Raw genomic sequence first — 72,089 nt, 5'->3', positions numbered from 1 at the left:
TTCCCACAATCCTCTTTTTAGGACCTTAAAAATGGACTGAACCAACATCAGTTTGCTAAATATGTATTGATTGGGTCCCACATAAGGCAGAGAAATTTCAGGCCATGAAAACACTGAAAACACATTATTTTGTTCAATAGCATCCAACTCTTTGTGACATCATTTGGGTTTTCACAACAAAGATACTAGAGTGGTTTGCCACTTCCTTCTTCAGCTCATTTAACAAATGAGGAAACTAAGGCAAAAAGGGTTAAGTGAATTGCCCAGGGTCACACAAATAGTGTCTTGAGGACAGATTTGAACTCGGAATGATGAATTTTTCTGACTCCAGGCTGGGCACTTTACCATTATACCACCTTGGTGGCTCCCTTCCTGCAGATCAGCAATTCATCTGTAACTTAAGAGCCTTAGAACTGTCTAAAGAAGAAGTTAAATAATTTATCTCTGGTCACACGCTAGTATGTGTCAAAGATTAGACGTGAACTTGGGTCTTAATTAAATTTCAAAGCCATACTTATTCTTAACCTTATATCATGGATCCCTTCAGTGGTTTTGTGAAGCCTATGGATTCTTAGAAAACAAAGCTTTTAGATGCATAAAATGAAGACAAAGGAAATTATATTGAAAAAGTTATCAAAATAGTAAAAAGAAAAAACCAAATGTCACAGATTCCTAGATAAAAGTCCATGTCCTCAATTTCTTCTCTCACAGTAAACCCCATGTAAATGTTAACTATTATTATAATTAATCAGATCTTTGGGGCTCATTCATTCTACAAACACATCTGTTAACATAAATGGCTTCCCAGCAGAACCCCTATAATTTTCCAGCTTAACATTCACCTTCCTGCTTCCCACATTTGTTACCCCTTAGCTACCCTAAAAGGATTGCTTCTCTCTATCCTACCTAGCCCTCTTATCAAGCATACAGTGGAAGAGAGCATCCAACATGGAATCAAGAAGACCCAAGTTGAAATCCTATCTCAGGCATTAATTATGTGACCTGGGTAAATCACTCAACCTCGCTCTGCCTCCATTCCATCTGTAAAATGGAGATATTAAATAATAGCATCTATCTTGCAGAGTTGTTGAGAGGATTTTCAAAAGGGTCCAATGGTTGGCCCCTGGTAGGTGCTAAATAAAATCTTATTTCCTTCCTCTCATAGCTTCTCTGGAAACACCTTCCTCTTATAAACAGGTTTCTCTACCACCCTCAGCCTCATCTACTCCTCTTTTCTGAAGCCAAGCTCTCCAACATGTTTCCATGAGGGCCTCCTTGGGTCATGGCTTGCATCACCTACAGAATCCTTGGGATGATTATAGAGCATCCTACTCGGGTACCACTTCTTGCTGGAAAGGCAAGCCCTGTCTTCTCTATGGAAAAAAAAAAAGATGCACTCCAGCTTTCTATGCTGCTACATCCTATCTCCCTGAGGATTTCAACTGTTACACATTGAACACTCTGACATTTACTTTAGTCGCCCACACACCAAAGATTCCTACCTCAGATTTTATTAAGCTGTCTGACTGAGAAAGTCACTTAAGACTCTCTCAACCCAAGTTTCCTCATCCATAAAATAGGAGTCATATCACCCTCACAGGGTCATTGTAAGGATCAAATTACTTAATATATACAGGATTTTGCAAACTTTGATATGTTATTTAAATGCTATTATCCAGCATAATGCCTGCCCGAGGGATCTGGCTTTGGCTCTTATTTCATGTTATCAATGTCAAAATCAAGGCATAAGAGAGCAAGCTTATCAAATTTATGACATGAAATTGGAGAGTCCTATTAAAAGATTGAATCAAGACTCTAAAAAATATAAATGTCCTAGGGCAATAAACTTTAACTTCTTAAATTTGGTTTAATGCAGTAAACTTAAAATCCATCAATTGGGTTCCCAAAAAAATCAATTTTGTAAACCCCAAAGTGGAAGGCATGGTGAGATAATAGCTGAAAAAAATCTAGAGATTTTAATAGACTACAAGATCTATTGTAAAGAGACAAGACAATAAGAACTATTATCTGGGGTGGGAGGCAAGCTAATGAGATCTTAGGCTATATAAAGATGAATACAGACACCAGAATAAGGAAAGACAACCCTAATTAGGCTTTTATCATCATTCTTTACTAAGTGTACCCCATTCCAAGTGAATTGCTCATCGTTCTCCTATTTTAAGTCATGATCCAGAAAACCAAAACCCATTCTCAGAAATCGCCTTTTAAAGCAAACTTCTCAAGTTTGTCTGCCTTGGTCTTCTGAAATCCTTTACTTACAACTAGCAGCAGAGCCTTGTGTAGGTTAAGGAATAAATTGCCATTTTAAGTTTTCAGTTTCTTGCTAAGGAATCCTTACCAATGCTGTCTAGGCTTCTTCATTTTTTAGCAATTTTTAGCAATACTTTTGAGGGTTTTTTTCCTAATGCTATCCTTTATGTGAATCGGAGGCATCCATGGTAGTTTCAGGGGAAAATATTCCTACTCCAATATTTTATATTTTATTTTTCTGTTGGCTGGCATCACTCTGACCTACAAGACTTTCTAAGTTTATCAGCTGTCTTCCTTTCCTATAAAAGGGCTGATAATTTCAGAGTTGATTTATTCACTAGACAATTGCTCACATCCTTTGGCTCTCTAATAGAGAATGGCTTTTTGACAGGAAACTGAGTCAAATATCTTGGATATCAAGCATTTATGAGACATGAGATGGAAAGACTCACCCCCCCCCCCATTTGTTCTCTTACTTTTAGTTGCACTAAATTTCTTCATGCAAAGCCAACTTTAGTCAAAATTAATATATGTAAATTTGTAATCTCCTGTAACCCTTGCCTACATATTGTTCTCTCAAAATGTAGATCTGTGCAGTACTATTTCCCTTCTTATCTAATTTCTAAATGGTGCAATGGTGTGTTTAGTTTCTTATTTATTTCTTAGAGTGCCATGCAATATGTAAACTCATTTCCTGCTAAATTGCTTTGCAGTTTTCCCACCTGGACTTGTCAAAGTAAAAAGTCTACTACCAATGATAAAAATAATGGAAGTGAAAATACCTCTAAAAAGTAGCTCAGTTCATATTAACAGTTGTTAGAGCATACATCCCTCTTCCAAGAACAAAGGTGAGCTATGGATGAGGAATGCTGTACAAGCAGTAAAATGTGGCTGGTCTATGAGGCAGCTCCATGACTCAGTGGTTGGAGAGCCAAGCCTAAAGATACTTCCTAGCTGCATGTCCCTTGGCAAGTCCCCTGATCCCAACTGTTTAGCCCTTTCTACAGTTGTCCCAATTGGAATTGATATTCATATTTCTATTTATCTAATGTATGATAGTTCTAGATTCTAAGACAAAAGGTGAGGCTTTGTAAAAAATAATGTAGCTAGTGTATCAGTCAATTTTATTTCAATGCTTTTGTTATGAGAATTATATGTGCATCTTGGGGAGGCAGTATAGTGATCTTTGTTATTCAATTGTTTACAATTGTGTCGGACTGCTCACAACTCCATTTTGAGTTTTCTTTGCATAGATGGTTGAGTAGTTTGCCCTGTCCTTCTCTAGTTTTACAGATGAGGAAACTGAGGCAAACTAAGTGAAGTGACTCGCCCTGGGTCATATGGTAAATGTCTGAGGCTGGATTTCAATTCAGGTCTTCCTGACTCCAGGACCAGTGCTCTATCTACTAAGCCAGCTAGTAGGCAGTGTAGCGATAGTGACAACCAAAAAGAAACATGAATGAACAAAAATTTTAATGCATAGAATGCAGCTGCAGTAAGAGGGGACACAGAAAAGTCGTGCTGAAATTGTTAAATTTAACATTCTTTCATAAAACCCAAGCTCTATGAAATGTGCTTCAGCTAATAATAATAATAATAATGTTTTTAAAAGCTTATCTGTCTTCACAAGACCAGGTATTATTTTCTGTCTGCACTTACTAATTTATGCTGCTATTCCTTTATTTGTGCTCTTTTTTCCATCTGTACATGTAACCCTAGCACAGAGAATTTACCCAAGGGTCAATCGAATCTCTTGACACATATGAGTTGTGTGACTCAGGGCCAGTCATTTTAAAGTCTTGTTGCTCTGGGAAATTCTCTAAAATGACAAGTTGTAGAGAAATCATCAACTTGCAGCAGTAAGAAGAATTTCCTTATCCAGGAGCTCCCTATATGAAACAAATCATAGCCCCAGTCTTTATCCTTTTTTGTCTACATTCAGCCTTGTGGTCTAGGATGGGTGAGGACAGGGACAGAAGGGACGGGAACATGGCAATGGAAACTTATGGGAGTGGAGAATACTGGGAACAGGCCATTAGGACTAAAGAGAACATCTTTCAAATCAGGGGCCAAGGAAGAACAGGGCCAGTGATCAGTGAAGGTATAGAAAATAGGGAAATGTGCAAGCTCTGGGGTCTAAAATTATTTTTTGCCTAGCTCTAACCAGTGCACTGGAAAGTCTAGTTCAGCAAAGCCCAAGAATGGGGGCTAGATCGATCAGTTATCTCAAGAATATGCCCTCCATTCTGAAATTCCTAAATTTCACTTGGTTTTGCTGATCCACCATCTCTAAGGTAATCCTCTCCATCTTTCTCCTCCATTTTCTATTACTGGATCAACAAATGCCGCTGTAGAAATTAAGAATTATTGCCTAGACCACTGCAAATCTATGCCATCAGACCTCAACTGGAGAGTGATGGGTTCACAAGAATAGTGGCAATAGCATCAAAGATAGTTTGGAGTGAGGAGACACCACCTAATGCAGAGACTGGAAGTAAGTAGAGAAGTTAGGGCAAGATAAGTAGATTTCAGCCTCAACAGGATTTGGATGAGAATTATATCCTTGGGAGCTGAAAAGGCAATGAAGTCCAAGCAAGGGAAGTGATGTCCTTAATATTAGGATAGTAAGGGGAAGGTACAAAGGGAAAAAAAAATCTATCCTACCACTGTAAATAAACTAATCTGCCATCGGCTCCCTAGCTCATTTCGTCCCTCGGTTTGCTGTTTAAATGTTGTTTTACGCAAGTAATCAACTTCCTCCCCACCATTCATATCCATCCCAGGTCCTTATTGTCATATCCTATTGGGAAGTACAAGCATTTTTTAAATGCTTGCTAAATTGAAATTATACAGAAGTTGAGGTGAAAGGGTAAGTGCCTTGGGCTTTTGGAAGGCAGTCTTTTGTCATCAATAGGCTGCCTTGATCTTGTATCATCCCTGAAAGGGGCTATTTTCAGACATCATAGTGAAAATGATGGCTATAGAATATTTGTCCATTAACTTATCCTACCATCATTTGCCAATTTTTATTCTTTTTCCAGTGACCTAATATTATCTCTTCTCATACTTCCAAAAAATGTCATAGCAAGTTTCTGAGCAGGATCTCAGATATTCAAGTCAGAATTTTAGAGAATGTCGTTTTGCTGATTGTGGCTCTACTAGTTACTTGTTGCTTTGGTTAAGTCACTTGGCCAACATTTGTTTCTTGATGTGTAATTCAAGGGAGTCAGGTTGGATGACCTTAAAAGTCACTAACAAATCTATAATCCTGGTTCTACAATTGATGACTTCTCTAGAAAAGGATTTCAACCTCAAGGAACCTATAAAGTTTTAAACTACACAAATTGGATCGTCAACAGAAAGGTATATGACACTATTAGATACTTAAATTGTATTATAATGACCAAGAATCTTGGCCCTGGAGAATAGAGAAAATGCTTGTCTCCCTTAAAAGAGGAGAGCCTACAGGCATTAAATAGTGTATTAGCATATTAGTTTAAGATGAACTAACAGAGGCTAATACAATATTTTATATTTTTTAGGCTTTGTTACAAGGAATGGCTTGCTGGGTAGGTGTTATTTTAATGAAGGCGATATAATTATCTTAAATTGCTTTATGATTTTTCAGATCAAGAATTCACTGCCTGCCTGATATGCCGATTCTTGGCTATTTCTCATCTCAAAGAGTACATAGAACCACGGAAGGAAGAAAAGTACACTGGCTCCCCAAAGTTATTGAACCCAAGTCCAAATTCCACCTCTAGTGCTTGCACATTATGACTTTGGGCAAGTCACAACCTTCCCCGCCCCTTGAATTTTTTCATCTGCCAAACTGGGTCTGCACCAGACTCTAAGGCATCCCACTAAATACCTGGAAGGGGGTCCTCTGCCTGCTCTGGAACTATAATCAGAATTCACTGAGGTTTTTGAATTCTCCACTGTGCTTATCAATTTCCTCCCATGGCCTCTGTTCCAAAACTTTTAACTCCCACTTCCCACACTTACTGAAAAGGACTGTTCAGTCTCAGCATAGCTAAATCCTTTTTTTCTCTATCTTCTCCAGTAGTCCCCATTTCTTGTAGTTTTCGTTTCTCTCCTGGCAGGTCTTTCCATTTTCCAAGGGAAATGTTCCTACCTGCTTAGTCCCCAAGTTTCTTACACCCATCGGTTTATTCTTTGATGGAGCTACAGCCATCGTTCCCTACAATTTGGCTTCTGCCCCACTGCTCTACTTATATGGATGTATAATTTAATTGCCAAATCAGGACTTTTAGGCCTCATTATCCTTTCATCTCTGCATTTGATACTGGATTCTGTCTTCTCGTGGTATTCCCCTAAATTCTCTTACCTTTCCAGTGGGTCCTCTGTTTATCTTCTTTTTGATCCTGTAATTAGGGGTATCTTCAAGGGCTGGTTCTCTCCCTCAGCAATATCATTCAGCTTCAGGGTTTTGGTTTCCCCTCACCCTCAATCTACAAGACTCCTGACATCTCCTGGATCAAGTTATAGGTCCCCAAATCTCAGGTCATCTAATGTCTTAGCTGCTGCCTTTTCTACACACAGGGCTTCTCCTGCCTATGAGCTAGCTCTCAAGTATGTGTTCCTCAGTTATCCCTGGGCCCAGAATGCATGCACAGATGGGCGAAATTTGGAGTTCCAAATTGCCTTCCCTAATAATTGAACCAAATTACATCTCCACTAACAGCACATTAAAGGCACCCCTTTTTGCTCATAAATTAATTCCCTTCTCTGATCACAAACTATTGCCGCCACCCCTCTCCCCCATCCCACCTCCCTTCCAAGCCCAAAGCTGGTCTTTGTCCACATTGTGATCTTCCAGCCCCCAGCTCTCTCCTCCTCTCCTGACTGGCTCCTCCAAGGACTCTCATCTCAAGTCACCTTCCCCAAATCAGTCTTGCCCCCAAAGGCTGTGATACTGGATCCGTTCCAACACCTGACCTTGTCTAACCTGCCCAAATCTGCTGCCATGCCTTCTACCTGGATCTCCTTCACTCATCTCCCCCCTCACCAACAGGTGTTCCAAGGGTCTCCCTGCCTGGTCCCCAGGCCTCAACAAAGTTGGTATAGATGCCAGGCCTTCACTTCTCCTCTAGCTCCTGATCTCATCATTTTACAGTCTGATCTCTCCAAAGTTACTAATGGTCTGTTCCCCCCAAAAATCTGCCCGCTTGTGCTACCAGACCTCCACTTTTCTCTTTGGCTTGACCCCTGCAGGGCCTGTCCACTCTGGGCAGGAGACTTGTGGGGTCCAGGTAAGTCTTTTTCCGGCCCCTCTGGCTCCTGTTTCCTTTGTCCTGCATTTTCAACTGTACTGCTCTCTAGAGGTCTCAAATTCAACACACCCAATACAGCTTCTCTCTGTGTGGGAACCATCCCTGCCTCTTCATTCTCACCTCCCCTGTCCAATGGATCCGAAAAGCTGACATCTGCCTTTTGCAATCTGCCTCCGTCTCACACCACAACCACCTTGCTGCAGAACCTGTTAACCTAGCACCTGCACAACCTTGGCAGGATTGCATTGGTTTTACGCCTTTCTTCAAGCTTCTCCAAGTTTTCAATTCATCTAACTCTAACCCAGATCTGACCATGCCACTTGCCACTCCCATTCTCCCCAGGGGCTTCCTATCACTGACCCAACATACAATCTCACTTGCCCACCCAAACTCTGACCTTTCCCAAGCTTTGCTCATCTCCACACACTGCAACCCCACTCAGCCTGGTGTCTGCCCGACCCCATGTCCCAAGGAGGCATCATCCCTTGGCTCTCCCTTGTCCCTGCCAAGCAGCACCTTCAGATCTCAGCTAAGGCTACCCTTCTCATGCTCTTTCTCAATCCCTCAGGCTTACACCCATGGGATGGGCACTCCCAATTTATTCAGTATACAACAACCACTTCCTTGTGGTCTTACTCATGAGACTGTGATAAGTCTGATTTTGCTTCAGCTCCTCAGTGCTTACACAGCACCTTGTACACTGGAAGGGCTCAATGTAGACTGCTTTTCTTCTGGCAATTTCCAGAAACTCTTCCCTTCCAATGTGATAAGTGTGAGGTGCAAATCAGTCCTGCTTTAATTTGCAGTTCTAAGTGACTTAGGTCATTTGGGGGAAGGGGGAGAATTGATAGTATGCTGCTGGGGGGTGGGGGTGGAGGCAAGAACTATTTTACATCCTTTGAACAATTTCTCCAATAAAATGGCTCATATTGAGTTGAATCATTTATGTCAGTGGTTTGGACATCCCTTTATCAGAGCTTGATGCAAAAGTTCTTAGCCAAGTTACCCTTTCAGTTTTTATTTATCAAAATCATCTCAATCTAGAAGTCAAGAACTATTTATATTTGTGAGTCATCTCCACTTGATTTTATCACCTAGGTCATGTGTCTACATGGAAATTATTTAAATATATGGTATGAGGTTAATCTAATTTCTATCACTCTTCCATTTTCCCAACAGTTTTTGTTCAGTAATTGTGTATTTTGAGTCTATTATTGCTACTTGAAGGCTATTCCTTTCCTTTCCATTATAATGAGCTGTTACTACTTATCTATTCTGTAAGTTAAACCTTAGGGAATCTAACATGGACATGGAGTACATGGACAAATATGCAAAACAATAGGCAATACTTCTGTTCACCCTATTAACACGTCAAACCATGGAACAATTCTCCATTTCCCTACATTTTGGTGACTTAAAATTATATTTATCAATCTTGTGTCACATTAGCTGAAAAAGCAGATATTTTATACATTATTTTGAATGCTTTTTCCTAACTTTTCATGCTGATGGATTTGGAAAAAACTATTTTATATTCTATGTTGCATAATTTAACTTTTTGGATTACTTTTTGGTTGAATCTTTTAATTTTCTATAAAACAACTATAAAAGAAAATCCATTTTCCCCAACATTTCTAGAACATGAAATGAATAGTGGTTATTTTTGGATCATCTCTCAGTAAAAGATCATAGCAATTTTAGCAGCTATTAAAGGACCCAACTAGATGGTACAGTAGCTTGAGTGCTGGAACTGGAATCAGTAAGAGGTGAAGTTCAAATCTGGTCTCAGATACTGTGTGACTTAGGCAAGTCTCTTATCCCTGTTTGCCACAATTTTACTAAGCTGTAAAATAAAATGAAGGGAATGGCCAACCACTCTAGTACCTTTGCCAAGAAACTCCAAATGGAATCTTGGACATTGCTAAAATGATTCAACAACGAGATTTCCAATCTCCTAGTCTCTTTTTAGATAAGGTTTACCACATTATAAAGAGGTAACTTTTCTGAAGTGTTAAAATTGTTTCAAAACTTTTTTCATGACTATTGATATCATGATTTTTATTGTCTTCCTAACATTAAAATATTCCCAGAAAAAAAAACACATCTGGTAGTAAGTCTAGTCATTTAAATTAGATTTCTATAGATTCTCCTCACTTAACATGTCTAAAATTCTCTTACAACTTAATTCTCTGATTTCAATGCTCTGATACCAATTCACCTTTGTTGGTAATCTTACCTACTTTTGACTCAACAGTTAATTACCAAATACTTTCAAGTCCTACATCTCACTCAAATCCCTTCCCCTGCCCAATATCACAACTTTTAAAGGTATCATTGAAAAGCCAGGTCTACTTTCCCTCAAATCAACTTTCTTACTCCCAGAATTTAAAAAAACAAAAACCCTCACATAAACCACAACTCTGAAGTAGTCAAGTTATTAGTAGTCTCCTGAATCAAGTTCAAATTCCTTTACCACCCAATAATATTAAACCAGCTTCATTCTGATGTTACTCTTGGAACTTCATAACTAATTGTTTAAAAATAACAACAAAATGTTCTCCATCTTAGAATCAATTCTAAGACAAAAGAGCATCATGGGTTAGGCAATCTTGGTTAAGTGAGAACTAGGATGTGTCTGAGGCCAAATTTGAACAGTTACTTCAGACTCCAGGACTAGCATTCTATACAGTGTGCCATCTAGCTGTTCCTGCACCTATTTTCTTACGGCCCAAATCAAAGATCAGTACACCTTTAGATTTCTTTGACTTTTCCCATTCTCTCAAATATAACTAATCACTATTTCTTTACTATTTGTATTTACTTTTTCTAATCTTTTGCTATTGCACGCTAAGCTGAATCAGGCCTCTGAAGTGCATACTAAAAATTTGTGATCTCAACTATGAGGGAGGAGTTCATGAGGCTGGCAGATCTCTCAAACCACAGAATTCTGAGCTCCATGAGGATATGCCTATTTGGCACCCACATGAAATTAACCATCCATACAGTGAGCCCTCAGGAGATAGCCCTAACTGTCCCTAAGGAATGGCAAGTTGACTCTGGTTAGAACAGGTCACAGCTCCCAAGAAAATATTAACTAGGATCAGGACTAGGAGTATCCTTTAAAATCCATTTCCTGCCAAGTTAACTTAGTGTCTTATTTTTATGGCAGCACAAAGATTTTGTTAAATGTCTTCATGACAAAAAAGGTACCTTAAGAATGAATTAACAATCCCCAATAAAAAAATTAACAATTATCTATCTATATATTTATATATAAAAAATTCTTAGAATTGCAGTATAACTGGTCATAGTTGTTTAAAGGGATATCTCCTATCAAATAACTTTAAAATACTTATTACTATTTTATCTCATTCCTAATTATACTGAAGATGAGTAAACTTCTTTTTCAGAAGTAACTCTGTTGCCTGACAATTCAAGGGGGAATGGGGAGGAGGAATCAAAGCAACAAAATACAGATGCATATTTGCTTCTATTAATAAAGTCCTAACCAGGATAATTTGAAGACAACTGTTGGTCTATAGACCCCAATACTGTAAAAACATTCTACTAATGTTTTAGTAAGAAAAATCACCTTTTGAAAAATTAGGTTCATTCACTAAGTAAACTTGGGCCCAGGAAGAGGAAATATCGAACCATAAAGAGACCATCTCATAATATAAAAAACAAGCATTGTCTATATGTAACAAATTGGGTTATTATATAAGGCTATTACAAAGTAGTTCCTTCTATGCAGTATAGGAGAAAATGTTGAAATAAAACATTTCAATGTATACACGGGATCTCTTAAAAATCCATTGTTAAATTTCAATTTCACTGTTCTTAACTAATTTAAGCTATTCTTTAATTTAGATTTTTTAGAAATGCTTTTATAATAGCTTATTTTTAAGCAAAAATTCCCTGCCAATGTGAAATGTATGGAAGACTCCGCCCCCTCTTTTTTAAGATTTAAAAACTCCAAATTTCCTCAAGTAACTAAAGTTAAATTGCTCCTAGAAACAACTGCTATATTGATTTAAGATCACAGGAGATGAAAGGGACCTTAAAATCACCTCTCAATTTACAGGTAAGGAAAAGGAAGCTCATTGAAGCCTCCCCTTTTACCTAATATTAAACTTTCAATTGACCACAGCAATACAGGAAATAAGAGGCAAAGCTGGGATTTCACTTAAGGCCCCTTGGACTCAAAATTCATTATTGTACTACAGTGCCTAATAATCTCTAAAAAGAGAACTTCAATTATCTGAACTATTACTTAATAAAACCCTAATGGGGACTCAACTAGAACCCTTCATTTTGAATTTCTTTTTCCTTAACTCAACTTTTAAAGTAAATAAACTATTAAGGAACTGGGGGTAGGGGGGCACTTCAAATGAATTTCTGTAAAAATTAAATGCAACATCCTATCTACAAAAAAACTGATGATCTTCAGAATAATTATCTTCAAAAAAGACAACTTCGACTGTACTTACTAAAGAACTATATAAAGAACATCTAATGTTTTCAAAATAAAGGTTGAGAAATTAAGGGTTATCTAGAGCTTTTGCCACTAAAAAAAAAAATTTTTTTTTAACCCATACCTTATTAGTATACTGTGTATTGGTTTCAAGGTAGAAGAGTGGTAATGGACAGGCAGTTTGGATTAAGTGACTTTCCCCAGTCATACAACTAGGAAGTATCTGAGGCCACATTTGAACCCAAGACCTCCTTTCTCTCTAAATCTGGATCTCAATGCACTGCAACACCTCTGCTACCCCTTCTCACCCCGGGTCATTATATCTTGATACCATTTTCAATTATTTCCACAAACATTGTGGAAATAAAAAAGAATGGTTCTGCAATCTATTTAAATTCATAAATTTAGCCATTGTTTTCAAAATTTCTCCCATCTATACAAATGCACTCAAAGTAACAAGAAATCGTACTGATTTCTTTCAATCACTTGTGACTAGCCTGTGTTAGATAGTGTATGCTGTATTTGTAAAACCACTGAATTTCCCACTTGAACAAACAGTATAATGGTGTAATCCTTTATTTATATTGACATAGTCAGTTATCTGACTCTAGCTATACTCATGAGTCTAATATAAAAACAGTAACAATAGTTGACAGTTTCATAATACTTTTAAGTTTGCAAAATACTACATAAATATAACCTAGTTTAAACAGTCCCTCAAAAAGACTTCTGAGTAGTTATTGTATCTTTATGAGGAAATGAGTCTTGGGAAGGGAGAATTAACTGTAACAAAAGAGTTAGCTGTCATAAATAAAAGGGCAGTTAAAGACGAGTTAACTCCCCTCTCAGACAAGAAAATCAGTCCAAGGAACATACATGTATCACACCTTCAGAGAGATAGTTCATGAGAACTGAATTTAAATTGTCCTAGAGGAATGCTGAGTGAGCACTCCTATATTTATTTCTAATGAGAAATTAAGTCTGTGGATAATTTTTTAGGGGAACTAACAGACTCCACTCAACATCATTGAGACTTGGGATTCCAATGTTTCAGAAGTCAACAGTTGCAGCTGTTGGCAAAAGAATTATGGTAGACAACTTCCTTTTTCTTACTTTTGAAGTAATTTTAGATATAAGCTTAGTCAACATATTTGGTAGTGTTCTTAATACACCATACAGTCATTAATAATGGGATTTGTCAAATGAGGTTAGGGTTTGATTCTGAGATATTTCCTTTGTATTCCCACAGTGAGAACTTAAGCTAATTTATGGAAAACTTTCATTTTTAGTCATTTATGAGGTAATTATAGAACATATTCCTTAACTGGCTTTGAACGTGGAGACAGAATAAGTTAATGAGTCAAAAGAAACCTGAAGAAATGGGAGATGGAAAATAAATTGCTGAGGAACCAAAGAATAGCGCCCTTCTTCCAGAAGCTCTGCCAAATAGCCTGGGACATACCTATTTATTCTAATTATTTTTGATCCTCTGATTCAACAGCCATAAAAAAAAAATTCTGGATTCATTAAAGCAGTCAGTTCTTAAACAGGATCAATTAAAAACAAATCTGGACAATTGCAGTTCAGTCTTATGAGTCTAATACCAGTTTCTGGTACAAATCTGACAAAAGAAAAAGTCACTGAATCTACAGGTCCACGATTTCAATTCTTTAAAGAGGTTCTGCAAAAGTCATCTATATAAGTGCACTATGTTTACTTAAAGTATAATCAAGTTGAGTTTACAATTTCTCCCAATAATTATTTCAACCAAAAAAGTTATCAGGAGTCATGTATGAGTCTTCAAAATCACTGTTGTACTGATTTTAAAATATAAAAAATTGAGTGATTAGATAGCACTAATTGAATATGCCTAATATTTAAAGTAATTTTTGCTATCTTAAAAAATTCCAGGCATGCAAAAAGGCAACTAGAACAGAGATCAGTTCTCCCATAGTGCTATTTAAGAAGTCCTTAATGTTGGCAAATAGCATCCAAAACTTCTATAAAGTTATCTACCTTCTTATCCATTGCAAAAATTCAAGCAATTAAAATGTGCTCAAATTAATTTTAGATATTATTTTGGGGTTTCTTCATATTTATTACCTTCTGTATATCATCTTTTCAAACTGACTCTTGAGAAATAAGCCTACAATAGAATCAAAGACTTTGAGAGCTACAAAGAACCTTATTGGTTTATATATAATTTAAATTTACTCTTCTTACTTTACAGGTGAGGAAACAGCAATATAAACGGTTCTCCAGTTACACTGGGTTAAAATTAGAGCAAAGACTAAAACCTACCGATCCCAACTCCGACTCAGTAAACTAAACCTTCTTCTATACGAAGTGGTCTTCCAATAATAGCATAAAAGAAACCACACCCTCCTACTAAAAAAATAACCTTATTTCTAAGATAAGTATATATTTTTTAATTCTGATTTACTATGTAATGCCAGTAGTGTATGAATTATTATGACTTTATAAAATAATAAGTTATAAGAAAAACTAAAAAGGACAGACTGCAAAGTATTTATCAAAACTGTATTTTATTTTTTCAATACAAGATAAATACCATGCTTGTTACTAATGCAGTTTTAAAGGCCAACAAAGGCCATATAGCAAACTGCTGAACAGTCACCTAAATGCGAAAGAAAGAAAAGTAAAGATGGAAAGTGGACATTAACACAAAATTCCAACTACAAACACTTTTAAAAAATGGAATGAAGTTTCAAAGAAGCTAACCTGAAAGTAAGTCTAGTTAACCAGGACAGGACTTTAAAACTATGTCCACTTGATCAAATACCACCTTACCTTTGCACAGATATCTTATGAAGAAACCATATAGTCAAAAGCTAAAGATGTATGACTTTCTTTGGCCTGCTGGTATTAGCTTATTATTTACAAAGTCGTATTCAGGAATTCAATTAGACACTGGTTACCTGGAGTACAATATTTTGGTAGGGGCTTTCTAACAGAAATCACACAAAATTTTGATACGGTTGTACAATACCACAAACCAGTTGGCTATACAACCTGGGCCAAGGTGACAATATGATGATAAATAGGTACTTTTTAAGGCTAGCCATCAATGTTAGATGTATCCCTTAAAATGATTATTTACTACAAAGGACCTCTCCCTTTATTTACCACCTGAGTACTATCGTTTTTCCTTGAAACACAACCAATCAGCAAAATGAATTTACCATTGTATTTTTTAAATCATGTAACATGAACCGCCAAAGAGTGTTATGCAGCAACAGTGTGACAATAAGAACCAGTGTTCAAAAACATCCTTTACACTAACTGCAGGCATCTACCTATTTGTAAAATCTTTAATAAGACATTAATTCAAAATGAAGATATATGATTTATCCATGTGGAAAACCTGGTCATATTTAATACATTAAATTACCCTTTTGGAACTTTGTTGAATTCATTAAAATTATTTCTACCTAAAGCCAAATTTAAAAGATTTCCATTCCCAAATGCCCAGTGGAGTAGTTAGTCCTCCTATTATCATCAGATTAACAAACTACCTCTATCTCTACCAAGTATATACTTCCCACATAGAAAAAATAAGCAGTTTCAACAGTTGCACACTGAAATAGTAAACACCAACCTCCCAAAGTTCTAAATAAGAAACAATGGTTAAAACACTAAATTAATCCAAGTAGGATAAGTAGAACACAATTACCTGAATATTTTGAATATTCATAAAAATCCACGTTGCTTCTTCCCAATGCTAGGAAAGACAAGTATAAGAATTTCCTCCTAGAAGCCTAGACAAAGTTTTTTGCTTATATTTTCTACCACTTTAAAATATTTTGAACTTTTAATTGTATTTCAAAATTGGTCTATGTCAGATGTTTTACATTAACAACATAAATGCTACACTTAAGGCCACATTGTAATTTACTCAATTCTTTTGTATGTTAATTTTATAAGAAACTAGCCTAAGGCTTCCAAGAGTCAATTTGTATAAAAAAAATTTTAAAGGCATTATTTTTGAAAAGGTGACAAGGAAATACATTAATTACTGTAGAATAGGAAATCAGAAATTCTTTCTGAAAAAATCACTACATATATACTTTTACCATAAATGGAAAATATATATACAACATATAAGTCTGTAGTTATCCACATATAACTGGGAAAAACATTTACAGAGGACGTAAGGATGCAACTAGTCATTATAACCAATTTTAAAAATACAGTCTTTTAAAAATTTTGAGATCAACAATGTATTCTCAAAAATGAAATCACAACATAAATGTCCTCTTTAATTAACTTAAGCTGAAGCTTAAACAGAAAAAAAACCCCAAAAACCTCTTATCTTACAAAGATACAGAAAATGTAATGATCATTCAGGTATGACGGCCAAAATTTTGAGAGTAAACTCAATAGAAAGGCCTATCAGCAGCATCTCTTCTTGTAAAATGATGTGTATTTTTATATTGGCACATTTACATACATGAGGGGAAAGGGGAGAAGCTTTCCCCTCTGAACACCCCTTTCATGATAAAAGATGGTGCAGCTTTTTATTAAAGCCTCCATAGTTATAATTGACCTTTAATGACAAGTAAAGAAACATTCTCCACAGGAGACTAATTAAAAATAATCTTAGCTATTTCACATACCTTTTTTTAGTGGTTTTCAAAATTTAAATTAAGAAACCACCCTTATAAAGGGACATAGAATGGAATACAAGTATAAATGAATGTTAGTTCATTTGACATATTTTACCTAACCAAACTCCACAAGCCAAACATTTGCAATTTGATGACATTGGGAAAAAAAACTTTGAAAATCACACAATCAAATAATGCTCAAATAGCAAGTAAAGTATCTAAATGCTACAACAGTAATGAAACTGGCCAATAGCATTCGGACTGCTTAGGACTAACAAGCACTATTATTTTCAAATTAAACTAAAGCTTGAAACCACATTCTTTACAATTATGAATTAAGAAACAATGAAAGGCTCTGAATATTTTTCTTTTTGGTGTCTATAAAGGGCTGACCTCTTTGGATTTTTTTTGTATGCAAAGACAAGAAAACAGTTTTCGGTAACATCAGAGTTGATGAAGTATTTCAACTAGCCCATAAATAGAATTGAGAGGGAAGATGGAGGGAACATTAAAGAAGGTGTATAATTCATACTATACATTCATGAGAAACTAGGTAGTAAGTAAATGAGGGTCAACTGACACAGTTCACTATAAACCAAACTGGGCTTCTTTCCAGAAACAAATACTTAAGGATAATGAATTAGCAATCTAAAACAACAATTTTGGTACATTCTGCCCAAAGCACAGAAGTCACATTAAAAGAAAGTGGGAGTTCATGAAAACTGATAGTGCATAAGCAAAAATCTCTGGAAGAATATGTAATAAAGACTAAAATATGTATGTATCCATGTAAACGTTTGTAAAATGTTTTGATCTTTATGATTCCACTTTTAACATTAAGACAAAATTATATTCTTATGGACACTTTAACTTACCTGTAAGTTGTCCCTTTAATATTAAATATTTCCCTTGCAATAGATATATACTCATTTTTAATTCCCATTGCGTTATTTTGAATATTTTAACAAAGATAAGAGACATCGAACTATCTGAAATCCAACCCCTATGCACAAACTCCGAAAATAAAAATCACATAACCTTAATACAACTTCCAAGTTACATTTTTTTAAAAAGGAAGCATCACTTAAAACAAAAGGAACATATAAAAATTACTTCTGATAGTAAAATATTGACAAACATCAATGATCCAATCCCATGCATGAACATTCCAGTCACAAAAATTTAAAAATAAAAATGGGAAAGAATACATGGATAATTCCCACATAAAAGGTGATTGGGGATTGGGGGTGGAGAGATTATCTGATGTTAAAGGATCAAAGCCAATGGTTTGCAGCTACATATTATGCGAGTTCTCAGTAAAAGCTAACTTGAATCTGTGACACTAGGGAAGATCTCTCCTTTAAATTAAGCCTATAAGGTCTTAAAACTTATCCTAAAATAAAAAGTCAACACTGTTTTGAGGAGATGACACAGCTCTGGATCAGTTATTAGTGATCATACTGTATTCTAGTGATTGACTTCCATAAACAAAAATCTTACTGAGGTGTTATTCTGCTGATGCAGAACAAAGGTCATTTTTGCTATTTTTCCAAATTTGGTAGGTTCATGCGAGCCAGCTGCTTTAGAAAAATATTATTAGTCATATAAACAAAATTTTAAGGTAGGCTTGCAAAAACCTCAAGATGATGAACTTTGTACCATGAACCACCAGGTTGCATGAATGTAAATATGCATATATGTATATATTCCCTTAAAATGAGAGGGGGGATGTATATAATTCAAAGAAATAATTGAAAATAAAATCTAGTATTTTAAGAAAACATTATGCTCATAAAAAAATCCAGTTATCTAAAAAATCAAAACTAAGGCTCTCTTTACTCACATTTATCTGGTGCACAGATGAAGCCATATATATATGTATGTATGTATGTATATATATATATATATATATATATATATAGCTTCAAAATACACCAAAAGCACCTTTTCAGAAAGAAATCTGCAAACAATGGCAGCACCTCAATTGCCAAGATATTTCTTCCATGCTAACGGCTTACAATTAATGTTCCTGTATACATTCATGTCATAATTAAGTTGCGTACCATGGCAGATAATACAGATTTTACTAAAACGTTGAGCCCATATATTTTTGATCCCTAACATTGACTGGATTACTTGGATCACAATGTTAGTCAAACTGTAGTTTTTACAATTTTACATACCATTTAGCAATTTCACAAGCCATCTAGGTAAAAATAACTAGAAAAGCAGAATATAGAAATATTAAATACTCCATGTAATCACCTATTCTAATATCAAAATCAAGTGCAAGAAACACTTAATTAGTATGTTTAATCCACTGAACGCAAGATTAGGTTGATGCATATCCAAAAAACTATTGCGATGCTTTTTTTTAAGAGGACAGTATAAATGTTGTCATAATAACATTATCTTCAAATATTGCTGAACACAAGACTTTCCCTGAGGTGTAAACATCAAAGAACTTGAACAGCTTTACACATCAGCCCCATTAAACAGTTTATTACAACACTACATCTATTGTAATCAAAGTGGTGCTGTTTACAGACATTATCATATGAACATTTGAACAAGAACAAACTACTATAAAAACAAGCATTTACTTGACTTTTTTTTCCAATTGCTTGCACATTATAATGGCCAAATGTATATAACCAGTAATAAGGCTGCAAAAGCTATAACTTCTAAATCACACAGGTTCCCTTCAAATAAAACAGGTAAGCAACATAAAAAGGAAAAGGAGCTACTGGTTACCATTTATGCAGATTTGCTTTATTCAGATCTATTCCTGTCCATTTTATCCATGAATCCTTACAGGCTCAGTTCAATCACAAGAAGCAAACTGCTGGACAAGCGTCATTTTCCCCCATGAAGAAGGTTTCTTGTCTTGCAAGGTGTTCCTCTTCCTTCAGCTGTAATGTGTCAAAATTTGTGATGTAGATTTTGCTATTCCCCATAATACACAGAAAAAATGTTGGCTTAACTCTACATACACAAGTCGTGCATCTACTTCACCATCATGTAATCTAACACAAAATAAGCAATAGGGAAACAGTAGCTGTTTGTCTACTGGCAAAGAAGCTTGAGTCAACAAATCATCTCACCACTAATATGTAACCCACAATTCTTTCTCCTTCCCCCCAAAATGAAATTTTAGTGGTTTAAAAAAACAAATGTACCAATAACAAAGCAGCTACTGTCTCTCTGTGATGATGGAAACATTTAAACCTTTTCCTAAAGAATGTAGACTACAAAAGTAAATAAAAGCGTGCTTGGATGACTTTACTGCATATTTTTATATACCAATACTAAATTGATTCATTTAACAAGTAAAAAACTGAACTGAAAATAAAAGGATTCATTACATATCAATTAATATTTATTTAATAACATACAGGAATAATATCTGTGATCATTATAAATCATATGCTGCTTCACGTTACAAAAAGTGTAAAAAAGTAGATCAATGTGGGCAATTTAACTAAATATGATGACATCTAAATACAAATTTTTAGACATAATACAAATGGAAAACATTTACTTAAATTTCCACCCCATTCCACCCAGACAAGTTCCTAAAGCAGCATTATTGGCTAAGCATAAGACATAATTTAATTTTTAAAAAATCTACAATGTTCACTTTAAATTATTGACTTTAAAAGCTCACATGATAAATGTCATAAATTTGATCAACTTAAAAGTCAATAATAATCCATTACATAAAAATTTGCATATTTCAGATAGTCACAGTTTAAACAACAACTTCATAAAGTACTGAAAGCATTTTTTCCAATGACAATATAATTTGTAATTTTAACACCAGATACTTAAGAGGCAATTCCATTGAAGACCATTTAAAAGTTCTTATAAAAGGAATCCTTCAATAATGCAAGGTGTTTTAATCATCATATATTTTATAATAAAAAAGTATTCTTTTTGTTTTAGAATATTCTGTAGTGTAGATTTCCTGAACAAGTCAAAATTTTAATTTACTACTATCTATAGATAAAATAGATCAAAGAATATTGCCAATTATAGAAGTTTCATAAATGGGTTGTTTTTTATTTTTTGTTCTCCCAACTAATCTGGAAGATCTTAAGGGCTGTTATCTCATCTTTGGCTCCCCAGTGCATTCCATACAGCTAGCATGGAATAAACGCTTGATGATAATGAAGATGAGGATGAGGATGAATTTTACTATAGGAAGTAGATGTGTGTTTGTGTGTAGAGGGGTTGTATAACTTGATAATTAGCTTCCCTAAAACATAGTTCCTAAATCCATGGAGCTATTTTGAATACTTTACATTTACTCTGCAAGAGTCTTCAGTACTTCCAGGTTTTTGGTTTTACTGTACTTTTAACGATGGAATTTTGGACAGATGTTTACCACTAAAATTTTTTTTCATACATATTCACATTGTATATTCTTGAGCAAACAAAATATGAAAAGAATGCACTGCAAATTATATAAGGTAAAGCAAATGTTCAGATCTAACAATGTGCTAATAAATAGCAAAAAACATTTTGGGCATGGGAACACTATATGGAAGAGAAAATATATATAATAGTACCCCTCTACACACACACACACACACCACTTTTCCACATACATTGGTATTTTATATTGTTCAGTATTTAAACATCATATGACTGCCTAACTTTCTGGAAAGGCCTTAAACTGCATAATACAAATTTCTATATTAAAAAACAGGGTTGGTTTACCAACTTAAAAAAAATGTTTTTAACCCAATCTGAAACCTCAAAAAAAAAAACCATACAAAACATAAAAAGAGAACATTCCAATATATTTCAAATCCTTATTTCTAAACACTTCACACATTTAGTCACTTGTTAATACAAATTTCACAGTATATCAGAAGAGAATTTAAAAAGTAAAATACACTTCCATTAACCCAACCCAATTCAACAGCTTTTCAGAAATATTTAAGTACACATCTACATGAACAAAGAATTATAAGAAAGCAAATAGTTTCGATGTCTGTGCTTTTAGGAATGCCAGTCTGACCTATTGGTAATGACTATGTCATGGATGATAACTGTGTCAATAACCTTCTACAAAAGCTAGGATTATGACAGCAGTTATAATACAAAAGCTATAAGCAAAATTTGGAATTCATCAATCACTAAGTCTATAAACAGAAATGAGTAACTGTTTAAAGTCCATGCACAAACAAACAGTTTCATTAACATTTTTTTGGTAAGTCAAAATCATAACAACTTAACAATTTCATTTTAAAAATTACGAATGTTTCTGTTAGAAAAAGTTATCTCAACAAATCCATCATATATCTTTAAAATAATAAAGCAAGTTCACATGGCTAATAAGATTTTGGTAAAACAAAAAGAAAAGCATTTCCGTAGTGGACTCAGTGGAACCAAACCTCTCTTCATGACTGAACCTTTCCCTTCTAACTAATAGTCCTGAAAAGCAGGAGAAAAGAATCAGGGGACCAAACAATGGGTGCTTCTGTTTTGTTATTAACCCCACAAATAAAAAAGGTGGGTCTAAATTCCTCCATTGTGATAAACATATATGAGAATATATGACAAACAATTCTCTGTTTATTGTAGATGTATACAAAAAAAATCCTACTATTAAAGCACAGTAATTTAAAGATTTTTTCACTTTGACCCTTGAATAGTACTTACCTCCTTTAAACTAAAGCCCTTTCTTTTGAGTTAAACAGGGTGATAGTCTAAATTGCCTCACAATGGCAGCAGGCTAATTATTTGGCATTTTAATCATGTTTAAAGTCAGTTCTAAAATCCAATCATAGGATGATCCCACCCCCATCCCTAGTTGGCTAAAAATTTAATATGTGCTACCCCCTTCAAGAAAGCTTTCAAATTATGAAAGCATAAACTTTTGTTCTGAATATTAGGTTTTCTGATTAGCATTAACTATTTATTCAGTATTAATTGGAAACATCCATTCAAACAAACCTACAGTCTAGTTTACAAGCTAAACAGTGAAAATAAGTTTCACATTGAAATGAAGGTGAGGAGATGCAGCAACCCACAGTCACTAAGAAATATTATAAAAACAGGGAACTCAATGAGTTTTTAAACAAAATTATACTTATTCTCAAACCACAATAAGCAAAACATTTACAACACCTTCATGCAAACCATCATTTTACAAATAATGTACAAACAGCTAACAGTTCTTAAATTTGAGAGACTATTACAGACATTTTTTAACCATTATTGGTTAGAACTTTTATCATGTGCATATGCAATAAAAGGTAAAGAGCTGGGAAGACAAAAGAAATACAGGGCTAGATTAATGCAGTTTTTAATATGCTTTAAGAGTTGAAAAAACTTGCTTAGCAGAGTGCTTTGTATATAGCAATTGCCTAACAAAAGTTTGTTGAATAAAAGTTTAAATATTTAAGTACCAAATATGAACATGCATCAAGAATCCCATTCTCTAGCTCTTTCTGGTTTGTCAGCTCCAAACTAACAGCAAAATAATTTTGATTAAGAATACAAAAAAAGGTTTTTCTCCCCCAGTAAGCCAGGTTAAAAAAAAAAATTTCTTTTCAAACTCTTTATTTTACAGATGTTATCTGGGCATTAGGTTTTATATTCTTATCAATTTTGTACAACCATGGCTCTGTATAGAATATTAGAATAGAAGAAACCTTAAAGATCATGTAGTCCAAATATTAGGAAATTTAAGAAACCTAGCATCCAAAATTTAAAGCTAAAAAGGACCTTTGAGGTCAATGAATATCATCCTCATTAGTTTTAAGTGTCTCCCTCAAGGTAACAGCGCTAGGAAGTCCTTCATGACTCAAAGTCTTAATTCTCTGTCCCCTACAACAGGCTTACTAGGTAACTTTGACTATGTGAAATGACTAAAGATAAAACCAGACTGATTTGAAGCGACAAGAGCAAGGTCAAAGATCAGTCTGAACTTGTCAAGTCAATAGAGTTGGATATTTATTATTCTCAAGTATAAAAAGCCCAAATTAATATTTGATGTTCTAGATTGAAGGGATGTTAGCAGGAAGAGGTCATGCCATAGTAAATGAGATTGGCATCACCATTTTTACTGTTAGAAATGGCTAGTTAGTATGGCTTAATCATGTAAAGTGTCTAAAATAAAATCCATCCCATAATCTTGTTTGTAATAGCATACTTTTTTCCTAGCTAGTACAAATAAAATATAAAAACTTCAGCCCACTTCAAAGCATAGTGTGAATTAATTGAATTACTAGATTACAATATGGCTGAGAATTGATCAAATCAAACATTCCCTTCTCTTTTTTTAAGAAAGAATTTCAGATTAAATAATTTGTAAATTACCTTTCAAAAGGAAAATGCATGTCAATAGTTCAATCTCTCTCATATTAATAAAACTTAATCACTTCTGAGATTTCCAGAGAAGTGAAGATAGGGACAAAAATAAAGTAAGCAACCCACACTTTCTTTCATGAAGATAAAGGAAATTAACATCCAGAAAAAGAAAGAGAAACTTAAGACTATTAATAACAACTCATTTCTTTTAAAACTATAGAAAGCAAGCTCTATGCTACTTATATTTTGCTTAGAGTGGTTTGAGAATATTGATGAAGAAATTACAAAAAAATGAAGCACAATGCAGTTACATACCAAAATTTACAATAGAAGAGGTCTTTCCCTCAAATTATTAAGTTTTCTAAAAATAGTTATACAATTTTAAGAAATGAGTGAATGTATTTAACATGTTAACCAACAGTTTGAACACACAAAAAATTAAGATGGGACAGACAAATAACTTGTTGACATTCATCAAATTAACAATTAAAAGCATGCCTATTTTTGTCAATGTGTTGTCACTGATAAAATCCCATTGCTATTTTATTTCCATACATAATTTTGACTGACATTCATTTGGCTTTCAGGCTGTGATCAATCCATTAAGTACATCTAAAGTCTTACAAGTAAGCTCAAGAGGACTCATGAATTTAAAAGCTTCAAAGTGGGCCAACAACAGACTTCATTTTAATGGGTTAGCAATAATTTCTATCATAATGGTTTGGGTTTTTTTTAATTTAAGACTCTTTAGCTCAAATACTTAACTCTACAACCTTTAAATTGCCTTTTACATCTGTAATCAATAATGTTGGTACAGCAAAAAGAACAATATATTTCAGAAATTCATAAGCAAATTGTTTTCCTTAGATAAAGGCACATTATTACAACTCAGTTTGAATTAAAGTACAAAAAAAAAGAGGGACTTTTGGTATAATACATCATAATTTTAAGAAAAAAAGATTTCAATAACATGTTGCCAGTTCATATTTAATTGCTGAATGTAGTTTAACTCATTATGAAATACCTAGGTGACTAATGTTGGAGTGTAATATCAAAATACTTAAAATTTACAATGGATTTTTACATGTCAGGAATTTCTGCCCAAATGAAATGTAAATTTTCAAAATGTCATTAAACATACTTAAGAACAAAGAGAAATAACCAGGCACAAGGCCTTTAAATATGAGGATCAACAAATTTAATAATTAAATTCTAACAATATTCCAAGTTTTATTATCCCTGTGCTTTCAGCAACTAGAGGCTTGCTGATGTTAACTGACAAACTCTAAATTAAAAAATCAAAACACAGAACCTGTACCTGGGCATAAATGAAATATGTGTATACTAATATGATTCTTGAAATGAGATTGACGAAACTCAAATCATTAAGGATTACAAGCCATTTGGATGGTCACAATTTACTTCAAATAAATAATTGGTACAGTAAATACTGGAACTTTTTCTGGTCAGTTCTCAAAGTTGGGGCAAAATAAGATTTAGATTTACAAGATACTGTAACATTCAATTCCTACCCACAGCAAAAGTAAAACGTTAAAATTTTTTTTTCTATATTTATATACATATGAGATGATTTGGAAATTTTTTAAAAACCCTTAGCGATTTGTTATTACCTCCCCTTAAAGGGGTTGTTTTGACCATTATCTCTATATACATACTGAATTTGTGAAAAACTAAATCTTCAGTAAATAGGAAACTTAAAAGGTCAAAGAAAATTAGCCTATTCAAAATTTAAAACCACTAGAGTGTGTGTGTGTGTGTGTGTGTGTGTGTAACCACTATTCCACTTAAATGGGTTACTTTGTACAGAGCAGTTTAATTCATGAATTACTTCGATTTTAAAATGTGAAAAAAACCTAAGGTGCTAGAAGGAAAAATCTATTCTAGTTGTCTCTATTTGATAAAGTTTGAGACTTGACCATTTAAAATGATACCTATATCAAAATAACGTTGCTTAAATTTCCTAAGTGCCCTAGGTTACTACTAAAGTAAGCTATTTGAGGGTAGTACTAGACAAGAAACAGGCTTAGTTAAATATGGATCAACCATCAACATAAGGGCAAATATGCTTTTGAAAACAAAAAAAAGTAACCTTTATGTCACATGCATATAAGCCACGTGGTAATAATATGTTTCCCCACTTTTCATGTTATGAATTCTATTTACAAATATAAGATCAAATTGTACATGAAAATGAATTATACAGACATTTCTTCTATTAATATCCTTAACACATACAGAAGAAATCGTTTTAAAGTACAGAAAAAAAGATAAGACAAGCAATGGTTATGGCTTATGAATGACACATTGAAGCAAATTGATTTCTGGCCAAAGGTTTTATCTCAAATTACTAAATCAGGATCTTCAGTTTTTTGCAAGTTTTATTATCTACTGACATTCTAAACAAATAATAATTGAGTAGTTTTTATATTTATTTTGTAGTGTGAAATAGCTTTTCAGGATTCATACAGGTTTTGTGATCATGAAATTATGGATTTTCTCTCAAAAAGCATTTAATCTTAACGTAACCATTTGCTGATCCTCAAACTAATAATAATACCCAAGTATATGCTTCCCCAGGACAAACAAAAACAATTATGGGGGCAAAACTCAAAAAGAAATTTTAAACCGTTTGAAAGGAAATCTAGTATATATTGGAATTTATGTATTATAGGAAATTTCAAACAATTTCTTTTAATTTATTGAAAATGAAAACTATGGAAATGATTTAGGGGTAACAAATTTTCAGATTTTAGTAGTGGAGAATGAGCCCTGTTGATTATATTAAAGTAGTAAGATATCGTCCTCTTTTCCCTAAAAAAAGAATCAATCATATATCATACAAATTAACATATCCATGCAGTAAGAATATATTAAAGGGAGAAGAAATATGGATTTTTTTTTTTACCTGAAATTACTTACCTGGCATTACTGTCTTGCATGTTTCCTGAAGAACAAATCCTGCACATGTAGCGGGACCATTTAATATGTAGGTATTTACTGTATAAACAATAGCCTTGGAGTTATATTTAATGTTAATACTACTAGACACTGACAGATAGAAGGAACCAGCAATACCCACCTTCTCTTAACGGTGACGATATTCTCGCTCTCTGTCACGTTCTCTATCACGGTCTCGGTCACGATCCCGATGTCTTTCTCGTTCTCTGCTTCTCTCTCTATAATAATCATCATGACGATCTCTACTACGAGATTTGTGACGTCTGCTCTTTTCTCTGGATCTACTGTGGTCCCTCTCTCTTGAGCGTTCACGTCTTCTAAAAGAAATTACTAGATTAATATTCCTCTTACTTGGGTCCCTAAAACAATAATCTTATGTCTCAGAGCAAACAATCTTTCAGAAGGACAAAACCTTTCAAACATAGTTTAGATCTTTTTCTTATCCATCCCTTCCCTATAACATAAAGTAGTGGTCTATATAAACAGACAGCACACTAAACAGACTAGCAAACAAATTCAGCAAATATTAAGAACTATTTCTGGGTTCAAGCAAAGTACAGATTCTATTATAAAGACATAGTTTGGATTATCAGCAGCTCAATAGAAACCTGGAACACTCTCCTCTTCCAATAAATAAATATTTCATATAAAAAAAATATATATATATATATTACATAAATATATCTTATAAAGAAAGCTTGAGCACTATGAGTTCCCCCTCTTAACTGATTATGCTTACCCCCCTTGATCCCTCTTTGACAAGATTGTTCTGACATAGCAAACAAGAAAGCAGAGTCTAAAATTATTTTAAGACAAAATTCCATGTGTACATTAATGATATGAAGGGGAAAAGATTTTATAAATGTTATTTTGGTCAACTAATTTTTTAAGAGCCAAAGAATGAATCATATTTAAGTGAAGAGAGAGCAAAAGCAGTCCATGAAAAGAAACAGTTTCTGAGAAAGTGTTCCTTTAGCACTGTTTCTAAGGACAGCAATTTTAGGAATGAGTGCCTTGTCCGAGAGGGCACAGCATGTAGCCTAATCAAGGAATATTCTTTCTTTCCTCTTTCTGATCTAAGGAGTGTGAATTTGACCCAAGCAGATATCATCACAATATTTATATGAGTATATGTTCGTAAGAGTTGGATAAAGAAGCACAAACATTTAAGAGTGGGAAAGGATATTAAAGATTATCTACGGTAGGTGATATTAAGATTGCTATTTTGCAGATGTGGTTTTGAGCAAAGATCACTTAATTTACTGAGATCAGTTTCTTCCTCTATAAAAAAGGTTGGACTAAGTGATATCTGTAATTTCTAAAGTTCCAGGGTTCCAGTCACATATAGGATAAATTATGTTCCAAAGACAAAAGGAAAGTATCTTTGGAAATATTTTGTTGTATCTAATCTTTCCTTCTTCCCTGAGAATCTTTCTGTCTCATCTCCAACCCCACCCCTTTCAGTAAATGCCACCATAGATAAAATGGTGGAACTGGAGTCAGAATGACTTAGAACAGCTTTCCTTCTCTATAAAATAGCTGGTATTTGTTAGCATCACTTCACAAAACTGTTTCAAGTCACAACTGAGATCATCAAATATTCTGCAGTTTTAAAGGGTCAGTTGCTCAATTTCAGGGGCATGTATGAAGAAGTCTTTTCCCCTTCTATGCCTCTCATTGTGAATAGTAATTAGCTTTCTATCCCATTTGACGAAAAGGTAGCAATAAAAATGGGAGAAACAAAAAAATAAAGTCAAAAGTAAATCTCAAACCAACTATTTTAGGTCTGAGAAAACAATAGCTAACATTTATATAGCATTCACTACCTGCAAAGGCACTATGCACTTTTAAAATTATAATCTGATCTGATGTTCACAACAACCCTGTTCTTGCAAGGAAGGTGCCATTATTAATTATTACTAATTTAGAGATGAGGGAACTGAGGCAGACAGAGATTAAATTGCCCAGGATCACACACAGTTAGTTAAGTGTTTGAGGCTGGACTTAAAACTCAGGTCCTTGGGGGCACCGAAAGAGCACAGTATATAAGAGCCCCAGGCCTGGAGATAGGGGGTCCTGCATTCAAATCTGGCCTCAAACAATTCTAGCTGCATGACTCTGGACAAGTGACTTAATCCCAATTGCCCAGCCTTTGGCATATTGGCAAAGATATTACTCTCACCTTACAGATAAGGAATTAAAATGCTTTAAAGTGATTGATCCAAAGTCACACAATAAATTAACAGTGGAGAGATTTAAATCCAGATTAAGTGCAAAATTGGCCCACCAACTTAAAACTGCCTATTATGTTTTTCCTTTTGTACATATGATTTTACTCCTACTAACGTGGCACTACTATAGCCAAGATTTGTCCTCTTTAAAGCTTTTGAAGGATACCCATTTTATTAGTAGTAGTACAAAGCTTTGTTAGTACAAGCTTTATTAGTACAATAATCAAGTTTAATACTAAAATACATCTTATTCCAAGAGTTAAAACCTTTTAGAGCTTTTCCACTACAATGCCAAAGACAGCCATCGTTAAAGTGAATCACACTCTCTAGACATATTTTAGAGATGAATATTAGATTTTTTCACTAATATGCCAAGTAAACCTATATAATACTTCTGCTTTGAGACTGTAAATAAAACATTTAAATTATTTTTGGCACAGTTTTACTCATAACATGTCACAGTTGGTGACCAACAACAGAGGAAGAGAGAAGAGCAAATTAGCAGGGCATATTCTCATGCTCCTTTTTTTAGTCTTCCAATCCCCCAACTAAGCTGAGGTTAAAGTAGAGACTTAAATAAGCACCACTATATGCCAGAGGTGTACAAAAAACACAAGCATTTCTACAGCAGGATACCAAGGCTTATTATCAAGAATACTTTTAACCATTAAGAGTCTTATTAGTGTAGTTAGGGGCTATGGAACACATAAAGACTTTGCAAAAATTATTTAACATCCTTTCATTCAAAAACTCTTCAAAAAGTACAATTCCTACTCTAGGGTTAAAAATTTGTCAAAAAATAGCATTTGTTAAATACTTACTTTATGCAAAGAACCTAAAAAAAAGCTTACTCCCTCTCCAAAAACACTAGCCCCTCTTTCAAGGGCCCCTAACTCTAATTGGGGAGGCTACATGCACACAACCAAATCTTATAGGTGTGTCCCAGCCCCTGAAATATAGCAAGAACTGGTTGGATTGAATGATTCCACACTCTTCTTCTGGTAGGTGGAAATGGAAGCTAAAAGATAAACAATGACTGCTCAAACTTATAAAAGGGAATAAAAAAAAGCAAAGTAGGAGGTTAAAATCTAAGGACCCTGACGCCACAGCTTAGGGTACTTTCCACTGCCACACCAAAGGTATAGTCAGACACTAACTCTTAGAATGACTAACAAAAACAGATGCATCTAAAGTGAAATCAAAAGACTTTATTTCAAATCCTAAAAATGATTCCATTAATTTTCTATTTACAAATATAAAGTTACTTAACCCCCATTGCCTAGCCCTTACCACTGTTCTTCCTTGGAACTGATACTTGTATCAATTTTTTTTTTAACCCTTACCTTCCATCTTGGAGTCAATACTGTGTGTTGGCTCCAAGGCAGAGGAGTGGTAAGGGCTAGGCAATGGGGGTCAAGTGACTTGCCCAGGGTCACACAGCTGGGAAGTGTCCGAGGCCAGATTTGAACCTAGGACCTCCCGTCTCTAGGGCTAGCTCTCAATCCACTGAGCTACCCAGCTGCCCCCACTTGTATCAATTCTAAAGCAGAAGGTAAAAGTTTAAAAAAAAAAGTTTACAAACTAGCAGTTTTAAATGGAACTAAAAAAGGAAAGTTTTACCTTGATCCAGAACCATAAGATTTGGACTCAATTCCATGAAGGCAATCCTGCAAAGAACTAATAAGCACTTTGCAACGATCATCAGCAGATACTTTGGATTGTTTAATTAAGGAAATAGCAGTTACCAATGTCTCAATAGCACTCCCATAATCACCTAAAACAAACAAAACATTAAAAGCCAATAAAATTTGAGTAAAATTTATTTTTTCTATTTTTTTAAAATACCATCTACCCACATAGCAGTAGTATGCATTACATACCCAACCAACATAAAATTCCCAAAGATTTCAATCATGCATTTTAGGAAATTCATGAGATGGAAAAAAAACACATTCTGGGTGAATAATTTACTCACTAGAGCTAATTTTTCTGATTTCCAGGATCTTCTAAGTACTAAGACTGAGGACAATTTCAAAGACCAGGAAATACTAACCAGCACTGGCGTCAGACACAGCTCTTGAAATGGCGCTGCTTGAAATTGCTCTGTTTCTATTCATGATTTCTTCAAACTCTGCTTCACTTAATGGTGTTCTTGCAGCATCCATTTCTCTGCAATAATTAAAATAAACATTAAATTATGTCTTTCAATCGGGGAAATCCTTTCCATTTTAAACAGTTAAAATTAACTTTAGCTACTGTTTTTCTGCCTTAATGGTGTTTTATCTATCCAAATAGAGAAGCAATATAAAGTTCTGTTTTTCCTCAAAGAAATAAAGCTCAATTAATTTCACTAGATTTTGCCTCTTTTTAGTTGAAAAACTACTTTGAATACAAGGAAAACCTCATCTGTCTTAAATTTTGTTTGAGACAGTAAGATGAGCACAACTAATACATAATAAAAGGACCAGAACAACTTGGACAGTAATACAGAGCTTTAAAATTGGTAGGATCTCTAAGGTCTGTTAGCCCAGCTATATCATTAAACAGAATAGGTCCACAAAGGTTACAATAAAAGCCCTAGCTCTCTGACAGAAAGACAGGATGGCTGACTCTCAGTTCAGATCCCTTTCAGGGTAACCACAACATAGAGCATTCTAAAAGTGGCACACATTCAGACGTGACTGAGAGAAGCAGAAAAAGGTAGAACTCATTTTAGTTGTCATTAAACGTGATGAAAAAAAAACAATGAAAGTGTTAGTTCCATTTGTTAAATATCAAGATATTAAATAGTTGGCATTATTTAACCATGCTCTAAAAATGTAGTCTAACCAGGGGAATAAGTGGCAGAAGGAAGGAGCTGACAAGGAAAGGCTGCAAACACAGTGATCCCTGCTGTTTCCTTATCCATGAGAGAAGTATGAGCTGAGTTTTAATTACTTGTTCAGCACTACACAGACCCAATAATGCAAAGATAGACCTTGAATCAAGGTCCACGTGATGCTTTTAACTTATAAATAAAGAAGTTTTCCAATTATCTGATTAAATAATCAGACTTTTACATGACAATAAAAATCTCTCCAGCAAAATAATCTGTACCCTTCCAAAATTGTCTAATGTTATAGTAGTACAAGAGAAATGGCAAGCAAAGAAATATTTATCAAACCAAAGGCCCTTTCCTGCTGTTAGATACAAAGAAGCTTCCAAAGAGAGACCATTTTGAAATAAATAGTTACTTAATTAGCATACAGATTATACCAAATCCTTTGCTAATTTATGAATTGAGAAAAAATACAATGTACTTGAAACAGATAAGCAAATATATAAATTGATTTAAAAGCCAACAAATGCATAAACATAGAAGTAATAAATGAATGTATATTCACTTATCAAGATGAGGTAAACCAAAAATTATGAACAGAATGAAGTGGTCACAGACTAAAGAAGATGGAAAGGGACCTCTTTTAAGACCACCTAGGATCTGTGATGGGGAACCTTTTAGTGACTGAGTGCCCAAACTGTAAGCCCAGACAGGGGAGGGAGGAAGTGTTCCCATTGGGCTGCTGGGCAGAGGAAACAGCCCCTTCTAGCATCTGTGCCATAGGTTCACCAATATAGAGGCTAATTCCTTCATTGTAACATCCCAGTTGAGGCCCGATTAGTCAGTAACATGTAGGACCAAGCCCTGCAGCCCTAAGGCGTCTTCTCTTCCACATGCATCAGTACCTTCTTACAAACAGAGGTGGTGGCAACAATACCAAAATGTTAAGAAAATGAACCATCTGAGGCAAAAAGATTGTGGTTAAAGATGTTTTTACAAAAGCAGCTCATGAAGCAGTTTCTGTTTAAAATTAGATAAAAACCCAGAAGTGGCCACTACAACACTTTCCCACAGAGAATAAAGCCCACTGCTATTTTATTCGCCTCTTTCCTAACTTACCTTCCAGGGGGCCCATAGTCACCTCTATCATACGGGGGAGGTCGGCCATATGGGTCTGTGGGTGGTGGACCCCGACTGTCTGATGTTGGCATGCCACTGTTGGTTGGTGGGGGAAAGAAAGCTGGGTTCACGTGTGGAGCTGGTGGGGGGGCACCTGGAGGTGGTCCAGGAAGATGTGGAGGAGGAGCAAGTGTAAGGGGTGGCCCAAGAGGGCCAGGTGGGCGAGGTGGAAAAGGGCCTGGAGGTGGAGGCGGTCCCTGCTGTGGAGGTGGAGGACCAGGAGGGGGGCCGTAGCCTGGCACTGGAGGTGGAGGACCAGGAGGAAGCGGACCCAATGGAGGCTGCCCAAAAGGCTGTCCTGGAAAAAGAACTGGTGGTGGAGGGCGATCACCTCGATTAGGAGGCCCAGCTAATGGAGGAGGAAGAACCTGACCAGGAGGTGGAGGGCCTGGTGGGCCGGGAGGGCCTGGAGGACCTAGGGGTGGACGTGGTGGAGTTTGTCCAGCTACAGGATAAAGGAGAGAGAGAAAAAAATTCAATAATAAGACACTTCTCACTATCACGCCAAGATTATCCCTCTTAACATATAACCCAAAACTTAAATCCTATATTAACTATGAAGGCAAAGCACATTTGCATAAACTTAAAAATTTTTAAATTTAGTTTAGAGATGTTATTCAAATAAATGAAAACTTTTACTAAAAGGATTATAATACTCAAGAGTGTTTTCTTTAAAAGTCTACCTTTCAGTGTATATACACTTCTTACAGTGAAATCACCCACCTTAAATTCTATTCTGATGCCAAGCTAGAAAGTGAAACGAGGAAAAATGGTCTTGAAAGGATTTTTTTTAAAGAGGTAAGAAAATAAGACGGATGTAAATATTCTATATATAAAGTCAAGCAAGTTTGGAGAAAAATAAAGACCTTTTAGGCCAAAAATGGGTATTTCCTCTATGCTGTGCCCCATATGCCATGGAATCCTAGTTTCCAGGAACAAAGGCCGAGTTCCTTTAACAAGATGCTTGATCAAATTTCCTGGATTCCAAAAATAGCATAACAAGGAGAGTAAGTCACATTAATAATGCATAACTTGAAAAAGAGAGAAAAGGAAGAGGTATTGGGAAGTCAAGTTTATCCATGGTAATTTGAGAAAATTTTTACCTGGGAAAGGTGGGGGTGGCCCTCCTGGTCCAGCTGGTCCAGGAAATCTGTCCCCACCTGGAACAGCCCCTGGAAAACGGCCCCGTCCTCTACCACCTTGTGGAAATGCTGCACGTGAACTGCCTCCTGGAGGGCCAGCTTTACCTTCCCCAGACATTTGTCCTGACTGTGTAGCTGCAAATATCCAAATACTCATAAATAGCATTTATTAAATCAGTTCACTGAAGTGTAATGACTGTTGTCAGGGGCAAATTCTCCCCCTCCCCATCTTCATTCATAATATACTTAAACTCGTAGATGCCTTGGGCCTGTGCAAATTGCGTGGAAGTGTTGTTTAGGTAGGTGCTCATATCCATGTGATTTCTTAAAGTCTCAGAATCCAGGTTTTAAGGTACATCCAATGAGGAAATGCAAAACCTACTTTCAAAATACCAAGTATTCTGCAGCAGCCAAAAATTTCAGTTGTACAAACCACTCAATTTTATAAAAAGTTCTACAACATAAGCGTTTCTAAAAAAAGTGATAAGACATTTAAATTTTTTTCTATTTCTGTTAGCTATATATTTAGCTATCATGACTCCCCAATTAGATCAGGTTCACTGAGTGTAAAATATGCCAAATCTTCATTTTACCATGTGTAACAGTAGTAGTGATAGATCAATAAATATTGACTAAAAAGATTAACTTAAACCATTTTAAATATTAAATTGACCATGTACTGCAGTTGCTCATGCTTCAAGTATACAAAAGACAGTTTCAGAGTCAAATCTTTGTACAAATAAAGAACACAAATCATCCCCTTTCTACCACTTAAAACAATGAGCATGACAGGATTCTGTGACTGCATAATATCTGCCTATGGGTGCAGCGATGCCAATTCCTGTGATGAGGACTAACAAGATTTCAAGAAGAAAAGACCATACTAATTAGCAGTACTAACAAAGAGTGATGGGGTCATTAATTGACTAAAACCATCCTGAAGAACACACAAATTTTGCTTCCAGGTTTCCCACTGACAACCTAAGTATTAAAAGGATTTTCACAACATTACCTTAAAGGAATACGAAACAGTTTTTTAAAAGAACTTTTTTGGTTGGGGGGGAGGGGGGATGAGGAGGGAGAGTTGTGCTTACTTTTCCTGGACTGCATTTCAAATTGACTCAGGAACTGCTTATTACACGGAGTCACAACAGGATTCTGACCATGTAGTTCCCTTTTAGGCAACAGATCCATTAACTTTTTTGAGGATGCTTCAGATCCAACCCCAACAAGGGCAAACCTAAAAAAAGAAAAAAAAAGAAAAAATGGAGGCAGGAGGAAAGAGAAAGAAGAAAGGAATTAGAAAGTGGTCAAGCTCAAGATTACAAGAGGGGAATTCTTCTGAATGCTTTTAATTAATCATCATTATGGAGCTAGGCAAGATTTTAGAGATTATCTAGTACAACATGTTCTTTCTCAAGATGAGGAAATGGAGGCCCAAAAAAAGTGAAGCAGAATGATTGTCCAAGGTCATACAGCTGCAAGTGATGAAGTCAGGAATCCAGCCCAGGTCCTCTGACTCCAGCACTCCTTCCCAGCACACTACAATAGAAAAGAGCAGACTGACTCTGAAGTGAGAAAATCTGGGTTCCAATCCTGCCTCTAATAATTACTACTGCTATTATTACTATTTTAACACAAGAGCCTTACCCTTCCCTTGTGAATAAAAATTAAGGGGATGGCCCAGATGATCCCTTCTGGCTCTAGATCTATGATCCTTTTCATACTTCCTCTCTTCACTTACAATGTCAAGTATTAAATATCTAAAATGAAGTTCTAAAATTAAGTTTATGGCTATTATAGTATATTGAGGATGCAGTCACAAACCAAAAATGAGAAAAGCAAAATAGATCATAGTTTCTATTATATCACTGCTCCTTTTTAGGCATCAATCTACCACACAACACAGTAAGGAATATCAATAAGAAGCTGAACCAACTTCCAGGCTTTTCCACTATCATTAAGAAATTATTTGAATTGAGTAACTACTGCTCAAAGGTACTATCACCATCCACAAGTCAAATGCATGGACATTCTTTTTTAGTCACCAAGTACCAATATTTCTAAGCATTGTTTTTAGTCAATTCTTTTAGTTGCATTTGTCTAACAGAAACAAGAACTAAAAAATGCTAACACAATTTTATTTTTCAGGTGAAACTAGAATTTAAGCATTTAACAAACTGCATAATCTCGATTCCAAGACCATTTACTTAATTCCAATGGCATTTACTTCTAGACCCCCTCCCCTCTTCTACCACAAAGGTACTTTAGTATTTAGTAGCTTGCCAAATGTTACTAAAGAATAATGCTCTTTAGCCTGGAATTCATTCTCCACTAGCATAACTTTCAAAAACTCAAATTTAACAATACTACCACAACAAGGCAATAGGCCTTTAGTGGAAGTTGTCCAGATTAGCAAAACAGTAGCTCATTCATAGTGTTTTCTAGCTTACAAAGTTTACTTCATAGACAACTACTCCATCAGATGGTATCTCCATTTTAATTAAGATAAAATTGAGAACTGGATAAGAATTAACCAATAGTAAGTTGAGCCTGGTATTCAAACCCAGATCAAATGCTCTTTCTACTAGAGTACTCTGATTCCCAAATAGAAGTCATTTCACTGTACATGAAATAAAAATCTATTGCTAAGAACAAATTTCTCTTTCTCCTACTACTAGTAAGAAATTATAGCACTTTGTGATATGGATCAGAAGATGTCACCAAGTCATCTCCTACAGTATTAGAAAGTTGCTTAGTACAACAATACACAAACCACTGTGTCAAAAGAAGGAACCTGAAAACCCAGGTCTTTCTCTAGTTTCAAAGTCAGCTCTCTGTTACACCAAGCTACATTATCACTTTGCAAAAAGCTCCTTACAAAGTATAAGTTTACATGTAAATCCTGTTTTCTCACAGTTTATAAGTTAATCATTTACATTCAGAAAAGTGAAATAAAACAAAATTTTATTACATTTTAAAATATTTTGTACTCAAGATGAATTGGTTTTCTAGCATTTTTTTCTTGTTATTTTTACATGAATTATTCAAAAACACAGTAATCTATAATGAGATAGCAAGTATAAGAGAATAAATAATTCCCTGAGAATAAGAACTAAAACCCTAACTTTTGTATTTGTATTCTCAGCACTTAGTACATGAGAGATACTTAATAAAGGCTCATATGGTTTTGTTTAACAAATTAGCAAAAGGACTGAATCATAGTGACATAATAAGTAACAATAAGGGTCTATACCAGAGTGGCACTGAGAAGAGAAAGAATTGATACGAAACAGATCTGAAAGCATAAGGTAAAAAAAGAAACAAAGAGAAGACAAGAGTGCCAAGAAATATGGAGATTCCAAGGAGATGAAGGCCAAGACCAGATAATTAATTTAGATGAATGAGCAATGGAAACAAAAAGCCTGATTAAGGAGGTAGGAGGAACAGGAGCATATCTCTGAAGTTAGAGAAAGAAATTTAACAGGACGGGATGGCCAAGAGTGTCAAAAAATTGCAGAGACCAAGAAGGAGATGGACTAAAAAAAGCCACAGAATTTGACAAGTAGATCACTGATAACTGGTTTTACTAGAAGAGAAAACGAACTTCAAGAGTTTGTCCAAGAGTAGGCAGCGATGAAGTATTAAGCTGTATAAGGTTAAGAAGAGATGGAAGCATAGTTGTTTGGGCTAGAAAAATATAAGGAAGTTCTTTCTTATAGACTTTTGAGTGTGAAAGAGAGTGAGAGTGTGTGCACATGTTTATTCTTATTTGTAACTACCTGAAACATATTTAAAGAATTGAACACTTCGTATTTACTAGTTTCTACTTGAGGGCAACAAACTTCTGTTAAATAATATTCATACAACTCCCCAAAGACCTTAGCTCTGAACTCAAAAGCCATCTTTTGGAATCCAACAAGGGAAAAAATAATAAATCAAGAAAAGCTTGTTTAGAAAAGATTGACTACATGGTTTTTATAAGAACAAGTAACAATGTAAGCTTCTTAAGAGCAGGGACTGTTACATTTTTTGGTTTTACATCCCAACTCCTCACAGAATGGCTGGCACATAATGCTTGTTAAATAATCTAAAGAGAAGTATTAAAGGGGGAAAAAAAGAATCATTTTACATTAAAAAATGCAATCAATATACCAAAAAAAGGACAGATGAGGAGAGACAGATCAATACATAAGGTATGAGAAAGAAAAGATACATCACTGAATGGCTCACATTTACTATATAATTAAAAGACTATGAGAACAGGGAGTAATAGGAGTACCTAACATTTGCAATTCTTTTCATATGTAATTCTTATTGTGATTAGATATCATAAAAATGAAATACATTGTGTTTATACAAACATGTTCTATTTTCTATTTCAATAATAATTTCATAGAAAGATTTTACCATGTAACTTAAATGTCATAAGGAGACAGACCAAAGGACTCAAAAAGCAAGTGAGTCAGCAAATGACTTACTTGCCAAATAGAAGAGAAATAGTTAACAAAAGCAACTACAGATTAGAATATAATTTAATTTGTAAAATCTTACAAAGAAAGATGGACAATTATGAGCTATATCAACTAATTTAATAGACAAGTAGTGAAGGGTAATACCAATTTAAAGTAAACCTGCTAAGATATTCAACTATGTAAAGTCATTCCAAGGACATTTAAGAATAAGGGGGGGGGGGGGTGAGAAAATGGGAAAAGATCTGCAAAGAAAAAATTTCAACAGGCTGCTTTCTCCTTCATATTAGAACCACACTACACTTGTAACATTACAGTCCTTGAGATGCTCAGATGAAGTAGGAATGACCCTAGAAGACAAACCAAACCAAAAGAGCAGCCATATTAAATCAAGTACATTTACAGGAGACCCTTGATGGAGATGACAATTTGTGAGGATGTTGAGAGGCCAAAATATAAGGTATCTGAAGAAAGGAAATAAACTACAGGAATGGAAAAAGTCTTGGACGTTATTAATGTTAGCATGATGTGGGGAGTGGGAGTTGGGGAGTGTAGAGAATAACTATAAACCCCTACAGTTTCCTCTCCCACCTGCAGAAAATTCGTTAAGAGAGTCATCTACACAAGAATCGAGGGCTTTCTAGATAGTCATTAATAGAGAACAAGAAGGCTTTTCATAAGAGATATCCAAGACATTTTTACCATTTCACAATTAACAAAGATAAATAGAAAACAAAAGTTCCTTGAGGGCAGCCCATTTCTTTATATTTCTGGTACATAAATGACACAATAAATATTCCTTGATGAATGACAATAATGCATTGTTCTGTTAATATGAATCAGTATTAAGAATGAAATGAAATGTCACTAATACTACAGTAAGAAAAAGTTAGAACAAAAACTCTTACCCCTTTGATTGGCCATTAGCACGGTTTTCAAAAAACTTTATCTCCAAAATATCATTTACCCCCAAAGAATGGACTGCTTCAGTTAAATCTTCATCAGTTGTCCACTGCAAGACATTACATTTAAAATTTAGTCATAAAAATATATTCAAGGTCTCGCTCTTGTTGCAAACAGTAGCTTTATGTACAAATAAAATCTAAACATTTAAACTAAATACTATTCTTTTACCACATGAAATGGTTTCTCTTCACACAATTTACAAATACAACAAAATTAGTGACTAGAGGACAAGAAATGTTAAAAGCACAATTTTTGTGGAATAACATGCTCCAAATTACATACCAAATAAATTAACAAAATGATATTACTGTTAAGAATGAGGTATGTTAAATATATTAGTTATGTGGTGCAAACAATAAAGAATATAAATGATTGGGAGTAGTACAATTTGTATACATCCTTTTCCCTCATTGGTTAAAATATCGATCCTATAAAGTTTCCCCTTGCCCCCAAAGCCTAGGCTTTGAGTACCATCCTAGAGATAGGTCAAACATTTTCTGAGGGCCATCCCAGCTAAGACCAGAGAGATTCTACACTAATAAAAAATAAAATAAATTTTTTGTCCATAGAAACTTGTGAAACAAAAATATTCAAGATATCCCCATTTCTATGCAGTTAACAGTAGATTATTTAATAAAAATTAAAAATTAAAAACTAAGAATGAGTTTTCAGAAAGTCAACATTAACTGAGACTCTATATATGAAATCCAAATATTAAAATTGCTTTCAAAATGGGAAGTACCGAATTACTTACTAATCTTGACAATCTTGTTAAAAATAAAGACAAAAAGTAGAATGAAAAGATTGCTCAAGGGTTCTTTTTGTAGAGGCAACTAAAGAATGAGGCTTTTACTATGTATCCAAATAAGTATCATTTCACGAAACACTAGGATCACTACAGAGCTAACTGTAGCTTACAAATCATAAGAGGAGCATCATGAATCATCATGAAAAATTCCAAAAGGTCCTCAAAAATTTTATGAACATATACTTTTGATACCTGGTGATTCTGATACAAAGGCAAGAACAGGGAAGATGAAAATTGCAGGAGACAGGACCAAGGAACAAAAAGTAATAGCAAATGTTAAGTCACATGGAAGTCTCATGTCTATATAACATATATGCCCTTTTCAAGAGTCTGAGTAATAGGCACTGAATAACACAAAACCTAAAACAGGAAATAAGTGATTAACAACGGAGGGATCATTCCAAATTGGCTATCTATATTTTGCTGTTGTCATTTCAGTGATCGAATTCTCCAGCTCATTTTACAGATGAGGAAACTGAGGCAACTGGTTAAATCACTTGCCTAGGATCACACAATTATGAAGGACCTGAGGCCAGCTTTGAACTTCGGAAGATGAGACTTCCTGATTTCAGAGCCAGCAAACTAGTACCACCTAACTGCTCTGGCTATCTGTATATCCAGATGATTAACTTGTTAAGATTAAAGATTAAAATTTAGTGTAAATGCAAAAAGATATGTCATATAATAATTTTTTTTAAAAAATTCCAAACTGATGGTAAATAAGCTGAGACTAAAAAATCCAAAAATGGAGAACCAATATTGACCCAACTATCATTATTTCCTATAAGAAATTTAATCCATGTTTAATGAATCACAACAGTGAGATCAAAAGCCTAGAAAGTTACTCAGTCCACTAACAAGTTATCTCTTTAAATATATGTCCCACCTTTTTTTTGGAGCGGTTAAAAAACTATAGGTGTAAAATACTAATTATATGTATGCAGTCATACGTATGCAGAAGAATCAACTGATTTTATTGAGCTGTTTTCCCTCTTAAATTATTTATCTTTGTCACAAGACTCAATGGCTTGGGGGAATATTCAGAAATGAATATAAAGAAAAGGTGAAAAGACATCAATAAAATTTTATCACACCATGTCCAGCCTTAACAAGGAAAGAGAGAATGGCAGTCAGTTGTAAACATCAATTTAGAACAATCTCTTTTATAAAATCTTTTGGAGGAGAATAACAGAAGAATATATAAGCAGTAACACTTCATAAAACAGTAAGTGTAAAAAGAAAAGATTTTATAGCAAGTTTCATGAGCCCCAAATCAATCATTCCAAAAGTAATTAAGGATAGAACTGATGAAAGATGGAAAGGATCTGTCACAATTCCTATAAGAAATTTCTTATTCTATTAATAGCAATGGAAATACCACATTTGGATTCCATTATAATCTTTGGAGAAATAAGAGATACAATTCAAGAAAGTAAAAAAAAATGGCAAGAGAAGCTAGACCTTGAATGATCAGAAGAAATAGAAAACAGAAGTGGCACAATTTTGATGACAAAAAGATAAAATCTCAAAATACCTTCAATTTTGGAAGGCTGAACAACTTGGGAATGAGACAATTACTATCACCTCCAAAACACAACCCTGAGGATATTAATGACTCATAACTCCTATAACTACTTTCTCTTGTCTTTAGGAGAATCCAACCATTTTAAAAGTAGGGGAAAGTAGGAGAAGGAAACAGGCAGGCTTTTGCAAACTAAGTCTATAAGCAGATCACATTTTTTAAAATCACTCAAATAAAGTAACTAGGGGTAAAATATTTAAGTTACTTGTTTTTTTACTTTAAAAAAGTATTTGATTTGTAACATAATATTTTTTGAAAAACCCAACAGATATAATCATCTGATTATAATTACAAAGCACAAGATCAAACAGATATTTACCACTCTTAAATGGAATGTAAGTCTTATAGGTGCTCTTCTAAGGGGACACTGGTAAAGACTACATATATCCTACATAGAGTCTCAAAACTTTAATGAGAACCAAAATCACTCCAGAGTTTGTCCTATCTATGCTGGAAGAAAACTAAATCCAGACAGCCATAGGCAACACAGATGACAATTGGGGTCCAAAACTAAACAGGAAGTAGAAAACAGGGAAAACAACTACAACACTCAGTAACATATTAAATAACCCTCAATTTTTCCTCAAAGTATTAATCTCTTAATTTTTAATGCTTATATTTTTCCAGTAATGTTAAGAATCACAGAATAAATACTACCACCTCAGAAGAATCAAAATTGTAGGGCTCCCAAAGAAGAAATAAAATTCAAAGTGGGAATAGGCAAGAACATACTACCACTGATAAATACACAAAGTTGAATAAAGTTTTTTAGAGAATTATAACTAGAGTTAGGCCAGTCATAAAAAAAAAAAGACTAATAATCTGAGTGAGGGGTGGGGCACACCAGTATTACCTACATAAACATAAGGCATCTAGGGGAAGGCCTTTACAGCACTGGATGGATCCCTTTGGTGGGCACAGACAGGAGTCACACAAAATGAGAAAGGAAGAGTTTGCTGCAATTTGAAACAATGGAGGGAGTACCTGCAGATCCACATGGCATTTCTAATTATCTTTTGTATTATTTATTCCTAAAATAAGAGTACTCAAAAGTATGGAAGGGAGGGAGAAGGAAGAGAATACATTGGGAGACTTGTATTTTTTAAGTTTGTTTTTTAAAATCCTTACCTTCTATCTTATCAATTTTAAGCAATCAAGGTTAAATGACTGCTCTAAGACCATACTACCAGAAAGCATCTAGGCCTGGTCCTCTATCCACTGTGCTACCTAGTTGCCCCAAGTCTTGTGTTCTAATCCTAATGGCTCCCACTGACTATCCCTGGGCAAAACACTCAACTTGTGTGGATCAGTTTTTTCTTCAGTTAAATAAAATGATTTGTCTAGATCAGTGATAGCAAACCTTTTAGAGATCAAGTGCCCAAATTGCAACCCTCACAGAGTGAGCCCCACCCCACCCAAGACAGGAAAGGGAGGAAACGTTCCCATTGGGCTGCTGGGTAGAGGGGTGGGTCATGTGAGAAATGTCCTCAAGCTCATGTGGAGAAAGGGAGGGGAGCAGCTCCTTTAGCATTCATGTCATAGGTTCACCAACCTTTTCAGTTCTAAAGTTCCCTGATTATAAATTTCCAGACATCATAAAGCTTAATTTGTAAAACTTCTTATTTAAAAAGCACATCAAAACAATTTGGTTTATTAATGAAAATGTTTTTTGAAACAAATGAGCTATCATGAAACTTCTTATATTTAAAACAAGCACAAGTAAATCTGAATGGATAAAAACAAAATCATTTTTAAGAAAGTTTTTTAGAAACACTCCAATAAAACATTTTTAAATAAGAGATCTAATAGATTACCTTTAGCTAAATTTCATAATATACAAATACACTTTAGAAAATAAACTGTAGCTTTATTATTTAAACATGTCCCCTCCAAACTGATTTATCAGAATCCAAAGAACATCCAAACTTGGCAGCAAAATTTGGCACTAGAGTGTGTACAATCACAAAATTGTATACACACAATACAATATTCCTACTCAATGTGAATTGGAAAATGAGACAGTCCATCAGCCTTATTAGTATCATCCTCTTTTCCCTTTGTTTGAAATCCTGGTTTAAGACATGAAATGGCTTTTTCAGAGAAGTGTTTGGGGTAAATCAGAGAAATATGAGAGGAGCAAAATCATAAATGCTGAATCTTTTAATTGTTTAAATAAAAAAAACACCACATATGCAGAACTCCCTTTAGCTGAAGTCACTCCTCTGACTCAGGCTTAATTATCACAAATTGGTGGGGTCTTAAGTGTACGCAGTTTTTTATCATGTACAGTGATAAAAACCTTTACCCCACTCTTAAGAATTAAAAACAGAGGAAAAAATATTTATGTAATCTCACATTTGTATTTTTAAACAACTAAGAAATTTCAAAAAAATTTAATATAAATTCAGAAGCATACCAGGCACTTACCCATGTAAGATTTCCAATGTACAATGCAATTCTCTTTCCAGTATAGGTATAGACAACATTTGGTGCTGATCCTTTACCTACATCATCGCCAACAGAAGGTGGGAGAGCATCCATGTAATCCCGGTCTTCTGGGGCATCTCCATTATTTGCAGATGGAGAGATGACATCATCATACAAATCTATCTGATCATGCCCACCGTATTCAGCTTCCTGAGATACAGAAACAATGCTCTAGATTACATAATACTCAGAATACTACTAAAGGTTAAAATACAAGGACATTGAACTTTTTTTTTTACTCTCACAGAAGATAGTCAAGGATCCAAACTTCTCAGTACAAATGTTACCTCAACTTTATGGAATAGATGCATTCATGAAAGATGCCTGTAAAGCAAAGTTCTGTATAATGAATCTTATTTTTCCCATTGACATATCACAAAATTGCAGTAATGTCCCTCTGGAAAAATTTAACATGAAGACAATAAAATAAAAAAATAAAATTTTGGTATGATTGTAGTCTTAAAAGTCTTAACACATGGATACAAAACAGATACACTATTTTAATAGTTGAAATAATACACTGAAAGGGAAAACCCAACAGCTATAACCTCATACACAACACTTAGACCCAGAAATAACAGCTTTTTTCAAATCTTCCCTAATGTTCTAATTAATCTCCTTTAGCTGCTCAGATCCGGTCTTCTAGCTCTTTATGAAAGCTACCATTTTTTAAAAAATGAATATACCCATTTGGGACAAAGGGAAGAGAAGAGGAAAAATAGGAAAAGAAATTATTTTAAAAGTAGTAGTAAATGAAAAAAATTGGGAAAAACAACAGATGAAATAGGATTCTGTTACAATTACCACAGGTTAAACATGGTTATGCTCAAGTACAATGTTATAAATGTGCAGCTGTAAATCTTATTCCCAATCAATAGAGAATTGATCTCTCTCTGAAGTGGCAAGAGAAGATTTGTGAACATAGACTATAGAAGTGGAATAAGACCACAGAATAGGTTACTTAGTGGGTACCTATAGTTCATCAGCCAAACTTAGGAAAGAGATTAGGAAAAAAAAGAGTCTCAGAGATGAAAGAAAATCAGTCTAGTCTTGCTCATTCATTTTTTCCCCAAGTGAAGAAAGGTAATTTTTTTTTTTTAGTAATGAAAATCATGGGGAAAGGGAGAACATGTTCACAAAGGAGGAAAATAAAGGAAAATAATGCCACCAATAATTCTATAATTGAAAGAGATCTGCTTTGTTAACAATTAGTACTCACTATAAGTAATCTGCCTCATAAAAGTATCATAAACACTCATTTTTCCTCACCCATTTTTTCTTCTAAGATGCTAGAGTCTATGTGTTTTTGTGGCAGTCAGATGCATCTAAGATATCAAGAAATTAGAGGAGATTCAAGATAAATGCTAAACAAGCGAGCTATGAACATCTGAAGACAGCTAACTTTCTCACTATTCTCCTTCAGTCAAAATTACTCTGAGAAATACACACGAAGACATAGTTACTAGGTTCAAGAATATTAAGTTACATGGAAAACTCAGAGAAAATCTTTTAGTACAATAGTAGCCAGATCAACAAAACACTGCTACCATGATGGGTCACCAAAAACATGGAAATGATTATAAGATTTTATCTAATAGAGGAATGCATTTATATGCATAGCAAAATTTCAAGTTAATCTTTATGTTAAATGTTCTGAATCACTTAACTGATCTATAAATAGGAATTTTACATATTGAGTTTCAGTATTTATGGGGCATACCTAAAAATCCCTAATAAGGGTACTCTGAGTGCAATGGCATCCAGAGAATAAAAATGTTGAAACTAAGACCACGAACCATAGATTGATGCTTCAATTTTATTGTCTGTACAATAGCATAAGCAAAAACAGATCACCCCTTAAAAATCTAGACTTCTCCTATGCTGATACTTGTAAATAAACAGAATAACATACTCATATTTAATCCATAATAATAGCAAAATGTGTGGGAATTTTTTTTTTTGGAGTTTCAGCATGAGCTGAAGCTTCCCATTTTGTAGTTGGAACACAAAGGTTCCACACATGAAACAGGAAAAAGGGGTCACAAGCTCGAACCTTCATTTTCAGATCATAAGGGGTTGAGGGCACTTTAAACTCTCTTGCAATCCGGCTCTTAACAGCAAGTAGAATTATTATTATTCAAAAGAAGTTGTGTCCCCATCCTCCTCTGCAGAAAGTATAACCACAACATAGGGTCTAAGGAAAGTAAAAAAAAGAATGCAATGGTTAATAGCAGGGGTAAAAATAAAGGTATTTATGTTAACACTTTCACTTACAAAAAAATTGATTGACATTCCAAGCCACTTCTTTTTTGTAAGTAATCAAATGTCTATGAAAATAGTAAATGAGTAAACAGCAATTTGTAAACAAAACCACATTCTACACTAACCTGGTATTTCACAATACACTTACTATTTTTGTCCATCCTTGAATTTCTATGTTGATACCAACCCATCCTTCCATATTGAAATGGTTCTACCAATACTAGGATCAGCCATTTTGTCTGGTAGCTGGACTGTTTTCCAATTGGTTGAAGCATGATGCTAATGAGACCATGGTCCTGGGTTTGATCTCCATGTAGCTAGAGCTTCATTTGTTCCAAAGCCATAGACTGTACTCCTAGCCATGGCCAGCCGTTTCACAAATGTATGCCATTGGGATTCGGTGAGATAATATGGATGAATCAGAACAAATTTATCACCATTACTGGAAAAGAACTCAAAGCACATGCCCTACAATAGTATCAACAGTTTCAGTCTTAAGGCCAGCCCATACCACCTACCCAAACATCCACAATATTCAACTTTCTATTACCACCTGGATGAATGTTGTTTTAGAGAAGCTTATGCTTAAACTAAAAAACCTGTAAACTCATTTAGGGACACAGGAGCCCTAAAACTTATTTTGAAAATAACACAAAAGGTTTTCAAATAAAAAGCGACAATTCTACTCTTCAAAAGGGCTTATTTCAAATGGTTAATGGTTTATTAATGATAAATTTATTAATTGTGAGGTTCACAAATGAGCAAATATCACCTTTTCCTTTTCTCTAATAAAGGTTTCAGAAAATAAAATGGTGGCCCATCTTAAAATTTTTTTTGCATCACTGAAAATGGACATTGAAGCAAACTATAAATTTAAGCTTTAATTATATATTTTCATTGCTAGTAAAGCATCAAGTCCATTTTTCTAACTTTTTTTTCATTCTTGATCATCCTAACGTATAGAAACTAGAGAATGTATTAAAGCAGTGCAATCACTGACAAGACATCTATACACACTGCAAGATCTAACAAGATTTGTTCCAGTGTTGACAGAGCTATACCTAAAGCAAAGTTAGGGAAAACCCCATAAAAAAAAATATAAAATATCACAAACAAGATTCTATGGGCTATTGTTTTTATGTACAGTTCATCCATGCCAGTCAGTAAAAAGAAAAATTTATACATATAAAGAGACAAAGTAGGGCTTTTGAGTCATTCCTGACACTTTAATATGGCCCAACACTGTTCTTAATGGTCCTGTCATTCTTGTTAATGAAAACTCTTCTATTTTTCTTATCTTTCATTTGGCATCCCATTAAGGCAAAAGTCCAAAGGCTCGAAGGGCATACGAGTTTTTTGATAGAATTAAGTAGCCCTCAATTAAAAAAATTAGTTCATAAAGAAAATCAGGGTATTCTAAAGTAAAAGAATTTAATAATCTAGTCACTTGATTAGATATCTACAACAGAATAAAAAACATTTATGTAGCTTACATTTATACCACATTTTATAGTTAAAATCAAGTCGTACCGAATTCTCTTTGGATCCTCACAACAATCCTGAGGTTTGCAAGAGATGAAAAGACCAGGATCAAAGAGATTCAATGATTTGTCCAAATAAATGGTTAAGCCAAAACTTGAACCCCAAGCATCTTCATAGTACAGTGCTCTTCCACTACACTATAATACACTGTCCTTAACCCAACAGAGCACATGTGATAGCATGGATAATTTAAAATATCCAGTAAAAAAAAATTCATTTGTATTTGGCTTTGGAATACCAAATGACTTTTACAGCATTTACCTTCTCAACCATGCTCTGATTAGATGCTAAAATTCTTTTACAACCCATGCAAACCTACCAACTTGATGTCAAGAGAGCCTGTTATCAATTAGTCACAAAAAAACTAGATAAATTACTGCTAATAGACAACTATGAAAGAAAATAAGTAAATGAACAAGAATGAATCACAAACAAATTTGGTGTATAAGCTTTCCTAGATAGTTTAATACACAAGACAGGTAACATTGCCATTTTTAAGTGGAAACCATCGTCTTGTGCCTTCTAGGAACTTAAGCTCAGCAAGAATAAGTCTATCTCATTTAATAAAAATAATAAGAGCAAGTAATTTAAAGACCATAATGGTTTAAACATATAATGGAAAACTTTCTTCGTTAGCTATACAAATAACACAATGCTATAGAGAAGATGTAAAGATTCAAAATAGTTCCAGATTATAAAAGTGACAAAGCACTAAGCTAGTTTCACCTTAGAGCCTCTCAATACTTGACTTGTGAAGTCAAGATCCAGGTTCAAATTCTACTTCAGACATTTAGGATGTGTCCATCTCTCTGTGCATCAGTCTCCTGGATTGTGAAATGAGGACGTTGAACTCTGATCTCCACGGTTTTTTTAGACTATATAACCTTGTGACTATATTCTTCACATCAAGATGTCTACTTTGCTATGTTAACAACCAGGCTTGATTTTTATGTAGTTTTGAGGCAAAAGAGAGAAAAAAAATGCATCACGATGCTCAATGATCAAATTTTAAACAAGGATAAATCCTGCCATGGACTCAAACTGCTTCAGCAGTTAAGAGTATAGACGGTAGAGCTGTTCTTCCTTAACCTAAACACAAAAAGTATGTGATTGTGGGGTGGGATGCAATAGCATTACAGAGGGGAAAAGCCCAAATTTGATGGAATCTAGGGACCTCCAACTAAAAACATCAAGAATACCCACACACAAAACAGCAGTCCCTTGGCCATTTCCCTCCCACATCTTCAACTCATCTGGTTAATAAAGGAATTCATTCCCTTTATCATACCTACAGAGCACATAAACTGATAAGATATCATATAGCTTGACTTCAAATATGTGCTTGATTATTCCTTTTTAAAAATATATATATTCACTTAAATTTTAAAAACATAGAGCATGAATTGCATAGGAAATACTGAATTATTTCTCTTTATATTCAAACACCATATGCTTTAAAAGTGACAATTCTATAATTATAGAAAGCAGGTTTTAAAAAAAGCAAATATCCAGAATTTTTAAAAGTTGTCATTTAAGCAAACTACAAACAAAAAGGGTCATCTCATTTCATCAATTTGAATATCTAAAGATAACATCAGTAAAAGTCATTTGAATGTAGGCTACCTAGAAGATAGTAAAAGAAAAAGTGAATCAAAAAAATTATATATATATATATTTTTTTCATATATATATATGACTGTAAAAGTTAATGTAATCCATGAAATTTCCCTCAGTCTGGCTGCAGGAAGCCAATGAACATAACTAGAGCAACAACAGGTATTATAAAGGAAATATCCCTCCAGGATCATGTCTGCAACAGTTTTTTGAAGTATTTCTGAGAAGTGAAGAAAACTGAAAAAAGACTTGGCCACTAAATGGTGCCCCAAGTAAGACTCCTCTGGGAAGAAGGAGCTCAAAGCCAAGGGCAGAAACTCCTGTAAGGAAAAGTGAATAAAGATTATATTCATCCTGGGCTCTAGTTGTAAAGCATATTCAGGACTCAGAAAATACATAGTATTGCCCTCTTTTGGATAAAATTGTTTACTACCAATAATTGTGTATCTAAAATCTTTTAAAAAGCTTTGATATTAGCCCATTGTGATACCTCAAACAGATGTAGTCTTGCTAATAGTTTAATGACACTTGGTTATAATTTTTAAGCACAATAGGCTTGTAATATAAACACTGTAAATATTAAAAAATACAAATATGCATGTATAAAGCATTTGTGGATCCTAAAAAAAGCTCTAGCATTCTATTTCTATGTGGTACTCCAATGTCACGTGCTTAAGAGTTTAAAGAAGCTAGTGGCATCACTTTAAGTACAAAAACTTTAAAAAAAATATTACAAATATTTACACTAAAAAGATTAAGAACCTCTGAATTAAGATTTTAAAAAAAATTTTAAGCTTTGATAATGTTTTTTCATGGTACTCAAATGCTATATTCTTATTGATGATTTAAAGACATTTAATTGGCATAACCTTTGAGGGTAACTTGCCATAGTATCATTAGCCCTATTTAAAAATATTACATATGTGTACATATAAAAGAATTAGAGGATTCAAAAACAAAGGCTTTAGCACCCTATTTTTTGCAGTACTAGAATGATATAGTTTTATTACTAGTTTAAAGACACTTTCCTGGTATGAATTCTTGAACATGATGAGTTGGCAATGCAATCACAAATATTTAAAATATTTTTGTCACCTTAAGATATTTTAACTATTTACTGGTTAATGCTTAAAACATTTTTTTTGAACTTAAAAAGAACAGGAAAATGTTGTGGTTTTGTTTTTCCTAGAGCACTACAAGGTACACAAAAAATAAGTGAATTTTTAAGGGAAAACAAATCTGGTTTGTGCCAACAACAGCTAACTGGATAAAAATCGGCAAACTGGGACATGTGTAAGTTTTAAAACGTTCTCCCAGGGACAGGATAAAAATCATCAGATTTGAAATTTCTGTGGATTTTGGCCTTAAAAAAAATAACAACCCCCTCCCATATTATTGAACAAAATATATCCACCTTCTGGTTTCTTCCAATTTCAATTAAAATCCCAAGAAACCCTTCTTTAAAAAGTACAAACAAAAAACCTAATCCTCTTCCCCAAAATGTGCTGTGGAACAAAACCCATCATCCAATTCCTGGCTTCTTACTAATGTCAACTAAAATCCCACCTTCTCCAAGCAATTTTTTCTTAAAAAAAAAAAAAAAATCCACTCCCCCCTACATGCTATTGAGCAAAACTATTGAGAAAACATTGTCCAAGGCTTCCAAATTTCAACTAAAATCCCACCTTCCAAAAGAAGCCTTTCTTTAAAAAAAAAAAAAACTCATCTCCCCAAAGTGTTACTGAACAAAACACATTCATTCATCCACCTCCTGGCTTCTTCCAAATTTTGAGTAAAATTCCATTTTCTACAAGAAATCTCTCCAGGTCCTCCCTTCTTGCTAGGACCTTCCCTGGGTCTTCCCCGTACAGTCTGAACCTGTTTGCACAAAGTTGTTCGAAGGATGTCCGCCATTCAGAAGGCAAGCTCCTTGCGGGCAGGGGCTGGCTTTTTGTTCCTTTTGGGGTTGAGTAACTCCGTCAAAAAGCTTTTAGTAAACCAGAGACTAGAGGCGAAGGGCCGGCCCTCCCTTCCCCTCCCCCCCCCGGAACTCCCAGTCGAAGCCCTGAGATGCACGGATGCAACCCCCGACCCCCACCCCCAGCCATCCAAAGCCCGAGCTACCACACTCACCCCCGGGGCATCCTCCCACCTCCCCGATCCAATAGCGAGGGCAGACGTTTTGCAAAAGAATGCCCATCCCTCCGAATCAGAACCTCAGTTCTTCCAGAGGGGGAGACTCGGGGCTGGGGAGATTGGGAGCCTCCTCGAGGGCAGGCACCATTCTTCCTTACCCCACCTCCTTTTTAAGGCCTTTCTTTGTATTCCCCCAATGCTTTGCCCACAATGCCCGTGAGTTCCGGAAAAGTGTTAAATAAACGCGTCAAGAGGTAAAATAAATGATGGTTTTTTTTTTTCATTAAACGCGTCTTGCCGCGGCCTCCTCGCACGCACCGGGGTCCTTAGCGAAGTTGGGACGGGCGACCTCCCCAAGCCAGCTGGCCCGGACCGAACGGCATCAATGGCCGCGGTGCATTCAGATAAACGATTGGAGATGGCCATTTCATGGCGAATCCCAAAGATTGGGCCGCCGGCCCTTTTGTCACTCGGCGTCTCATAGGCGCGCTCGGTCCTCCAGGCGTGAAGAAGGCATTCCGGCCCGAGGCCCGGCCAGGCCCCAGCAGGGCCTCGGGCCTGGGGAGGCGGCGCCGGCGGACGGACCCGTGGCCCAAGCAGCAGGCGGGGTCCGGGAAGAGCGAGGCGCGAGAGGGGCACAAAGGGCCGCGAAACGGAGGCTTCCATGAGGCGCGGGGAGACAGGGAGGGGGCGCCGAGGCGGGGCGGGAGCGACGCGGAGCGGGCCCCTCCTCAAGGCCGGGCCGGACCGGGCCGGGCTGGGCAAGAGGGCGGGACCCGGCCGTCCTGCCCCCGCCCCTGGCGCACATGAGGCCCAGCCCCGCCGCCGCCGCCGCCGCTGCTCCGGGCCTACGCCGAGGCGGGAAGCCCGGGGCCCCGGGCGTCGCCCACAAAGGGAAAGCGGGGAAGGAGGAGCCGGAGCCGAGCAAGCCTAGAGGGCGACGGGGAAGAAGGGAAGAGAGAGTGGGACAGAAAAGCCGGGGGCGGAGGCCCCCCAAGCAGGCCAAGATGCAGGCCCCGGCCCAGCCGGCCTGCACGCAGCCCGCTCCAGCCGCGCGGGCCTCCGGGGGGAGGGGGGGAGGGCCGCCCGTACCTGGTTGAACTCCTCGCCCACATCCGCGTAAATGTCTATATGATCCACACCGTCCGCCATTTTCCCTCGGCTGCCGCTGCCGCCGCCGCCGCGGCCACCTCCAGCAGCTCGGTCCGCAGCAGCAGCAGCAGCGGATCTAGCGAAGGGGGGAGGGGGGACCCATTGCGTCACTTCCGAGGCTGGAGACGGAAGGGGGGGGCGCTATGGGCGGCGGGAGCTGCAGCCGTGGAGGCGCCCTGCGCGCGGGCCAGGGCCGCGTCTGCAAGGAGCAGGAGGCGGGGAGGGGCGGAGCGGGGAGGGGCGGGGGCTTTTATAACCTCTTCCCCCTTTCAATGTGGCGCGCTTCAGGCCCAGCCACTGCTTTGGGTCTCGGGTGGCCAGAGAAAAAGAAGACACATCGACACGTGGCACAGCCGTCGTTTGCAAATTGTTTTTGCTATCTAGAGATGAATGTTTACGTTTATAATTCGGGAATCCGGGAGCAGGTTTCTCCATTTCTCTCCTAGTACTATGCCCGCCGCAGTCGGCGCAACTCCAGATAAAAGAAAGTGGCTCGAGCATTTGCATGCATGCTGCATTTCGCTTTGCATCCTGCTCGCCTAGCCTACGCCGCGATTTCCTGAGAGCACGAGGGCCCCAGTCTTCACCCCCTCCCCCATTCTGCCTCCTCCGTTACACTAGGTGTAAACAATTGGGTGTTCCACCCCCACGATTTGCTGCGAGCACGACCCCCCAGTTCCCACCCTCTTCTCCCATTCTGCCCCCTCCTTTACAATAGGTGTAAACAATTAGCTGTTACATGGGGGATGGGGGAGACCCCGTACACAGGTTAAAGTAAAAGTGCTTTAAAAAAAACAAACCTGCCAGTTCTTGAGTACTGCTCACAGCTTCCAATTCTATAAACCTTCATGTCTAGGGACCTTCTTTTTTTCTGTCTCTAATTATGTTCCCTCAAAGGATTGCTTTCCATCCGCTATTCCTCCAGGAAGGTGAAATCTAGCAAGAAGCTTTGGAGAAGAGGAAAATCATTTAGGAATTCATTTGGACTGAAAAATCCACCAAGGACTTATTACAGTATTTGCTATTGCAGTAGTCTAGGGTTGAGAGACACTCAGCAAAGAAAGATAAAAGGGGAGTGAAAATTTGAAAAGATATAATCAATGTTTATGATGTAATACATATCTATAATCGTTGGAAATGTGGAGAAAGAGAAAGGAATGAAATACGTAGTTGTAAGGATTCAAATTGATGATAATACTACTCTACATGATTTCCTAAAGCTAGAAATTAACCTCGATTTCCTCCAAATTTTGTCCTCTCTGTGAAAAGGATTGAGCGTTCAGAAGACTCATGAGATCCTACAAGAATCCTAGGAAAGGCTATTCGAAATGATCCTAGTCTCTAGCTCATTATGATCATGACTAATTCAGATTTCAGTAGGAGAGTTAATTGTCCCAAACCGGTGTGCGGTGTTCTTTCGTCCATTGGGCTCCTAATACTGTTAGAGTACGAGTATGTATATTTCAGTCTCATTGATTTCCTCCCCATCCTGGCAGATTGTAATTCATCCATGTTCTCTCCCTTTTGAAGTAAATCTTCCATAAGGGGAATCTACCGGCAGGTAATGGTTTTTGTTTTTTATTTATTTTTTTAATTTTCTATCTGTGCTGTTCAAACAATGAGTCTGATCTTCATTCTATGACCAACCCAGCTCATGGCTCCATTTGCCAGATGTTAACTTTTATGCCCCTTCTTCCCAAGGCAGCATGATCCATGAGGACCAAACACTGTCATCAGAGTAGGACCTGGGTACAAATCTTGCCTCCAACATGGAGATCCTTTTTTAATGTCATTTAAAGTCTTATTGCTTCATGCTCTTCAGGTTAGTTGGAAGGCACCTAGGTGGCTCTGTGGATGGAGCACCAGGCTAGGAGATGAGAAAACCTGGGTTCAAATCTGGCCTGTGATATCTCCTAGCTATGTGACCTTGAGCAAATTATTTAAACCCCATTACCTAGTCCTTCCAGCTCTTCTGCCTTGGAATTGATATTTATACTGTTGACTGGGGAAAAAACAGAGAACTATTAAATAGTCAAAATCCCTTTGTAATCCAGGGCAAAAGGGTTCAGCGCTCCGAGGCCTCCATAACAGAGATACCAGGATTAAACTCCGGCTCTGGTCACTGACCCCTGGAAGTGCCACCGTGCTAGATGGACTCCAGGGAACAAAAGAAGTTGGGGAACCTCTATACCATTTGGGGAGTCCAGGGGCAGGGAAAGATGACTGACATCACTATAGCTACAAAGAAAATGGGAGTGTTCAAACTACACTGACAGGATACAATCAAGCTTGGGAAAGGACTCAGAGCTAGAGGCTAGGATGTAAGAGAAGGGCCTGCTTACAATGGACACTAAAGGATGGTTCCTGCCCAGGTGTGGATCTTCTTGGGAAAGGTTCTGATACAATTGGGGAGACAACCTAAAATTAAGAGGGGCCTTAGCATATACTTATCTCACCCAACTGGATTCCCTTCCCCCCCTCCCACTCAGTCTGAAATTGCCAACCTGGGATTCCCTTCAAAAAAACTGTGGACCCCTTCTCAAAAGAATGACCCAAAGAAATGCTAAATTCCAATAAGAAGTTAGAGGGAAAAAATTATATAGATATAGATATTCAACATGGACTCTAGGAATCCCAAACTTGTGGCCTAGTGGGATCTGATGAACCCCAAGTTTCATAGGTTAGAGACCCCAAAGTTTGTACTTGTTCCCTGTTCCCAAGGGAATCTACCCTGAAGGAATCCCAGGCTGGTAATTTCTGAGTGAGTGGGAATGACAATCCTAAGCATATGCTAAGGATCCTTTGTAAGTAGCCCCTTCTCTTACCCTAGGCTCTAGCTATTATGATTCCTTTCCCAAGCTTGATTGTATCCTGTCAGTGTAGTTTGAACACTCCCATTTCCTTTGTAGCCATAGTGATGTCAAACATCTTTCCCTGCCCCTGGACTCCCCAAATGGTATAGTGGTTTCCCAAATTCTTTTGTTCTTGGAGTCCTCATCTAGCATTGTGGCACTCCCAGGGATAATATCCCCAGAGTCCAGGGTTTATACCCTAAAAAAGTTGTGGCACCAAACTCTGAGTAAAGAATTAAACACTGGACTTATCCCTATCCTGATTAAAGACTTGATTTTTCTGACTATTTAATAGTTCTGTGTTATTTCCAAGTTAAATATATATATATATATATAATTCTTATATATATAATTTTTTCATTTTTACATATATATATATATATTTTTTTTCCCTATCCAAGATCACAAACCCCCAGAAACTGACCTGCCAACTCACTGGGGATGTGTTTATTAAGAACCTTCATGTATAAGGACAGAATCCTGGAGGACAAACATAGATGCTTTAATTTTTTTTTGAATTCTGAATTTGAAAAACACTGAAAAAAAGGAGAACATTTCTATATATGATCCATCAACAAGCATGTATTCTCAAGGAGCTTACATCATAACAGATCAGGCAACAGGCACATAACTCTATAAATGGGAGGGAATCCCCAAAGCAAAGACAATTGTACCAGGAATAGGGAACTAAAAAAGGTCTCTTGAAGGAAGCAGAATTTGAGCCATGTCTGGAAGGAAGCAAATGAAATAAGGAGGTAAAGTGGAGATAGAGCATTCCAGGAATGGGGTTCTGATCTATGAACAGCAAAAAGCCAGGGTCACTGGATCACAGAATACATGGAGTGTAATAAAGTATTAGAAGCCTGGAGAGGGAGAAGAAGGCCTCTAAAAAACAAAACAAGGCAGCTAGGTGGCCCAGAGACAGGAGGTCCTGGGTTCAAGTCTCTTAACTCCTATTGAAGCTCTTCTGCCTTGAAACTACTACACAGTATTGATTGTAAGATGGAAAGTAAAGGTTAAAAAAAAAAGATTCTCCTCCTACCTGTCTGTCAGTCAATAAACATTTATTAAGCACTCACTATATGCCAGACTCTGTGTTAAATGCTAGAGACACAAATAGAAATAAACAAATAATCCCTGAATCCAGAAGGTTTTATATTGTATTCTGGAGATAATAAGAAGAAACTGGAGTTTATTAAGAAGCAGAGACCTGGTTTTTTTTCGCCTCTAGTCTACATACAGTCTCCAGAAGATCCATAAGTTCCAAGACTTCCATTTAAAGTTTCCCCATTTCTCTCCAATTGAAATGTTTGTGGACTTCTCTATCATCCCTTCCCCAGTCTAGCTGCTTTTCAAAGGGAAGAATTTAAGACCAAGCAAGAGATAGAGAACATTACAAGATTTAAAATGAATAATTTTGGTTATATTTCATTTTAAAAGGTTTGTACAAACAAAACCAATGCAACCAAGATTAGAAGGGAAGCAACAAACTGGGGGGAAGTTTTTTATAATGAATTTCTCTGATAAAAATCTAATTTCTCAAATAAAGAACTAAGTCTAATTTATAAGCAGCTAAGTCATTCCCCAACTGACAAATGATCAAGGGACATGAATAGGCAATTTTCAGATGAAGAAATCAAAACTATCAATAACCATATGAATAAGTGTTCTAAATGCCAATCTTGCTGCTCTTCAATTTTGCTTTGTGTATTGCCTTCTCTCATTAGAGTTTTTAAATAATTTTTACCATCTAGGACAATTCTGAGGGACTTATGAGAAAGATGCTATCCACATCCAGAGGAAGAACTATGGAAGTAGAAACAGAAGAAAAACAACTGCTTGATTGCATGGTTAGATGGGGACTTGATTGGGGATGGAGACGCTAATCAATCACTGGATTGCAAATAATAATAATATGGAAATAGGCCTTGATCAATGACACATGTAAAACCAGTGGAATTTCGTGTTGTCTACAGGAGGAGGGTGGGAGGAGGGGAGGGAAAGAACATGATTCATGTAATCATGGGAAAATACTCTAAATTAATTAATTAATTAAACTTAAATTCTTTTTTTTAATTATTTCTTCTTAGAATAGATACTGTGTACTGGTTCCAAGGTAGAATAATAATAAGAAATAGATAATGGGGGTTAAGTAACTTGCCCAGGGTCACATTTGGACCCAGGATGTCCCAACTCCATGCCAGACTCTCAATCCACTGAACCCCATGGGTGCCTCCCCACCCCCATTAGATTTTAAGATCCTTCTGCACAGGGATTACTTGTTTATTTGTTTTTGTGTCTCTAGCACTTAGCATAGAGTCTGGCACATAGTAGGTGATTAATAAATATTTATTGACTGACAGACAGGTAGGAAGAGAACCAAGAGTCAGTGGTGTCAAGAAAACCAGAAGAGAAAATATTCAAGAGGGTGATGAGTAGTGGCATAGATTGCAGAGAAATCAAGAAAGTTGCAGATTGAGAAAAGGCTATTAGATTCAACAGTTAAGAGGTCATTGATGACTTCAGAGAAAGGGGTTTGGAGAAAGGAGAGAAAGAAGTTGAAAACTAGACTATAGGGGGCTTAGGAGAGAAGAAAACTCAAAGTGGAGACCCCAATTGTAAATGCTGCTCTCAAGATAGTTATCCAAGAAAGAGATAACTGTTCTGATTGAATTCTCTGGAGACTGTATCCTAATTTATCATTATTTATTCAATAATAAAAATCAGACTGGAGAAAAAGTGGCTGGTGTTCCCTTAGCAGCCTCCTCCAAGAGGCCACCGATGGATGGACATCTGCTACCTCCAGGAAAAAGGCCCCCACTTCCTCCTATAGTCTTTGTGATGTCCCTTTCCAAAGCCCCTTAAATTAGAAGACTCCAAACTCACACTGAGAAAGAGGCAGTTCTTCCAGATACCTGGGAGTCAAGACCTTTAGCATGGCAGCAGAGTGCTCAGATCCACCCCTCTGGACCCCACCATCTCTTCTCTACCCCACTATCTCTTCTCTATCCCCACTATTTTAAGAGGTTCGTTTACAGATAAATAAAAAGCATTGTCTCCTTTCTTACCTAACCAGAAGCAGGGGAGAATAAGCAAGTTTTAGCTTCAGTCTTGAGATTTTCCCTTTAAAATCCAAAGGTTGTCTTTGGGTGCCAAAGAAAGGGGTACAGGCTAGTGTTAAATTCCCACATTAAGGAGGAGAGCTAGCAAGGATGGTAGGATGAAAGCAATATAGATTTTGAGTTCCAAATTCATTCCCTTTCTCCCACATCATCTCTCTCCTTGAGAAGGCAAGCAATTTGTGATTGGTTGTTTTTGCGTTTTGTGTGTTTTTAGCTTGGACAAAAAATGTTGTAAAAGCAACAGAGAAGCATTCAATAGATTGGGAGAGGCTGAAGAGTAAAGAGGATGATAGAGGTGGCCATCTGTAGAACACAGAAAGGAGTGAGATCAGGGATACACAGAGAGGGATTTGTATTGGCCAAGAGATGAATTACTTCTTCACACTGAAGTTATATTTTTGAAAGACAGGAGATAAGAAGAGGGAGCTCTCATGAGATGGAGAGTGAGTTGAGGTCCTCAGCTGAGAAGAGGAAGGAAGGATGGGAGATTTGAGGAAGGTTGAGAAGGTTTAGGACATGTAAGAATTGCTGCAGTGAGTGTCCAGTCAAGATCATGTAACATAAATTTGTAGTAGACTGAGTCACCATAATTTTCTAACTAGCCCTCCACTCAGCAGCATGTGGATAAGAGTAAAGGTGATGAATGGCAAGAGTAATCCAAGATTTTAAAAGTATATTAAAAGAAAATTATATATGTAATTATATACCACTTACTTCTTTAAAGCATATAATTCAACATATGATTTGCAAAGCTTTTCTGTTTGTGAAATCTTCTAAACTTCCTTCTATTCTGTTTTAATATGTGCTTTTATCCTTTTTTTCTTTTACAGTCTTATCACAAGTTGTCCCCTTTTCCCCAACCCATTCTCCTGCACAAAGAAAGGAGAAAACACAATTCTTAAAACAAATTCAGAGTGGAGGAAGACAAATCTATGCTTATATCATGTCCAAAAATGTACGTCTCATTTTGCACTTTGGGTCCATCATTGGTCCTCTAGAGTGTTGGTTAGTTATTATCAGAATTCTTTAGTTTTTCCAAGTGATTTTCTTTACAGTATGATTTATTGTATGGATTATTCTGGTTCTGCTCATTTCATTTTGCCATCAGTCTATATGGGTCTTCCAGATTTTCTTTGAAAGTTTTTGGTATCAGTTCCATATAGATACAGAAATACATATTTGTGTATATACAACATATTTGCATATATATAAATATAGTATATGGATCTGATATCTTGACTATCTGACATAATACTAGGATTTTTTGTTTACTAATAAATATTTATTAATTTTAACTGCACAGAGTTTGCAATTTTTTATGACAAAAATAGCCCATTTTATCTTTTATGATCTTCTCTACCCCTTGTCTGGTTATCAATTTTTCGGTCTTTACTAAATTTGTTAACTGCTTCTATTAGTTTTTTTGGTTAATTCTCTAGGATTCTTTATATATCCCATCATATCATCTACAAAAAGTAGTTTTGTTTCCTCATTGCCTATTCTAATTCCTTTTATCTTGTTTTCTGTTCTTATTGCTAGCTAGCATTTCTAGTACAATATTAAATACTAGCAGTAATAATGGACATCCTTGCTTTATCCCTGATCCTATTGGAAAGAGTTCTAATTTATTCCCAAAACAGTTAATGCTTGGTTTTATGGTAAGGATGGTTTTAGATGACTCTGATTATCACTGCAAGGAAAGTTTCTTTTATTCCAATGATTTCTAATATTTTTTATAAGGAATCGGTGTTGTATTTTATGAAAGGCTTTTTCTGCAACTATTGAATCACATGCTATCTATTGGTTTTGTTACTGATATGGTCATTTATTTTGATAGTTTTGATGATATTTTACCATCCCAGAATCACTGGTATATAAACCACCTGGTCATGGTGTATGATTCTTGTGATAGAATGCTATAATATCCTTGATAATATTTTACTTAAAATTTTTTGTATCAGTATTCATTGGGAAATTCGTCTATAGTTTGATTTCTCTGTTTTAACTCTTCTTGGGTTAGATATCAGTGACATATTTCTATCATAAAAGGTATTTGAAAGAATTCTTTCTTCCTCTATTTTTCCAAATGGTCTATGTAGTATTGGAGTTAATAGTTCTTTGAATGTTTGGTAGAATTCATGTCTGGCCTTGGACCTTTTTCTTATGGAATTCTTTAATGGCTTATTCAATTTATTTTTCTAATCTGAGCAGTTTATATTTTTGTAAATATTCATCTATTTTGCTTAGATAATAAGATTTATTGACATAATTGGGCAAAATAACTTCGATTAATTGCTTTCATTTCTTTTTCATTGATTATGATTTTACCTTTTTCATTTTTAGTACTGGTAATGTGGTTTTCTACTTTCTTTTTTAAAAATTAAATTATACAATGGTTCATTAAAGTTATTTATATTTTCATAAAACCAGTTCCTTGTCTAAATTAGTAATTCAATGACCTTTTAATTTTCAGTTTCATTTCTCTCTCCTTTGATTTTTGGGATTTCCAATTTGGTGTTTAATTGGAGATTTTTTAATTGTTGTTTTTTGAGGTTTTTTTAGTTATATGCCCAATGCAATGATCAGCTCTTACTCTATTTTATTGATGTAAGCATTTAGAGATATAAAATTCCCCATAAATTCATATTTGACTGCATCCCAGAATTTTTGGCATGCTGATTTTTCATTGTCATTCTTTCCTTTCAAAAGAAAAATTCCCTCCCCTCAATTCCATGAAAAAACAACTAAACCTTCCTTTTTTAAAGTTTGACCCAAATTCTCACCCTGAAACCTTCCTTCCATATCTCCCATTCTCTCTGAGATGGCAAGCAATCTGGTATGAGTTTTACATGTGTAATAGTATAAAATATCTTTTCATATTAGTCATTTTGTGAAACAGAACTGGAACAAACAAAAGTGATGAAGTAAACTGAAATATAATATTTCTCAGTGTGCATTCAGACTCTATCAGCTCTTTCTTTGGAGGCAGATAGCATTTTTCATCATGAGTCCTTAAAGATTTTCCTGGATCGCTGCATTGTCAAGAATAACTAAGTCATTCATAAACGTTCATCATATAATATACTGTTACCATGTATAATGTTCTCCTGGTTCTTCTAACTTCACTTTGCATTAGTTCATGTAGGTCTTTCCAAGGTTTTTCTGAAATAATCCTCATCATTTCTTATAGCACAGTAGTATTCTATTACAATCATATACCACAACTTGTTCAGTCATTCCCATTGTCATTCTCTTTGATGCAATTATTGATTGTTTCCATGATTTGTTCTTTGACCCAGTCATGCTTTAGGATGTTTTAGTTTCCAACTAATTTTTAGTTTTTCTACTGCCCTTAGTTGAATGTAATTTTTATTGCATTATAGTCTGAAAAGGATGCATTTAATATTTATGCTTTTCTACATTTGGATATGAGTTTTTTATGCCTTATTAGATGGTCAGTTTTTGTGAAGGTGCCATGTACTACTAAAAAAAAGGGTACATTCCTTTCTATTTCCATTTAGTTTTCTCTGGAGGTCTGTCATGTTTAACTTTTCTAAAGTTTTACCTATCTCCTTAACTTCTTTCTTATTTATTTTTTGCTTTGATTCATCTACTTCTGAGAGGGAGAAGGTTGAGGACCACTGCTAGTATAGTTTTATAGACTATTTGCTCCTGTAACTCATAACTTCTCCTTTAGGAATTTGGTTGCTATGTCAGATGCATATATGCTAAATATATATACAATTTCATTTTGTATGGTGCCTTTTATCAAGATGCAATTTCCTTCCTTATCTCTTTTGATAGATTTTTTTAACTTTTGCTTTGTTTGAAATCATGATGGCTATCCTGCTTTTTAATTTTAGCTAAAGCATAATAGATTCTGCTCCAGGCCCTTACTTTTACTCTGTATGTGTCTCCCTGCTTTAATATGTTTCTTGTAGGCAGTATATGGTGGGTTTCTGGTTTTTAGTCCACTCTGCTATCCTTTTTCATTTTGTGGGTAAGTTTTCCCCATTCACATTCATAGTAATGATTACTAATTGTGTATTTCCCTCCATCTTATTTTTATCCTATTTAATCATCTTTCTCCTTCCAGCCTTTCTCTGTTCACAAATGCTTTGCTTCTGACCACCACCTCTCCCAGTTCACCCTCCTTTTTGTCCTCTTCTTTTATTCCTCTTTCCCTTCTACTTCCTTAGAGTGTAAAGTAGGTTTATATACCTGGCTGAGTATAGGTGTTATTCCCATTTTGAGATCATTCCAATGAAAGTAAAATTCAAGCATTGCCCAGCAAATTCCCCATCTTCATCTTCTCCTCAACTATATTGAATCTTAGGCACCTCTTCATGGGAGATAATTTATCCCCATTCTATCTCTCCTTTTCTCCTCATGTATTCTTTGCCATTCTTCAATTTCTTTCTTTCTTTCTTTCTTTCTTTTTTTTTTGGATATCAACCACTGTTCCACATACTTACTTCCTTCTTTCTATATGTTTTCTTCCTTCTTTCTATATATATTCCTTTTCCCTCTCCTAATAGTAATAAAGTTCTTAAGTATCTTAAGTACTTTAGGTATCTTGAATACTTTAAGTACCTTAAGTATCTCAAGTGCATAAATATCTTGGACATCTTAATCATCACCTTACCAGGTATGAATATACCCAACTGAACATTATTGAAACCCTTAAGTTTTGACCTTTTTGTTTACCTTTTCATACTTCTTTGAGTGTTGAATTTGGTCATCAAATTTTCTTTACAACTCTGGTTTTTTGAGCAAGAATACCTGGAAGTCCTCTATCTCATTAAATATCACTTTTTTTTTCACCTAGAGGATTTTGCTCAGTTTTGCTGGGTATATGATTCTTGGTTATAATCCTAGACCTTTTACCTTTCAGATTATCATATTCCATGCCTTTCAATACTTTAATATAGAAGCTTCTGAGTCTTGTGTAATTCTGTGGTTCCACAATATTTGAATTGTTTCCTTCTGACTACTTGCAGTATTTTCTCTGTCACCAGGGAATTTTGGAATTTTATTATAATAGATCTGGAATGTTTTATGTTAGGGTCTCTTTTAGGAAGTGATTGGTGAATTCTTTTCATTTCTATTTTCCTCTCTTGCTCAAGGATATCAGAGCAATTTCCCCTGATGATTTCTTGTAATATGGTGTCTAGGCTCTTTTTTTTTTTTAATCATAGCTTTCAAGAACTCTGATGGTGCTTAGATTATCTCTACTAGATTGGTTTTCCATGTCAGTTGTTTTTTCCAGTGAGATATTCCAGATTTTTTCTATTTTTAAATTCTTTTCATTTTGTCTTGTTGGTTCCTGATACCTTATGCTAGCATTGGTGAAGTATTGACTTGCTTACCCAGCTGGCACAGGGATTTGCTCCATTCCCCCTCTTCCCAGCACCCAAAGACATTTTTGCATGCCCTGCCCCTCTGTCTAGCCACCCAAAGCAAACACTTCCTCTCTCCTCTCTCGGGAGTAATGCAGGGGGCTCACAGGCAGCTTAAAGTTGTAGTTTGGGCACATAAACTTGAAAACCTTCACCAATGTTGCCTTATACAATTATGAGCTTCCATTTGCTCAATTCTAGCTTTAGGGAATTATTTTCTTCCTTGAGCTTTTGTATTTCTTTTCCCATTGGGCCCATTCTAGTCTTTAGGGAGCTGTTTTTTTCCCCCAGTAGTTTGGTTTTTATTGACCTCCATTTCCATTTGACCCATTCTAATTTCCAAGTTTTTGAATCTTTTTATCATTTCCTTAATTATTTGATTTTTATACTTCTCTCCAAATTCTTCCAGGAGTTCCTTTTGGGCCCAACATCTTTTCTCACTTTCCTTTGGGGCTTCACATCTTTCCTTTTTTACCATTGTTGTCCTCTTCTGAGCTTATATTTTGATCTTTCCTATCATTAAAGTAACTCTTAAGGTAAGATTTTTTCTTCTTGCTTTTTGCTAATTTTTCTAGTTATTATTCTTTTTTTCCTCCTCATTATCTTGTCTATCTGTTCTTCTCTTAGAGTAAAGGAAGTGCTATTCCAAGATTTCAGTGTAGCCTTCTCTGGTGTTTGGAGTAGGGCTGGCTATCTTGCCCCAAAGTGATTTTAATAAATAAAGGAATCTTGAAGATGAAAGAGAGCCACAACATGCAAAAATGTAATTCTGAGTTAAAATTTCAAAATAGTCACCTCTCATTCCTACCCAGACTACTCTACTTAAAGAATGAAAAAGAATTTTATTATCAGTATCTTAATCTTGAGTACTCCCCAAGACATCATCTTAGGTGGGTCATGAAACCCGTCATTTCAAACAAGTGGGAAAATAGGAGAAGGATATAACTAAACAAATATGTTTATCACCTTTAATCTGTTTCCTTAAGAAAGACCTCAGTTTTGATTCTACCCATTTTACTAAAGGGAAAATATTTCATGGTAGAGAAAATATTACTTCTTAATATTTTCAGCTGAACTAAAATGTTTTAAATATGATTCCACACCTATTTCTTATGATAGTGAATTTCCTGGTTTATCAAGTAAAAAAAATCCAGATTTTCCTATTGTTTGAATATCTTATTTTGTGTGAAATAAGTTTTTCTGTTGTAACTGCTTCAGAAAGAATATATCAATCTCAAATACAACTGATAAAGAATTACAAGTAGCATTTTAGACAACCTGCAGTGAAAATTTTTCACATTAACAATAGTTATTTTTTGGTTATAATGTGAAAATTGTAAAGGATTTAACAATATATGGCATATTATTTCTATTAAATATTTAAAGTTTTTTTGAGTTAAAAAGTTATATTAAATTCTTACATTAATTTTAATAAAATATAAACTAAAAGTTATTTGCTTGGATCATTTTGTTAAAAGTGTCAGGAGGTGGGGGAAAGATGTTAAAAGAAAGAAAATAATAATTTTTAACTATGAAAACCATTGCCTTAAGGCACAATTAGGTCTAAAGGCATTAAAAAGTCCTCTGTTTGGGGCCTGGCATAGATTCTAATAAACATATCAGGAAACTAAATGCTTCTGCTGAAATGGAAAACTGCCCTTTTTTAGAGTAATTAAAAACCTTGGATCTAGATCCCAATCTGTAATGCAGCAAGATTTTTGCATGGCATTGAGAAACCTATAATTTTCATGGATCATAACTTTCCTTTAAAAATGAGAGTGGTTGTGAAAGTCATGTTATGATTGCCCATAGGCCATATTTCATATGCTTTTATAGCACCTGTTCCTACATTTTATTATTTCTACTCTCATTCTTTTTGTTCTATATGAGTTTGCAGTTGAAATTTTTTTAAATCTTCTCAATAGAAGTCATTTGTCATAATTATTATTTTTATCATCTATTCTCTGTAACATATATAAGTTTTTCCTATTTAAAAATTTTTAACATTCATTTTTTAAACTCGTGAGTTCCAAATTCTCTCCCTCTCCAACTGTTCTCCCATCCACTGAGAAGGCAAACAAATCATATCATTATGCATGTGAAATCATACAAAACATAGTTGAATATATGCCATGTTGAGGGAAGGAAAAGCAAGAAAAAAATGAAGTAAAAAAATTATGCTTTGGTTTGGGCTCAGAATTCATTAGTTCTTTTTCTAGGTTTGGATGGCATTATTCATTATGATTACTTTGGAATTGTCTTGGATCATTGTATCAATCAGAATAGCTAAGTCTTTCACAGTTGATCATACTTGAAATATTGCTGTTATTAGGTACAGTATTCTAATTCTGCTCACTTTAACTTGCCTTAATTGATGTAAGTCTTTCCAGGTTTTTGTGAAATCATTTTGCTTGTCATTTCTTATAGCATAAAAGTATTCCATCAGAATAATATAACACAACTTGTTCAGCCATTCCCCAATTGATGGGCATTTTCTCAATTTCACATTCTTTGTCTTCACAAAAAGAGCTGTTATAAGCTTTTGTACATATAGATATCTGCTTTTCCTTTTTCTTTGATCTCTGGGATATTGAACTAGAAATGGTATAGTTGGGTCAAAGAGAATGCTCAGTTTTATAGTCCTTTGGACATGGTTCCAAATTGTTCTCCAGAATGGTTGGACCATTTCATAACTCCATCAATTTCACCAACAAGTGCCTCCGTGTCCCATTTTTCTCACATCCCTCCCAGTATTTGTTATTTTGTTGTTTTTCTTTGTTATTTTTCTTTTCTGTCACATTATCCAAACTGACAGGGAGTTCCTCAGGGTTGTTTTAATTTGTCTTTCTCTAACAAATAATGATTTGAGAGCATTTTTTCATTTGAATATAGTTAGCTTTGATTTCTTAAAATTGTCTGTTTATATTCTTTGACCACTTATCAATTGGGGAATAGCTCTTATTTTTATGAATAAGGCCTTTATTGAGAAAATTATAGTAAAAAAATTTCTGTTTCTTGCTATTCTCATTTTGGCTGTATTTGTGTTGTATGTGTGTATGCACTCACACATACATGTGTGCAAAAGTTTCATTGTTTGTGGTATTTTTTAGGAAAATATCCTTTCCCTGATCATCTCTTTTATTTAGGTCTATTTTTGCCCCATGCTTTTTTGTATTTTTTAAAGATTTGGGTTCTAGAAATCATGAGTGAAGATTTGTGTAGTTCATATATTACTATCAACACTGATAAGTAGATAGTATTGATATAACCCACTGAAGAACAGTTGTATTTATTTGTCAAAATGTAAATAAATCTGTGATATCACTGGTATCACTGGTATAAATTATAACTCATTTATACCTTCTTGTCCTGTGCGGTTCTTTGTTCTTCCAAAGATCATCTACAGAGGAGTTGTTCAACATGCTACATGCTTCTCAATAGATCTTTATACATTTTATTGGCATCGATGAAGCAATTGGGTCGTGCATATAATATTTTTTTTCCTCTTAACGATCATACATTTCCTGGATAGTATCCTTTATGTCAAGTTCTCATGCATAGATTATCCTTAGAAATATGATGTAGCTTTTTTGAGCTAACTTAGCATCTCTCCATTGACCTTTGGATCATCAGGTAGTCAATCATCAAGGATTTATCAAGTGCCTACTCTGTGCCAAGCAGTGTACTAAACCTTGGGGATACCAAGATCCAGAGGAAGGTAAAAACAAAAAGAGATCACATTCTAATGGAAAGTCCACCTTTAAACAATGATGTAAACAAGATATACACAGGGTAAATTGGAAGTAATTTTAGAGGTAAGGCAGGAGCATTGAGGGGCACTGGGAAAGACTTCTTACTTAAGATGGGATTGTAACTGGTTTTAAGGAAGGAGTGAATTCCAGGCATGCCATCCAGTGAAAATGCACAGGATGAATGACTTTGTACAAGAAAAATAATGCAGATGTTATGGAATCATATAGTCCACTGTACATGGAGGGGCATTAGGTATAAGAAGCCTGGAAAGGTAAGAAGGGACTAAGATATGAAGGGTTCTAAAAACCAAAAAGAAACTAGGTGGAGAAGTAGATAGTGCCAGCACTGGAATTAGGAAAAATCATCTTCCTGAGTTTAAATCTGGCCTCAGATACTTATTAGCTGTGTGTCCCCTGGAAAAATCTCTTAAGCCTGTTTGCCTCCATTTTCTCATCTGTAAAATGAGCTCAAGAAGGAAATGGAAACCACTCCACCATCTTTGCTAAGAAAACCCAAGATGGGGTCACAAAGTGTCAGACATGACTAAAGCAACTGAATAACAACAATTTTATAATTAATCTTGGAAGTAATAGGGAGCCCCTGGAGATTACTGAACAATAATTAGAGTGAGGGAGAAAGGTAAAGGGGAAAAGTCAGACGTGTGCTTTTGAAAGAAAAATTTAACAGCTAGGAGGAATATGGATTGGTGAGGGGAGAGACTTGAGGCAAAGAGACCAACAAGAAAGATAGTGATTCTGGGATTGAGATGATGAGTACCTGGACCATGATGGTAGCAATGTTAAAAAGGGACATATACAAGAGTTGGTATATGAGTATCATTGTCAGGATTTGGCAACAGATTGGATATGGGAAGTAGGAGAAAGCAAGGCATTGAAGATAACACTGATGCTGCAAATTGGGGTTACTGGCAAAGTTAGGAAGAAGGAAGGGCTTTGCAGAGCTGGGAAAATATTGAGTGCAGTTTTTAATATGTTGAATTTAAGATAAGTTAAGAATTTAAGATTGGAATCCCCAGTTTGGGATTCTAATCAACAATTGAAAATGTTGAGACTGGAAGTAAAGAGTTAAGGTTGGATAAATAGATCTGAAAATTAAAATCATGAAAATGATAATTGAATCTATGAGAAATGTTGAGATCACCAAGTGAAATAGCATAGATAGAGAAGAAAAGAGAGTCCAAGACAGAGCCTTGAGGTACACCCATGGTTAGTGGGCATACCTTAGGTGAAGAACCAGCAAAGTAGACTGAGAAATGGTCAGACAAGTAGAAGGAGAACCAAGAGAGAGCAATATCATGAAAACCAAGAGAGACTTGAGTATCAAAGAGGAAAGAATGATTAATAGAGGTGAAGAAGGATGGATACTGATTAACTTTAGAGAGAGCAATTTCTACTGAATGATGAAGTAAGAAGTTAGACTGTAGACACTTAAGAGAGTGAGAAGAAAGGAAATGAGAACCATCATTGGACTAGCACTAATTTTACAGGTAGGGGACCCTTGCTGACTTTTTGTGTCATTATTAGATGGAAAAAGACTTCTACTGTAGTTATAAGCAACTTGGATTCTTTAGATTGTGATAGTTTTTGAGGAAGCTCTGAAGATGTTTTTGTTTAGAGATGATATTGTACAGACTGCATCAAGACCTACAATGTTATAGAGCATCTTCACTGAGATCCATGATTAATCAAAGAGACAGGAAAGCCTAATAATCCATAAAGATAAAATGAAGACAACATTTCTTTTGTCTAGACCAGTGGTATTCCGCCCAAATAGAAACATGACCATATATTAGAATCCCTTCAAGCAGCACATTGACTTATAAAACCATATAGTAACATTATCTATGTTCTATTGTATTTTTTTAAAGTCTGCCAATTACCTTTCAGTCTGACTCAAGGGCATGAGGCTGAGTGTTTGATCCCTCTGGTCCTGTCTACAATATCTCATTGGAAGACCAGTCAGTTCCCTGAGTTAGTATATCAGCAAAAATAATAAATCTGGGTCGGGTACTCCAGATGAATAATGAGTTGGACCCAGAACTAAATGGGAGAAAGAGAGCAGGATATATTGTGTCTGGAAAATTGTACAGCACTTTAAAAAACCCTGAAGCTACTCACTGGCAAAAAATTCCATTCTTTAAACATGAATATTCTTTCAGCAATGCTGTGTGGTTTTGAATCTTGGCAACCCACAATCTCTGAAGAATAATATTGTTGTTTTAAATATTGATATAACAACTTGGTAAATATCTCTAAGTATCCACAGAACCATACTGGGGGGAAAGCAGCAGACTAATGGCAGAGGCAAGTTCTAAAAACTGGAGAAAGAACTCTACAACCTCTACTACTACTACCACCGCCACCACTACCACTACTCCTGCTATTACTACTACTACTAGGTAACATTTCTATAGCTCTTACTGTGAGCCAGGCACTGTGCTAAGCACTTTTCAATTGTTATCTTATTTGATCCTCAAAATTTGATCCTTATTTGATCCCTCCCTTTGGGAAGGAAATGCTATTATTATCTCCATTTTACAGATGAAGAAACTGAGGCAAACAGGTTAAGTGGCTCGAGCAGGGTCACATAGCTAGTAAGTATCTCGGGCTGGATTTGAACTGAGATATTCTTGACTCCAGTGGTTCTATCCCCTGGGCCACCAGGATGGACAAGTATTCTAAAAACTAACACAACCCGATAACTGTTACTATTTACTGGCTGTTGTGTAAAAAATCAGTAATTATTACAGGTATAGGTATCTTCATTGCTTTGTACCCTGCTATTATTATTCCCACACACACACACACACACACACACAACTTCAAGTAGTTTAAATGTCAAAATATCTAAATAATTTTTTCCTAGAGTTCAATGTCCTTTCAGAACTGAGGAGCCCAGTTGTAGAGTTCTTAAGTGTTAATAGCTTCCAGTCCCATCATTGCTTTATCGGGAAATTCACTCTGGAACTAAAAAAATAAACCAGAATATTTAAAAATCCAGAATTCCCAGGAATTATTTATCTAAGTGTCCTAGTTATCATTTCCCCATGCAGGACTGTGACTGAATCCCTTGAGTTTTTTCCAAGAATTCCAATCTTCATTTTATTTATGGAGTATAGGTTTTTATCTGAAAATGCAGTTGTTTTAGATATTACTTATTATATAGTACTTTGTCATTTACTTAAAATTATCAAAAAACATTTAATGAATGATATTCTAATTACTCAGTGATAATCCAAATCCTTCATTTTTTTTGGTAAACTAGAGTTTTTTTGAAGTCAGGAAGATCTGAATTCAAGTCTTGCTTCAGATATTTACTAATTATGTTACTCTAGGCAAGTTATCTGTTTCAGTTTTTTCATCTGTAAAACTGGAGATAATAAAATTACTTACCTCCAAGGGCTCTTATGAGGATCGAATGATATACTATTTGTAAAGCATTTAGTACAGTACCTGGCACACAATAAGCACTATTTAAATGTTAATTATTATTGTTGTTGTTGCTATCATTGTTATCTTTTGTTTTTCAGAGGCTCTGTCGGATTTAGCTCTTTTGTACCTAGACATGCTTCAAAAAAGCTTT

The 72,089-nt window shown here is 35.5% G+C and overlaps 1 protein-coding gene across 7 annotated transcripts; it reads right to left on the bottom strand.

Annotated features, from left to right (window-relative positions):
- Window positions 1-18,658: 18,658 nt before the first annotated feature.
- Window positions 18,659-53,558, bottom strand: CPSF6 (cleavage and polyadenylation specific factor 6). 7 transcript variants are annotated; one of them, XM_007502880.3, is made up of 12 exons: window positions 53,301-53,452; window positions 46,708-46,848; window positions 44,595-44,804; window positions 39,720-39,823; window positions 35,434-35,579; window positions 34,301-34,474; window positions 34,064-34,174; window positions 33,138-33,642; window positions 31,254-31,369; window positions 30,821-30,974; window positions 27,091-27,286; window positions 19,154-19,579 (listed from the first exon to the last, which is right to left on the bottom strand). In XM_007502880.3, the coding sequence occupies exons 2-11, from the start codon at window positions 46,711-46,713 to the stop codon at window positions 27,097-27,099; spliced, it is 1,716 nt and encodes a 571-aa protein (XP_007502942.1). In that variant the 5' UTR covers window positions 46,714-46,848; window positions 53,301-53,452; the 3' UTR covers window positions 19,154-19,579; window positions 27,091-27,096. The 7 variants fall into 7 exon arrangements, with proteins under 7 accessions (NP_001165832.1, XP_007502942.1, XP_007502939.1 ...); XM_007502877.3 differs by lacking the exon at window positions 46,708-46,848 and having other exon boundaries at window positions 53,301-53,477; XM_007502879.3 differs by lacking the exon at window positions 46,708-46,848 and having other exon boundaries at window positions 27,091-27,283; window positions 53,301-53,475.
- Between the last annotated feature and the right edge of the window lie 18,531 nt (window positions 53,559-72,089).

Source organism: Monodelphis domestica, chromosome 5 (assembly GCF_027887165.1).
Source record: "Monodelphis domestica isolate mMonDom1 chromosome 5, mMonDom1.pri, whole genome shotgun sequence".
Lineage (NCBI taxonomy): Eukaryota > Metazoa > Chordata > Mammalia > Didelphimorphia > Didelphidae > Monodelphis > Monodelphis domestica.
This window is presented reverse-complemented; position numbering and strand designations above follow the sequence as displayed.

What these genes read in the sequence shown, in the direction of transcription:
- CPSF6 (XM_007502878.3), bottom strand. Translation starts at nt 53,360, where the DNA reads ATGGCGGACGGTGTGGATCATATAGACATTTACGCGGATGTGGGCGAG. An exon ending in TGAAATGCAGTCCAGGAAAA is followed by an intron (nt 34,475 to 35,433) that starts GTAAGCACAACT and finishes GGATATTTGCAG; the next exon opens with CTACACAGTCAGGACAAATG. An exon ending in ACCCATTTTTGGCCTAAAAG is followed by an intron (nt 33,643 to 34,063) that starts GTCTTTATTTTT and finishes TTTATCCTGTAG; the next exon opens with CTGGACAAACTCCACCACGT.